The sequence below is a fragment of the Apteryx rowi genome, unplaced genomic scaffold (genome assembly GCF_003343035.1).
Source record: "Apteryx rowi isolate R43461 unplaced genomic scaffold, aptRow1 scaffold_407, whole genome shotgun sequence".
Taxonomy (NCBI): domain Eukaryota; kingdom Metazoa; phylum Chordata; class Aves; order Apterygiformes; family Apterygidae; genus Apteryx; species Apteryx rowi.
Genome location: NW_020450598.1, coordinates 517,808 through 580,052, shown reverse-complemented (window position 1 = coordinate 580,052; position 62,245 = coordinate 517,808). Strand labels below are relative to the sequence as shown.

General features: G+C 40.1%; 3 protein-coding genes across 9 annotated transcripts; 1 reads left to right on the top strand and 2 right to left on the bottom strand.

Annotated features, from left to right (window-relative positions):
• Positions 1-7,647: 7,647 nt before the first annotated feature.
• LOC112970802 (UDP-glucuronosyltransferase 1-8-like) lies at positions 7,648-8,550 on the bottom strand. Its single transcript, XM_026075593.1, has one exon. The coding sequence runs from the start codon at positions 8,545-8,547 to the stop codon at positions 7,648-7,650; it is 900 nt and encodes a 299-aa protein (XP_025931378.1). The 5' UTR covers positions 8,548-8,550.
• Positions 8,551-11,676: 3,126 nt separating this feature from the next.
• On the top strand, positions 11,677-49,880 carry USP40 (ubiquitin specific peptidase 40). Of its 7 annotated transcripts, XM_026075598.1 has the most exons (33): positions 11,680-12,012; positions 13,586-13,766; positions 14,933-15,149; positions 15,688-15,755; positions 16,785-16,898; positions 17,512-17,676; positions 18,277-18,423; positions 22,590-22,733; positions 23,666-23,794; positions 24,534-24,635; positions 25,001-25,108; positions 26,866-27,190; positions 27,699-27,780; positions 28,856-29,027; positions 29,881-29,965; positions 31,125-31,195; positions 32,050-32,369; positions 33,329-33,455; positions 34,497-34,554; positions 35,241-35,294; positions 36,730-36,818; positions 37,567-37,653; positions 38,569-38,605; positions 40,441-40,505; positions 41,098-41,172; positions 42,392-42,518; positions 43,619-43,704; positions 44,869-44,987; positions 45,356-45,421; positions 45,673-45,883; positions 46,688-46,783; positions 47,652-47,746; positions 48,179-49,880. In XM_026075598.1, the coding sequence occupies exons 3-33, from the start codon at positions 14,951-14,953 to the stop codon at positions 48,285-48,287; spliced, it is 3,732 nt and encodes a 1,243-aa protein (XP_025931383.1). In that variant the 5' UTR covers positions 11,680-12,012; positions 13,586-13,766; positions 14,933-14,950; the 3' UTR covers positions 48,288-49,880. The 7 variants fall into 7 exon arrangements, 6 of the variants coding, with proteins under 6 accessions (XP_025931387.1, XP_025931385.1, XP_025931383.1 ...); XM_026075597.1 differs by lacking the exon at positions 13,586-13,766; XM_026075600.1 differs by lacking the exons at positions 13,586-13,766; positions 47,652-47,746; positions 48,179-49,880 and adding an exon at positions 47,544-47,642 and having other exon boundaries at positions 11,678-12,012.
• A 4,222-nt stretch (positions 49,881-54,102) lies between these two features.
• On the bottom strand, positions 54,103-60,558 carry LOC112970810 (anterior gradient protein 3-like). The gene is made up of 7 exons (XM_026075603.1): positions 60,417-60,558; positions 59,314-59,377; positions 58,485-58,537; positions 57,461-57,537; positions 56,827-56,890; positions 56,163-56,246; positions 54,103-54,856 (listed from the first exon to the last, which is right to left on the bottom strand). The coding sequence occupies exons 1-7, from the start codon at positions 60,556-60,558 to the stop codon at positions 54,807-54,809; spliced, it is 534 nt and encodes a 177-aa protein (XP_025931388.1). The 3' UTR covers positions 54,103-54,806.
• Positions 60,559-62,245: the final 1,687 nt, after the last annotated feature.

Below are 62,245 nucleotides of genomic sequence, written 5' to 3'. Positions count from 1 at the left end.
ACTGACCAAATTCATGTGAAACTTGCTACTTGGTGGTATTTTTCCCTGCATTTGGATATGATTTTCAACAGCAAAATTAGTTGGCTGTAAACAGTCCATCTTCCAGTCTTCAGACAAGTACAGGTCTCTTGCTAGAGTAACTGTACTTTCTTATGGGCTTGGCAGACTCCCTACTTTTTGTACCAGACCATCAGAGCAAAAATGGTGGAAAAGGTCAGGCAGCAACAGGAAGGACAGCAAAAAGGAGAGAGAGAGAAATTAGGGATGAACCATTTTAATAGGACACAGAGAACAGCAGACAAGTGGACCAACAAGCTCCTAGATTAGCATAGAATAAGCTAAGGCCAGATCTAAGCTGGATAATTGTTATTCAGAAAATTAACAGACAGGTTCATTTCCCCTCCCAGGATGGTAGGTTTACATGTTGCCCTTTATCTAACAGCAAAGGGCACCTGGCCCCTTGCAGGTGTGAAGTGGGTGGTGCTCATTACTGACTAATGACTGCTCATTACTGGCAACAACTACTCTAACTACTCGTTGTTGTTGTATTTGGAGAAGAGCATCTCCAAGTAGCCTGAAGCGCCACATGAACAGAGCCCTCAGAGGAGGAGAGCAGTGTGCCAGTTCTTGGCAGCTGTGAGGAAAGGATGGCATGGGCCAGGCCTCCTTGGCATTTCCATTGTGTGACAGGGATAGGCAGCCCTGTTGAAATGTCATCTCATTCTGAATCAAGGTTTAAGCTACCTTCTCTGTTGGCTGTTGAAGGATAGAAAATATACATTAAGCAAGGCTTAAGGTTGGGTCACCCTAACTATGACTTCAGATTTGTGCCCCCCTCCCAGGAATATCTCTTGCAATATGGCTCGTGTGCACCACAGACAAAAAGCTGGGTTATTCCAGGGTCTCTCTCTGAACAGACACGGAGCACTACAGCAATGCAAACAGTGTTGCATTGGCTTGATAGGAGCTTTGAGGAGTTGAGCCTGCTTGGACTGATGCTGCCACCATCCATAATCTTGTTGAGTAATCTGGGTGCAGGTGCCCTCACCCTGTGATTGCTTCAGCTGTTCTCAAACTACTTGTCTCAGAGATGGGCTGGCTGCGAAATGTGGATTCCTTCTAACCAGAGCAGCAAACAGTGAGCGCCACTAAGGGAAGAGGACAGCAAATGGATACCTCAACAGCTGCTTGTTATGTGAGCAGCACTGAACTCGGGGCTATTTCTTGAGGCTAACCTGGAAGTGCTGGTTTCACCTATTGGTTTTGTTTTCCCATGGTTAGATGATATTGCTCACCTCCTTATGCTCTGGGACTGATGGCTTGCAAGCGGGAAAATGCTGTTCACATGCATGAGTGTGTAGACTATGTAATTTAATTTCTCAGATTTCTCTATGATGGATCAGACCCATACATTTTGTCAGCAGGAATCCTTGTGTAACTGAGCTCAGTCCATTTTGATGCTAATCAGTGCCAGACAAAAGGGTTACAGTAAAATGCACCGTGGTAGCTGCTAACAGGAACCTGCCTGATTCCACTCCTATGTTTTGCAGAGCTAAAATTCCCAGGGGGCTATACTGGCATTTGCCTGTGCAGAATGAGGTAGTATATAGTTTGGCTAGCATGACTTCAGAGGAAAAACAGCTTATAAAATGGATGATATGTTGATTGTGAGTTAGAAAGTAACCTTACTGTAAGTCTCTGCATTAGCAAGAAGCAGCAGCTAAGCAAATCACAAAGCACAGATCATTTCTAGGAGAGCCCTTTCCTAAGCAACAAACAGAAATCATGTGAAAATGGTAGTATGTGATCCTGAAATTAATGACTATATCCTAACACAAAGACATATGACATTTAAGACTGTCTGGGTAACTGTAATTGGAATATTTCCTGACTTTAGTAAGCCAGTGTGCTTGATATTTGCAAACTTAATACTCATAACCTCTCCAGGTTTTTGTGCATAGACCTTTGGCAAATCCTGTACTTTTAGCATCATGTGAGAACTAGTGTTTTAATTTAACCAGAAAACAAGCTTCCCTTGAAAAGAGAAACTAAGGCAGTAGTTCCACTACAGTGATGTGAAGGAAATTTTGGAGAAATAACTGTGTTTTATAGCCTCCTTTAATATCTGTTCTTCAAAGTATGACAGGCATGGTGATGTGGACAAGGATAAACTGAAGAGGACACTGAGATGAACTGTTTGGTTAGAATAGCCATTTCAGGTTGATGAACCCTGTGCATTGAGGGTGTTCAATACACAACTGCTAAGTTTGTTTTTTTGAAGAGTAGTGCATCTCTTAGGTGCCTGATGATGTGTATTTTTCCATTGCAATATAAGGCAGCCAAACAGTATTTTTGGTTTTAAAGGCGTTCAACATTCTTTAAAAAAGCATAATAAACAGACACGGACATGTTATCAGGTTGCTCTGAACTGTCAATAAGTTCATTAACAACTTGAATATTGCGCCAAAAACTGACTCTAGTATTTGGTTCATGAACAGGTCAATGACTATTACTTTAGTGCTGAAAATAAAAGAGTCCCCCTATAGACATACTCATATTAGCTACTCTGTTAACAAATTAATAGTACCTGTAGACATGACAAAATCCCTTCTGAGGCCACATAAAGTGACGTTTGGGTTGTGCAGGCTTTTGAAAGGTGTTTCTCAGTGTACCAGGTACGCGTGTGTGTTTTGGTATGCTTAATGTATTCTTTGACTTTTAGCCAAAGTTTTGAATGCCACTTTAATTACATATTTCAAAGGACCAGTTAGAAATGTCTCCTTATCAGAGCTTCCCAAATGCTGCTGTCTCTGGTAAGGGGCTTTCAGAACAGGGACTGTTTTCTTAATCCTTGTGCTAGAGGCACAAACCACAAGGCTTTTATTCAATTATACTTCTTCTTTACTTAAGAAAACACCTACTTAAATCACTGATGTTTCTGGTTTTATTTTAAAGCTCTCTGTTAAGTTACCCAATTGTTTAAATGAGTAATTGGTGTTTTGTGTTTAAAAAACAAAAAAACAAAAAATCAGGAACAACTTTGAAAGGTTGCTATAGCTCACATTTCTGAACTTTGCTGTGTTCAAATCATATGAACTTTCTTTATGAGCTATCTGAAAAAAAAACGCTTTGTATCAGCTTTGGTTAAAGATGGGGGCTCACAGTCCAAGTTCGTTTGCAATGTCTTCCTAATGAGGGAACACATATAGTGCCAGCCTTCGGGTATTTCTGGAGTCAGAGGATGAGGCTGACACGGGACCTCTGCAGCCTCGCATAGCTAATTCAGTCAAGATACTGTGTCTGATTTCTGTGAGCCTTGTATTAAACCTGCAGACACATTGGGCCTTGGCAACTGGATTTGTGGTTCTGTTAATGAATGTGCAACTGGTACTGAGGCAGATGGCTACTCAAAGTGCAGGACTATGGCAAATTCAGGCTGAGGCAGCGTGCAGTTATCTCAGTTAATGAATAAGCGCAGTTTGTGTTTCCCCCAGGCCCAGTCCCATGGTGGCATGCATCTGGGTAAAGGTTCTTCCATTCCCTCTTAGATGAGAGTGCTGGAGGCTGCTATGGATAATGCTCAAGGCTCAGGAGGCTCAAGGAACCTGAGATTTAATTTCCAGGAGAAGACATGTATCCTCAAGTCTACAAAAGAATGAGCCCCTCAGCACCATGATGCCTTCAGGGCTGGCATTTACTCCATGGGGAAATGTCAGACATGGCAGAAAGGAGCCCTATTCTGGAATTAGATGACAAAACTTGCTTTTTCTCCCTGTGGAAAATCAGGTAAAGTGTTATAATGGAATAGTCTGTGGCTTAAACTACTCTTCTGAGAGAAAATAAACCCCATTTTGAATCTCTGCTCTATTGATTTAGAAAAGGAACTTGAAGCTACACTCCAGGTGCTCCTTAATCATCAAGGTTTTCAGCACCAGACTGTTCTTTCTTGTTGTGAATTTTGCTTATTTATAGAAATACTTCTCAATCTGTTACAAAAATTGAAAATGTATTTTTGACCTAGAGAGAGAGAAATGATATTTCCCAGTAGTCAGAAAAATTGCCAGGGAAATAGGAGGTCCATGCCCCTATCCCAGGCAACAAGTAGTTATTTACAGAAAGTACAGAAGCACTGAGAAGAAGACCTGAGAGAGAGAGACAGTGCAAGGAAGTGAGGGAGCTTTGACTGTTACTGCCCTCACTCTGGATTCTTGGATTACCTTCCATAACACATGTCCAGTGACAAAGAGCCTGACTGCAGATGCAGTAAACTTGGGAGCGTTGTAATCCTGAACATACCTGCTTGCTCACCTCCAGGATCACTGCAAGATATAGAACCTCCTGCTTCAGGCAGTGCTTGCTGGGCCACTTACAGGCAGGCTTGTGACAGTGACTGTCACTATGCCACTCTCCTGTGACTACAAGACTGCTCACAAATGCCTGGATTTGCTAAAGGAATGGCTAGCCGAGCACCAACACCCTTCCCTTGGCTCCACCAACCTATGTATCTAATGATTCTCCTGCAGAAAAAAAGGGGAGCATTACAGTTGCAGGCCATCAGAACTGACAAAATGGTTGCTAGAGTTGTTTCCTGGTGTAAATCACTTGGAGATCTTCTCCCAGAGAGTCTGGATGAGGGTGTAGCATAATTAGCAACTGTTACTCCACACAGGAGCATCGAAGGAGAGCATCAAAGCCACTGTTAATGAGATGCTGCATCAATTCCTTGTTACTGCACAGACTCTTGCAATGAGAAAATATCATGCTGGCAGTGTTGTACTGAGCTGTTATATATTGCTAGAGCATTAAGTGGGAAAGGTTGTGACCATAGGGCCTTACAGGTGTACATTAACATTCACCTGTCCAGCTTTTCTCTTGTAAAAACACTGGATATGTTTCCACAGTGTGTCATCTACATACTTAGTGCTGGTATGTCAGCAGTCATGTCAGCTTGTATGTCAGCAGTCACTTTGTGACCGTTCTGCCTGAGCTTCTCTGTTCATCTTGCCACATGATAAGCCAGTGGCTTTCATCCTTAGACAGTACTAGAAGTTCCCCACCATCTTAAATGTCAAGCAACATCATAAAAAGCATCTGTGTAGTGAGCTAATGAAGAAGTAAGTTAACCATTGTCTTCTAGGATTGTAGGAAACCCCAAAGAAAATCCTGAAGAAAACTCTTCAAGGAAGGAAGCTTAGGAGCAGGTCTTCTCAGTGTAAACCAGTTAATCATTCACAACATTGGTTTCTTTATAACTAGTAGCTATCATAAGAGGTTTGGACACAGTGCCAAGCTTATTGCTGAATGAATACCAAAGCATATGTTGGATTTCAGTTTGGTACCCCAAATGGATTTCCCACTTCTGAGTTCAGTTCAGTAAGTGATGAATTAGGTAGGTAGCATTTGCTACAGTTACCTCTATGAGGGAACAAGGCACGGAGGGAGATATACGTTGTTCGCATCATCCTGATATGTTTGCCTTGGATTCCAATGCCACAGTCACTCCCCTTCCATGGAAGTCCTGGGCCAGCTGAGGGCTCTTGCCTCCTCACCAGTTTTAATAAGAATAGTCATACTGAATCAGATTGAACACCCGTCTTACCTAGTAACCCTGACACTAGCTGTTAGAGGAACGCTGAGGAAGAGTATAAGAAAGCAGTGATAGCTATATGCGTCCAGAATACCCTCCCAGGCTCCAGCAATAAGTGGCTCAGGGAGCTTGTGAACCAAACCCTGTGTCTTTGTATTTAATATCCTTTGATGCATTCTTCATGAATTTGTCCACTCATTTTTTGAACTCCTGTAATTTCTTTGCATCTATAATAGCCACTTGCAAGGCGTTCCTGAATTCACCTACACACTGGAGGAAGAATTGCCTTCCACTCTTTGCTTTGAAATAATTAAATCATTACCTGGTAGTTTTTCCCAGCATCCCTTAGTTCTTGCCCTAGAAGAGACATTGAACAATCATTCTTTTTTCATCTTCCCCATGTCATTCACAGTTTCAGGCTCTTTTGTTCTATACATCTATTTTGTTGTTCCCAATACAGATGTTTTCCATACCTTTCATCAATCTTGTCACCTTCCTCTATACTTTTTATTTCTACCATATCATTTCTGAGATAAGGGATCGGACAATAGTCAGTATGAAGCTATACGATGGACTCATTTAGTGGCTTAAAGACCTTTTCTGTTTTCTTCTCTTCCCCTTTCCTAGCCATCCCAACTTTTTGTTTTCTTTTTTCTCTTGAACAATGGACTACTGAGTTTCAAAGAACTATCTGCTCTTATCACAAGATCATATTCCTGAATGGTAATGATCAACTCCAAGCTTACAGCTGTGTATGGATAGGTAGATTTTTTCCCCCATGTGACTCAAATTGTATTTGTTTACACTGAAATACATGTACTAAATTAATGCCTTGTTGCTCGGCACTGTTCAGAGTGAAATAGGAGAAATTTTCTCTGTAGAAAATATAGTCGTGAGAAAGAACTAAACAGGAAAAGTCTGACTGAAGATGGGATACACTAGGTTTTTCAAGATTTAGAATGTGTGATTTCCACCAAATGACAGTGTGAAGATAGGAGAAATCAGATATAAAATGAGTGCAGGATGCTTCGGCCCCTTTGGTAAGTAGCAAGGTAGAAAATGTAGGCTGTTCTGACACCTTCAGGATATAAAAGCAAAGACTTCTGTCTTGCAACCAGCAAGAATGTGCTATGGTAATTCTTAAAACTCAAACTACAAAGTACCATTCTCTCTAATCTACCATGAGGGAATGTCTGCAGTCAAGTTACTCTTTATTTGCCTGAGAGAAGTTCAGTGGACTCTGCATAAGCACCTCAAAGAGTATAAAAGAAACTTGAAAGAAGGAAGGAAAATACTTCAGCTCCAAAGACATTGTAGTGCAAGTTGATAGGTGTGATCACAATTCAAGAGGGAGGGAGTAATTTCACAGAAGAGAAATGTGTGTCCTGCTTTCTGCCTGGAAATAATTGTTCTGTGCTATTAATTGTTTTACACACTTTATGATAACTATCAAAATAGAATTAAATTTCTAGATTATTTTTAAAAATCCATGAGAATAATTGTGTTAAGAGTACCTGTCAAGAAATAGAAATGAAATCATATCTGAGTTTTGCTTATATGCGCCTTTCTCAAAATACACTATTTCAGATTAATTCTTTCCATTTCACCTTGAAATTTAGGTTGCACCATAACCAACAAACAGAAGTAAATACACACAGATAGCCAATTAGGAAACCATACATCATGAAAATACAACCAAAGCAAATTAACTGACTTTGTTGAGCCTAGAGTTAAAAACAAAAAAAATTCTCAGAGCATGGTCTTTTGATTTTTAGTCAAGAAAAAAAAAGAAATGTATGCCAGAATCCATGAAAATGAAATCAAAACTGCATCTGGTCAGTGAATAATATACATTCATTGAGGACAGTAATTTGTAGTTAGCAGATAAAATAGCATTTTTGTTGGACTTGTCAGCAAATCCTCATTAATTCAAGTAACAGCCATCTGCCTCTATCAAGATAATTCAGTGTCAGCCTGTGGAAACCATCTGCCAAAAAATAGTTGCATTAAATCAGTAAAAAAAAAATTCCAACAGCACTAAATCTCCACAAAACATGTAATCACATTTCATTGGAAAAAGTATAATCTGGAGAAAAAGAACGTACCTTTGACAGTGGTTTCTTCTGAACACAGTTTATACCTCCAACAAAGATCATATTGGGCATCACTGGTCTAACATACTCAAGCACATAGTCAAATCTCAGCAGCCAAATGGAAGCAGAGCTCAGAAGGTCTAGCAAGGATACATCTCTTTGAAGAACTTCAGAGGAAAACTTCATTGCCTCTGCATAGAAACCATTACAGTACCCAAGCTCCAGGAGCGCAACCAGTGCATTTTCCACTCTCTGGAAAAAAGTCATGCGGTCTGAGTTGAATGTAAATAGTCTTGGGACATACGACAGAGGGTTTGGGCACTGAGTTGCCGTATAGTGTAAACCACAAGGAAATCCTCTCATGAAGAAGATGAAAGGGAGTGAAAAATAATTAGCAACTATCGCTCCACAGAGAGAAATAGGATCTGTTAGGAGAGCATCAAAGTCACTTTGATTCAAGTACTGCATCAATTCCCTGTTGCGGAACAGGTCCTTACAGTGAGAAAAAAATACATTGAAAACAGCTATAGAGCTGTTATATAACGCTAGAGCATTCTGTGGGAAAGGCAGACCCTTCAAGTGAGAATGAACATATTCATGAAAGGCACCATCCAGTTCTTCTAATGTGAAAGACACTGGGTATGTTTTCACAGTGTATGCCTGTGTCATTCCCATCTGCCAGCTTACTTCTGGTATAACCACCACCACTTCATGTCCTCTCTCTGTGAGCTTTTCCACTACTTGACGCATGCTAAGCCAGTGGCTTCCATCCATGGGCACCACCAGGAGTTTCCCTCCATCCGAAAGGCCAGGAAGGAGGAGGAGAAAAATCCAGGCAGCAAGCTGAGAGCAAAGCCAAAAAGTCATTTTCCTGTGGTCAGAATACTGAATGTGAAAAAGTCTTCTCCTTCAGACTGAAGCTAGAAGACGCTTTTGAAAGAAGTCCACCGATTTATCTCCTGAGTTGTCCTGCTTTGTCATTATCTTCTAGTTAATGATTTACTGTTTTGATCTGTGCTCGGCTATGGCTGAGAACCAGCAGGGCTTGTTTTTTCTTAATTATCTGGAAGGCCAAATGCAATGACCCTTTTCTTTGCTGAGTCATTGGAGTTCTTCACTGTTTGAATGAAAACTGTTTCCCCAACATGTTAATCAGATTTGTTAGGACTTTTCATTTGATCCTTGATGTGTCTTGTCTTTCCCCTTGGCCAGGGCCAAGGAAGGTAAGTCTAGGGAGAGCTACCCCAGAAACAGTAACAAATGAAAACAGCCTTGACAAATTTCATAGAGACACGGATGTTTAGATGAATTCTCTGAAGACAGAATAGGAGAACCTCAGATCAAGGGGAAAGAGCAGGTGGACCAGCAGTCTTCTGAGATAGCAGGAATCAGAGCAACCCTACAGAGTACAACAGCACCAAAAAGAGACTTTGAAAGAGACTGACCTGGCAACTGAGGCAGAGACCTGTGAAGCTGGAGCCTAAGTCCTTGCTTCAGAGCAGTAATTTGGTTTTTGCACGGTCTAGGGGAGGACTCCGACTCCCAGGCTTTTCTGAGTCAATTGGAAACCCCTCACTGATTACCAGTTCAGGTAGAGGCCAGACATAAGACATGTACCAAGTGTGTTTTCAGGACTAGTCCCACTCTGATTTAGGCCCAGGTATGGGACATGACTGTTAGCTAAAGAGCAGCTTCAGCATGACTGTAGATTTGCACACGACTGCACTGGGAACCTACCGAAACAGTGCTGTGGAGAACAATCAGCTTCACAACATTGCTTTTGAGGTTATCAGTGATGCCTAAGAGCACTGTGACATGGAAAAATAATGAAACATAAGATATTCAAAGCCATGCAGCCTCTGTCCCATAGGTGCACACCTGAGATACAGCCTTGCATTTCTGTTCCATACAACTATCAATGCAACAAAATGAATTATGACTTTTTTCTGCATGTTTTCCCATGCTTTTTTTAAATTTCTTTTTCCCACTTTGCTGATGTTTGTAACTTTTTCTGTATGTAGAGAAACTACTGAGTAAGTGGCAGAAGGATGAAGCATTTTTTTTCTTTTAGGCACTTGATAATTTCAGAAAACAAAATCTTTGAGCTTCAGAGTAGGGACAGGAAGCTCTGAGGTAAAAGTGAAAAAAATACTCTCAGAATTCTTTATGTTATTATCAACTGTAAGAAAAAAAGATGAGTGGCAACTAAAATATTTTATTATTTCCAGAATGAAAAAAGACAGTGAAAAATTATCATTGGAAAAAAAGATCAGTTTAACAAACAACACTTTCTCATGAAAAGTGATTTATTTTTTTTTGTAATGGCACCCTCCATTTGCTGAAAAGGGGTAAGCAGACAGCTTTTAACACACTGTGCCAATGAAATGTTCTACCCAATCCACAACAGTGTTCTCTTATGTCAGGATGAGCGTAGTCTGGGTCTTGCAATGTGCAAGGGAGACGGTACAATGGCAAGCTCAGGGCACATCAAGGGCATGTCAGTGCCTTGGAGGAGTTCTGAACCCTTGCCAGTGTCTCAGTTGGCTTGGTTATCTGCCAAAAGTTTATTTACAAGTTAAACTTTGCTGGGTTCAAGGGAGTGCAGACTAACAGTTGCTTACCTCTCAGACTTGGTCATTGACTCAGTACAGCAGTGGGCACTTTGAATGGGGGTAAGAAGTCACATAGCTGGGGAAGGCCAGGAACAGGCGAGGACAACCTGAGGTGAGAGGGGCTGTGCTTTAAGGCTGCAGCAGGAAGGAGGGAACTGATGACAGCGTGACTGCTGCCTTTGGCTCTGTGATTGCACAGGCACGATGTGCGTGATCACAGCATGATTGCTGCAAGAGTCAGTCCTGAGAGTTGGTCCTGACAGCCGGTGAGGTGCAAGTTGGTTTGCTCCAAGGTTGGTTGCATCTTTAGGAAGGAATTTGTGTAACAGTGAGAACATCTATGCACACCTAGCTTCTTTCAAAGAGAAAACTGATCTTCTCCAACTAGTCGTCAGTCTTATCTGGTATTTGAAATTGCAATGCTAGTACAAGCCCTGACCTATGTCTGATGGGGCCATACAACCCCAGAGAAGGAGCTAGAAGGCTCCTAAGGGGTCATGGAACAAACCTCAGTTATAGGACAGTACTGTGCCTGGAGGGGATGACCAGGAGGGGCCAGTGGATAAACAGCTCCAGCCTCAGTGAAGTCTCCTTGAAGTAGAGGCAAGCACTTGGGCTACAAGGGTTGTAGCTTGAGCTTCATTTATAGCTACTTTTTTTTGGCTTGCTTCAGTGGGGCTATCCCCAGTGCTGTCCCGACTGATTTGGGTAACCATGGAGCTGGGTTGCTCTCCTCTGGCAGTGCCTGCCATTCAGCAGGAGTTGAGAGCATGTGCTTTAATTTGGTCTCATTGGGAATGGCCTCGTGGCCTCTAAGTGGAGGACATATCCATAGCTGATGCCATCCTGCATCACCCCTTCCAAAATGCTCTCACGCATGCCTGAGTTTACTCAGGTAGCAGGGCCGAGGTGAGCCGCAGTGGGCTGGGCAGCCACAGCTGGTGTGTCAGGCTGAGGACATCCTCCAGGCTCTCCGTCTGGTCCGAGAGGTGACACTGAGGACGTCCTCCAAGCCCTCCGCCTGGTCGCGCGGGTGATGCTGAGGACGTCCTCCAGGCCCCCTGCCTGGCGACGGGGTGATGACTGGTGCAGGATAGCCAGTGCTGGGGTGCTGTGGGCTGCCCCACGGGCAGGGACACCCAGGCTACCMCGGGGCTGTAACCGGTGATGGGGGTGAGGTGCCAGCTGGGTCTCCATGGCAACACTTGGTCCGCCCCAGCGGCAGGGAGGCTACACTCCGGCTTTGGAAGGCTCACCGACACCACGCCCGGCGGCTGGCAGGAAACTACAGCCCCCAGAAGGCCTTGCGGGGAGGCTTCCGCTCCCAGCGGGCAATGCGCGCCCTCGTCTTCCCCCGGTGATGCTCCCCCCGCTCCGCACTACAGCTCCCAGCAGGTTGTGCGCGACCACGGGCCGTTTTGTCGGCCGCTGTTTCGGTTCATGTCGCATCGCGCATGGGGTGCTTATTTTCCAGCCCTGCTAAAAAAAGCCCTTCAAGTTATAGACCGAGGAAGGGGGGGAGCGGGTTGAGAGGACACGGCCTTCTTTTCTCCGGGGCTTGGCCCGGTGCACGGTGGGGGGTGTAGTTCCGGGGTAGCAAGCGGCCTCCACGTCGCAGCGTGCTTTGCGCGGCGCCAAAACAAACATGGCGGAGGGGGCGGCAGGGCCGCGGAGCTGTGTCGGCGGGCGGCGGCCTGTCTCCGTGTGCCAGCACTGAGCGGTGAGTCGGGGCGGGCGACAGCGGTGTGGGGGCCTTCCCCCGGGCCGAGGCCGGCGGGGGGCAGTGTCTCGTCTCCGCCAGGCCCTGCGCTGCGGCGGCGAGGGCCAGCCGCAGGTAGGGCTGCCCTTGCTGGGGAGCCGCCGGCAGGCCCAGGGCAGTGACTGTTGTCTTCTCTTCGGTACTGGTGAGACCGCATCTTGGCACTGGGCCCAGTCTGGGGCTCACCAGTGCAAGAGAGATCCGGGCATTCTGGAGAGAGCCCGGTAGAGGCCACCGAGATGGTCGGGGCTGGAGCACGTGGCGGGTGGGAAGAGACTGAGGGAACCGGGTTTGTTCGGCCTGAAGAAGGGAAGGTGAAGGGGAGACCCTACTGCTGTCTGCAGCTACCTAGTGGGAGGGTATAGATGGAGCCTGATTCTTCTTGCTGGTACACAGGGATAGGCTGAGAGGTGCCAGATGCAAGTTGCAACATTGAAGTTCCCATTAGAGATAAGGAATATGTTTTCACTGGGACAGAGGCTTAGAGGGGTTTGGGGATCTCCTTTCCTGGAGCTATTTCAGCTTTGGCTGGACAAGGCCCTAAGCAATGTGATCTAAGCTGACCCTGGTTTGGGAGGGTGTTGGACTGAAAACCTTTAGAGGTCCCGTCTAACTTATATTATTGCCTTTTTTTTTTTTTTTTTTTTTAATGGAAGGCAACTGCTAGCAGCAGTGCTTTGAGGATCCTGAAATGAGCAGTGAGGGAGGATTTGAGACTGCCCTGCTCAAGTGCTTCTCTGGAGCAGTGGATGGTACTGTGGGCTGTCAGTAAAGCTGTCATTGCCTTCTAGATGTACAGCTTTTCACGGTGAGGGAGCCTATTAGGAGCAAGAGGGAACATCCAGATGTTGTGCATTCAGATGAGGAACATAGAATGGGTCATAGTCTTTGCATAGTTAAATGCTGAAGTACAACAGGCTTAACTGAAAAATAAATGAAGTTTGAGGCACAGATTGGAAAGGGTGCTAAAACTAGCAATAATGTCTTGATGGTACCCTGGCAGCTTTATAGGTGATCAAGGTATAGCAGCTGCATTCAGAGAAGAAAAGCTTAATGAAAAAAGACCAAAATTATCTTTTTCCCCATCTATGTTTGTTAAGAAGGAACTCCAACCACATAATTGTATTTTGCGGGGGTGTATACAGGGATACGCCCTGTATGAGGTGATGAAGAAGAGTTATAGAACAAACCGATTGAACATTGCTACATTGCTCAGAGTAGCTAACTGTAAAGCAATTAGGACTAAAATGTGTTTTTGCTGTTTTATAAATAGCAAGTGTGGTAATGCTATTTTAAAAAAGAGTTTTAGGAGGTACCTGGAGAACTATCAATGGGTTGAATGGGAGCTATCAGCTATATTTGGATTTTAAAAGTTCTTCGGCAAGGTTTGTCACTGTAGACTCTTAAAGAAATTAAGCTGGCGCAGGAGGGAAAGATGTTCTTTGCTTGATTAAATAAATAGATAAGAGAGAGAAAACAGAAGGTCAACTCTCATAGTGGGAAGTGAGTGGGAGTTTCTCTGTATCTTTTCTAGGGCCTGTGTTTTCAGCGTACCATAAACTATCAGGAAGAAAGCAATGAATGCTAAAGTGATTAATTTTGCTTGTAAAATCAGCTGATTTATTGCAGTAAAGGCAAGCGCCAGCAATGGAGTTTTAAAGCCTTCGTGCTAATGAATGGTTGAATGGTATAATAGCAGACGATATTCGGTGTAGGTGAGTATAAAGAGACACAACGTAGGGCAGGGACAATCACAACTTTACATGCACACACATGCACACACATGTATATTTAAACTATATATATCTATATAGCTTATATTGGGATGGATTCAGGAAAGTAATAAGCTTTTCATTTAAAAAAGGCAATTTTGTGCTCAGCAGTTGTACAAAAAGAGAATAAAACAGAACATTGTTTAGTGGTAGTGGTCTGTGGTCTGTGCACATCTTTAACATTTTATGTGGATCTGGTCATCTCAGAAAAGGGTATAGGAAAAATTTAAGGGGTTCAGAGAAGGTAAAGTTGATTAAGGATAATCAAAGGGTGCAGTTTCAGTTGTAGGAATGGATACATCAATGTTGAGTCCTTTGTCTAGAAAAAAGATAAGTGGAATATGATTAAGATCTGTAAAATTACATTTGGAAAGAAGGTGATTACTTGCTGTTTCAGTATATCTTATTGATTATTCATTTCTAATACACAAACTATGGAATAGCAAATGAAATTATCAGATGGCAAGTGCTAAAAAAACAAAAGGGAATTAACTGCTAAAAGATCGCATGGCTTCCAAAAAAGACTGAAAAAAAATTGTGGAAAAAGAATCAGTTTGTGGCCATTGAGTTTCTGCCTCTCAAATGTCTGGAAGCAAAAAGAATACTGTGATAAAATAGCATTGTATTTTTACCTGTTTCTTAAGCTCTACCTGTCTGAATTGGCAATTACTAGAGAGAGGTTACTGGGGCACATGAATTTGTTCAGACACAGTGCAGGCATTCTGGTCAATTTTGAGGTCCTTTTTACATACCTTTCCCACAGGGAAGCAGGCAACCTGAGTGTTAAATAAGTCCTTCTAATAACTTGTAATTAACTATTTTGGTATGTGTGTTTTTGCTGATGCACACACAACTGAAATGTGATGTAAATTATTCTAGTTAAAGGTCTTTCTTCCAACCTGCATGAAGACAACATCGCCTTTAACTCACCTTTTTTGTTATGTTAGTGCATGCTTCTGTATATTTATTATTTGAATGAGCAGAATAGAATTAGACAAGGTATAAGAAAATTCTTCATTTGGGGCTGAATGACTATCTTTGAGGTTTTTCTTGAGGGCAGATCCAATTGCATTTTTTGTAGTAATAGATTATTTTGTATTTTTTTAAAGGACTGTTTTGTCTTCACAATGTTTGGGGACTTATTTGAAGAGGATTTTTCCTTTATTTCAAACAATCAATGTGGAAAAGGGAAGAAGTCAAAGCCCAGAGATACTGAGCCTCCAGCTCCCAGGGAGTTCACCAACCTAAGTGGTATCAAAAATCAGGGTGGTACCTGCTACCTCAATTCCCTTTTACAGACTCTGCTTTTCACACCTGAATTTAGAGGTACTGTATTCAAAAACTTCTTAAAATAATCTTGGAATTGATATTGCCTAGTGACTTGCATTGCTAGTTATTTATTACAAAGCACCACAAATATACATCCTTTTCCTGAGCGGTTTATTTCAATTCACTTAAAATAAGTGTAGAATACACAGAACTATTGGTCTGTAAAATTAGTTTTGTCACTTCTGCACAAAATGTAAGTATTGTAAACATTTAATTTTCTTACAGGTAGACAGGCTAACCCTTGCATAAATAAGAGAGGTTATTGCTGTCCATAATGTGTCATTAATTTTTAAATGTAATCATTAAAATTCCTGAAAAAGTAAATATTTTGCTGTCTAAAAACCTTGATGCTTGTTTATACTTCATTGTTTAGCTTGAACCAGTTGTATGGCATAAATGATGTTCAGAAATGTTGTTTAATATCTTAGTTTGTCAAAAAGCATGTGTGACTGCTACAGTAAAATAAATCCTTGAAGAGAAGACCTTTTTTAAAAAAAAAAAAATCTTTTTAAGGCTTTTTTCTTTTTAATTACAGAGGCACTGTTCTCTCTAGGACCTGAAGAACTTGGGACTCTGGATGATATCAGTAAACCAGATGCAAAGGTGTTTAAAATTTTGTTTAATTAGTCACTGCTGTATGTTGATTCAGAAGAATGTTGCTTTGCTTCACATGAAACTTCTCATGAGAATAAAAATCTAACACTTATACTGAAAGAAAGTTTGGTTGGCAGATGCTTCATTTTGCACACAGATGTAAATTTTCAGTGCCATAGCTTTTGCTGTAAAAGTAAGATGTTGAGCCTATTCCTGCTGAATTTGGTAGCCAAGGTCCTTTTGCCTTCACACAGAGTAGGAACAAACCCGAAGTCTTCACAGTGCTTTTCTATTTATTTATTTTTTTTCCCTCTGCTGTGATTAAAGCTATAGCACTAAGGCTTATTTATTATCCGTAAAAACACTAAATGTGTGTCAGCCTGGTTGCCTGCAGTGAGCGGCTCTTTGAAGGTTTAGTAGCCCACCCATGCACAAGATATCATGGGATTGGAATTTAATCTTTGTTTAAAAAGTGCTTATCCATGTTGACTACAGAATTTCATTCTTTAGCTCTTGGGTTAAAGTGACAAAATTGACTGCTTGGGAAATTGTTTTTCTCTGTAAATCAAAGATAAAAATAGGCAGCTGATCAAGCTTGTTGACATTAACCCTTCTCCTTCCCATCTCCTCCCATCCCACCATCCAATCCTTTCCTGAATAAGGAATAGATCCTGATAAGTCTGCATGTCTTAATGTCTTGTGGGTGAGTTCTTAGGGTTTAGCTTTATGAAAAATATAAAAAAGTTGTCCTTTTATACTATGATGATAGTTTAATTTTAATCCATACAGTTTTGCTTTATAACAAAGCTTATGCTCCTTGACTGTATGTAGCTAACTAGGTGAGACATCGTAGATTTTGGGAACCAGGCTTGATTGATGTTTTACAGAGCTGGGAGTTGAGTAAGCTATATTATGAAAGCCATAGACAGTGGTCGTTTATTATAATTTCTGTACTAAATTATGTTTCATTTTATTTAAATGATTGGTTTAATGTGTCTTTCTGATCTGATGGGTGTATTTTGTTTTTTTCACACTTAGGTTCGAATAATTCCATTACAGCTTCAACGGTTATTTGCTCAGCTCTTGCTCTTAGACCAGCAGGCAGCATCTACAACAGACCTTACTGAGAGTTTTGGGTGGAATAGCAATGAGGTACAAATCCCCATCTCTGACACCATCACTGATAAACTTTTTTACTGAACGGAGGAAGTATTTTTAAAGTCTATCACTTAAAGGCTCACCATATTTTGAGTTGTGGAGTTAGCTTTTAATTGGGTCAACTGTTACTGTTTAGTTTGCACCTCCACATGAAGTACATGCCAGTTGTTTCCAGTGAGCAACAGAAAAGTTGTTCCTTTAGATATGGTTTCAGTAGCTTTTCCTTTATTTTTTGCAGGAACATTTTTCCAGCAGTTATTAGGGTTAAATAATTAGATTATTACCTAAAGTGACCTGTGTAACTCATGTTAGGGTTTAATGGGAGTATACCCAGGTGAGTGTCTCATGTGGATTATATTTTATGTACTTGTAGCAGAAGAAGCATAACTAAATTAAGAATGACAAATAATAGTAAGTGGTATGTCAAAGCAGTAAATACTTGGGAACAGATAATAGTAGATGTCTCTAACAGCAGTAATTACCTGAGTAACCATTGAGGCAGCTCTCCTTGCCACACTTAATGTATGTTGTTTTTAAGAGGTTAGGCAGAACCATAAGCAAAGCAGATGGCACTTCTTTTTCTTCAAGTTTGCTTTTCATCATGCAGGAAATGAGGCAGCATGATGTGCAAGAATTAAATCGAATTCTGTTCAGTGCTTTGGAAACTTCCCTTGTTGGAACTTCAGGTCATGACATTATTAATCGATTGTACCATGGGATTGTTGTCAACCAGATTGTTTGTAAAGAATGCAAGAATGTCAGTGAGAGACAGGTAAAGTCACTTTTTTTTCCTTCCCAGAACCTTTTCAGCCTGTTGAAGACATTTTCTGTTGGTTTAAATGGGGTGGGGATTTTTGTTACTCAACTCCTATAAAAAGCTACATCTTTGTGCATGTCCCTGGTGGTCTGTTGAAGCTAGGTAGCATGTATGAGTAGGGCAGTGCAGACTTATAAATTATGGAAATTATGCATGGCTTTGGCAAACCTTGGCTGGCATTTTCTAAACCACCTACATCACGATGTGTAATGTGACTCATGGGCGGAGGGGGAGCATTATTGCATCTTCTGAGTTGCCAAGTGTTGCCTTTAGTAGATGCATTTAGCAGAGAGATGAGCAGTGAGGTAACAACAGTAAAACATATCTTTTCACCTTTTTTTTCTCCCTGCTCTTTGTAATTAAAAAAAAGAAACTTTTGCTTAAAAAAGAAAATTAAAATGATTTAATTCCTATTCTGTACATATATGTTTTGGCCTGTCAACAGCGAAAGCAAAATGAGTGCTCACGTCTGCTGCAGTTAATGGGATTAGTGTCTTTCTAATGTACCATAAACTTGCATCACTTATTACTTGTTGTTGTTGTACTTCTGCATAGGAAGATTTCTTAGACTTAACAGTGGCTGTAAAAGGTGTAGCTGGCTTGGAGGAGGCCCTGTGGAACATGTATGTGGAAGAAGAATACTTTGAAAATGATAACTTATATCGATGTGGAGCCTGTGATAAACTTGTTGAAGCCTCAAAGGTAATGCATTTGGTGATTCCCAGTATTCAGTTTGGTAACAGTTAGGAACTCAGCTTATGCTGGTGTGTCCACCCCCTACCCACAAAATGAGAAAATCTGTATCTTTAATCAGATAACATATAATAAGAGGGTGCCAAAAATCGCCCTGCTTTTTTAACTTTTTTTGACATGGTTACTGAGGTTTATGTGACTCGTTTCTTGACTTGAATATTGTTGTAGTCTTTAATCTAGCCAATGGTAAATAGGATGGGATGTAGTTACTATGAGAGTACTGCCTCTTTCTCATACCTTTGATGCACCTGGTTTGGAGCATTTCGGACCTAAAGCTAAAAGATAAATGAGGGTACAAAGAAACAAAGTAAGCTGATTCAAGTAACAGAGAAAACAACATGGAAATCCTCTCATGAAGAAGATGAATGAGAGTGAAAAGTAGTTACCAGCTGTCATTCCACACAGAAATGGGATCTGTTGATACGGGTACTGTATCATTTCCCTATTGCTGAACAGGCTCTTACAGTGAGAAAATAACATATAGAAAATGGCTATAGCACTGTTACATAGTGCTAGAGCATTCAGTGGGGAAGGTAGACTTTTCAGGTGAGTAAGAGTATATTTATGAAAGGAACCATCCAGCTCTTCTTATATCTAGAACACTGGGTATGTTTTTGTGGTGTATTGCTTTTGTCATTCCCATCTGCCAGCTTACTGCCGGTATAACTACCACCACCGCTTTATATCCGTTCTGGGTGAGCATCTCCACTACTTGCCACATGCTAAGCCAGTAGCTCCCATCCATGGGCGCCACCAGTAGTTTCCCTTCATCTGAAAGGCCAGGAAGGAGCAGGAGAAAAATCCAGGCAGAAGAGTCCTTTTCCTGTGGTCAGAATACTGAATGTGAAAGTCTTCTCCTTCAGGTTTAAGCCAGAAGATGCTTTTGAAGGAAGCCTACTGATTTATCTCCTGAGTTGTCCTGCTTTGTCATTATCTTCTAGTTAATGATTTACTGTTTTGATCTGTGCTCGGCTATGGCTGAGAACCAGCAGGGCTTGTTTTTTCTTAATTATCTGGAAGGCCAAATGTAATGACCCTTTTCTTTGCTGAGTCATTGGAGTTCTTCACTGTTTGAATGAGAACCGTGGATGTTAAGCCTGTGATGTTTATTGAGAGTGTTTCTCAGGAGTGCAGGAACATCCAGACTGGAGTACTCTTCCATCTGGCCCAGTCCCCTGCCTTGACCGCTGAGTACCTTGGGAAAGCTGTAAGAGTGAGAGAAGTGTACAGTCACACCTCCCTGACACTTCTGTTTCGTTCCCAGTGATGCGTGGCCCAGCATTACTGCTAAAGCCACCAGGCTTGATTCACACTTCAGACACTTGTTGACATGGGTATCCGCCAGGAGAGTTGTACACATGACCTTTAGCTGCTTTTTTAAATGGTGGCATAGCTGGTGATATTGGTTACAGCCTGTCTGCTAGTGCACCCTACATTATCGTTGTGCTGACTGCTTGTCCTTGTATGCGATTCACAATAGTTTGGAGCAGTTTCCCCAACACATTAGTCAGATTTGTTACAACTTTTCTTTTGATGTATCTTGTCCTCTGTCTCCTTGGCTAGGGCCAAGGAAGCACAGTCTGGTAAAAGCTGTACTAGAGTTGTAGGTGAAAATGTCTTTAAATTCCTTTTTTCCAGAATGATACAAAATGCTGTTTGGATTCTGTGCTAATTTTTGATATTAAAATTTTTTGATAAAAAGATTTTTTTTTTTCCTTGTTACTCCAACCATTTTCTGTGAAGGATAAGGTGATATAGGCAGCTGTTAACACACTGTGCCAATGAAATGTTCTACCCAATCCACAACAGTGTTCTCTTATGTCAGGATGAGCGTAGTCTGGGTCTTGCAATGTGCAAGGGAGACGGTACAATGGCAAGCTCAGGGCACATCAAGGGCATGTCAGTGCCTTGGAGGAGTTCTGAACCCTTGCCAGTGTCTCAGTTGGCTTGGTTATCTGCCAAAAGTTTATTTACAAGTTAAACTTTGCTGGGTTCAAGGGAGTGCAGACTAACAGTTGCTTACCTCTCAGACTTGGTCATTGACTCAGTACAGCAGTGGGCACTTTGAATGGGGGTAAGAAGTCACATAGCTGGGGAAGGCCAGGAACAGGCGAGGACAACCTGAGGTGAGAGGGGCTGTGCTTTAAGGCTGCAGCAGGAAGGAGGGAACTGATGACAGCGTGACTGCTGCCTTTGGCTCTGTGATTGCACAGGCACGATGTGCGTGATCACAGCATGATTGCTGCAAGAGTCAGTCCTGAGAGTTGGTCCTGACAGCCGGTGAGGTGCAAGTTGGTTTGCTCCAAGGTTGGTTGCATCTTTAGGAAGGAATTTGTGTAACAGTGAGAACATCTATGCACTCCTAGCTTCTTTCAAAGGGAAAGATGGTCTGTGATCAGCCTGGCCCATATCTATGCATGCCATTCCCTCCCTCTAGTATTTTGTGGAGCTTTGGATGTAATTTTTTTTCTACCTTCTTTTGTCTTGGTTGTTGAAGAGACTAGTAGTTGAAGAAATCAACAGCTTTATCAAATTAAAATCACACTGTCTGATTATCATTCTGAAGTTGGAAGAGCATGCAAAATCCTTCATGCCACTAAGCTCTGCAAAGTAGTCTTCACAACGGATACAAATGAAATACCTAATTCTAGGAGTTTTTTAAACTATAGGTGTGTTCATGGTAGGCTCTGTTCTGGCTCTGCAAATGGACAGTTGGATGGAGACATTGGAAAGGCCCAAGAGCACCGTCACTGAATCTACTCTTATATTCAGACGATAGCTGGTTTCACTTTGCAGTAATGTTCCTGGTGTGTGCACACACCACGTTATTACATCTCAACATGTGTTCTACCGTAATGAATTAGATTATGTYGGCTTTCCTCCCTTGAAGGTCATCTCTCCCGTAAATGAGGGAGAATTCAACCCTTGCTTGGGTGTTCTCTGGCTGTCTGCAGCTCTTCCGGGATACACCGACTCTTCTCAGTCGGGCATGACATCTTGCTCATTTATCATCACCCACAGACCTTAGTCAAGACCCTTCTCTTCAAGCGGCCATGAAGATGTTAAGCAAGATACCACTGTGATGTATTCTGTTGATATTCTTCAGAGCATTTCTGTTGTATTCTGAAGCTGCTCAACAGCAGGCTGCAAAATAAATGTGGGAGTGATCTCTTTTTCTGGACAATATACATCTGTCAAATGTAGTTATATCACATATAAGATCATTTCAGACCTCTGCATCTGAAACCACAATGCCTGTATGAATCCTGACCCACACTTGGTGGTGTCATACAACCCTGAGGAGCCGTAAGGCTCCTAAAGGGCATTGGAACAAACCTCAGGTGGAGTACAGTGCTGTGCCTGGAAGTGGGGGCCAGTAGAGGAAACAGCCTCAGTGAGGTCTCCTCCTTGCAGTAGGAGCAAGCACTTTGGCTCTAAGGTTGGTAGACTGAGCTTCATTCATAGCTATTCTTCTCTGGTTGCTTTAGGAGGGCCTATCCCAGGTGCTGATTTGAGTGCCCCACTGTTTATCTGAGAATGGCAAAGCCACCATGAAGCTGGGTTGTTGTCTCCCTGTAGCATGTGCCATTCAGCAGGAGTTGAGTGTATGTACTTTATACTGGGGTGCCAGGATCTGTGCAGGACTGATGACTGCAGATGCTGTGTGAGGGGCCAAGAGCAAAGGTGCTGTGAAAATGCTGTATAGCCTGACTTTGTGGGTAAATGTAACCCCAGAGGTATGAAGGCAGTTGCTTCATAATATAAAATTCAAGAAAATCCTCTTACAAGAATATGTGGGGCAAGGAAACATAATTGCTGACTGGAATTTCAGTAATGTCCTCCTTCCTTTCCATTAGAAGGATAAAGTGTGGGACTAATGATCACCATTCAGGGAAGGTGTAGGGCATAACTAGAGGGGAAGGAGCTTGATTGCTTTTAGGAAGACTAGTTGGAAGGGGAATTGAGAATTAAGAAAGGCGTTTTTAGTTATGCCTCCCTGGTTGTAACACAGCTTTCCTAGAAAATACCGTATTAGTTTTGACCATAGAGTGGCAGAAACACTATTCTTTATAACTGTGTGCTTATAACTTTTTTTTTTTTTAATCATTTTACAGTCGGCTAAGCTACGTAAATTGCCTCCCTTTCTCACCATTTCTCTCCTGAGATTTAACTTTGATTTTGAGAAGTGTGAACGATACAAGGAAACTAGTTGCTATACATTCCCTATCCAGATAAATCTGAGGCCTTTTTGTGAGCAGGTTTGTACTGTTACATTTGTTCAAGTTCCTATATACTTGGCAAAGAACGGATACCTCAAGCCAAGCTATCTTTCATTTTGCATTTTGTCCAAGCAAGGTATTGGACAAACATCTGGGGTTCTCCTCTGTCCCTAATTCCTATGTTTTTCCAAAATGTTTCCAAAAGATTGCTTTTTAACAGAGTTGGAAATACCTTGTAGTTAAACAAGGGGGGAGAGGACAATAAGGATCTAAAACTTAATCTAACATGTGCTTGAAAGAAATATTTATCCTCTAAAAATTGAAATTAAATTTATTTTTTATTGGTCTTGTCTGATAATACCATATATCAGTTTAGCTGTGTATATTGTATATGCCTGTGGCTGTTTCATTTTCTTTAGGAATCTGTCTTTGTGTTCCTATATGTATATTTTGATTATTAACTGAACTATACCATTGCCTGATGCCAATTTTGATCCTTAAAGTAAATAATGAATATACTTAATAGACACACTGTTACTGCAAAGGGAATTTTTCTTATTGAAATGTTCCAATGCAGGCTTGTAAATCTCTGTGTTCACATTTGAGGAAGCCTTTTTTCAGCTGGTTTGTGTAAATAAATATATTGCTTGTTTTCTCTCTTTTTTTAAACAAAATAAGATGCTTATGAACCCACAGGTTGGACTCTTCTATTAGTTGAGTAAATATTGTGTTATTTTGAAATACATGAATTTCCAATATTGATCAAAATCATGCTTAAAAAGCTGCTTAATAAGCCCATGCCTTTGTCCACGCTTTGCTTTTGGTCCATGCTAGTGTTTCCATTTAATCTTCACGCATGCAAACACACACAGAGAATTACCAGAAGCTATGCTGTTAGTGTAAAACTCTCCTTGTGTGAAAGACTTACTGATTTTTTACTAATCTCCTTTTTTTGTTGTTGTTTTTTAAAGACTGAATTGGATGATTCAGAGTATATGTATGAGCTCTTCTCTGTTATTATACACAAAGGTGGCTGCTATGGAGGACACTATCATGTTTATATCAGAGATGTGGATGAATTAGGGAACTGGCAATTACAAGTGAGTCATAAAAACTTATTTTTCTTGCTTGATATGTCTCATTTTTCAAAAAAGTATTAAGAACTGGTGGAGAGTATTAAGATTTTGTGGCCAGTTTTGGCTTGCCAATCTGCCGAATTAGCTCACATTGTTGGGCTCTCTTCTTCTTTCCCATATGATATAGTCTCTTTGCTCAAGACTAACATAGTCATTTTTATATATGACGCAGATTAGCTGTGTGTAAATACAACAAATGCTTTTTTCACTAGAGGAAGTTGATACTAGATATTTTTTATGACAATATCCAGTCTGTGGTATGCAGAAGAGGCAGCTCATCAGAAGAACTTGTCTGTTTGACAGCCAGCTTTCTGCCACACGCATCCTCACAGTGGTCAGGCAGCTGTTCTCTGCCATGTAACTGTGCTATAGGAGTCTTCTATATGTATATGACAAATGCACAAGGAGTATGAGACAAATGCACAAAGAGTCAGACAGGGGGAGTGTGGGCACTCCAATCATCTGACTGCAAGCTGCTTGAACCCTTTCATGAAAAAGGATGAGTGAATCTTGGCCACATAAGGAGGCTGCAGGAACCACCTGCATAAAATGTTATGCACAGCTTGCTGTACGACATTTGCTTTGAGGATTTCCTTCACATTTCTGAATTGCACGTGCTAATGTTAGTGCAGACTATAACAGAAAACTGCTAGTTGTGGTTGAAACAACAGTATTTGAGAATCCTACTGTTTTTCTTATACAGGAAGAAGAGAGTAATACAGTTGAAGATAAAGTTTTAAGAGATACAGAAAATGCCAAAGAAGTAGAAAATCCACTGGCAGTGTTGAAAGGGATTTTATCAGAGGTATGGTATGTAAAGAGTTTATTGCTTTGATTTTTGGTGTTAGTGAACCTAGAAGAAGGGATTGAAGTATGCAGGAGTGGGCAGGTTAAAAGTACAGAATTCTTTTGGACTTGTTTGAAGCATATAAAACTTGTAACTTAAGTTAACTTTAATACTTAAAATGTCTTGTTCATACCAAAAATGGCTATTTTTTGAGTATTTCTTAAGTTGCTTAGCTAAGCTGTTGCAAAAAGTGATGTTACATTGGCATATTAACAAACAGGAATGATTTATGCACTTCAGAGTTGGGTTCTTTGCAGTTGATTTCTTGACATTTTTAGCCCTGCTTTTCAATATCCTAGTTTTTAATTTCTCTGTCTCTTTAGGAAGAATCTAAACAAATGCCCGTGGATCAATTAGGGCAGAAATTATTGGAGAAAAAAGGGATGTCCTGGAACAAGAAATACCGAAAACAATACGGAGCGTTACGAAAGGTAATCCACCTGTATGTTAGTTTTTCTTAAATCCATTACAAGGATGTTAGTTTGTTTTTATTACTAAGATAACTTTATATTTGTATTCCTATAGAATAATTGGTAGGACGGTAATTGAAAGCACTGGCAATTTGACTAGCAAGATACTGCATATATGAGGGAGACAAGGTTTGTAACATAAATTAGCATTTGTCATTAGGCCAGAAGATACAGATTGGGGAACCAGGACAAGATCCTCAAGGGGTTGTCTGCCTGAAAGCTTGTATTTTTTTTTTTTTTTTTCCAGCCACAATGTTTGGCCTAAGAAAGAACTAATTTTATCGACTAAACCATTTTTTATTTGTGTCCGTGGATGAAGCTGCAAAGGCATTACTAGCACTTGAACATAGAAACACTGATGAGAATTAAAGAAATAATGCAGTACCTCTTCACAGTCATGACAGAAATGAGTGTTTGAATCCAAATGCCAGTTTTTGGTAGTTTAGGATGTGTCCAAAAATGAACACTTCAGGTAAAATCTTGTGTTTGTCCAGTTGGTTATTGTATTTCCTGATGCTTTCAGGAAGGTACTCTGGCATTTGTGTTACAGATATGTGGAAAATTGGTGTACGACTGTTTTTTGAATAGGGTTAGCAGTGTGGTTTTCACACTGTAATTACTTAAAAGTAGCTGTGAAATCTAAACATAGTTTTCTGCAGAGGTAGTTGCTTTTCTGACTTTGACAGGGATGTGGTTCAGAAATAAATTGTGAGCAATCCTGTATTAACAGGTTAAAAGTTTGAGTGCTAATGTGAACATAACCACAGCCCACTTTTTTTAAGAGCTAGATCTACAACAAAAGCACATTGATCAATGCAAGGTTTTGCTTATTGGAATAAGACTGTAGATTGTTTTGTTTTTTTAAGTATCAAATGAGTTTTTTATTATGATTAAAACTGAAATTCAGGGTTTTTTCTCTTTTGACAAGAACCACAATTTTGTGTTTTGTATAATGTGGGCACCAGTCCTATTTGAAGTGTCTATGTGGTGTTAAAATGAAGTGATCAGAGTGGATAAGGTGGGAGAAACTGAAAGAGTAGGTTTTAAGTTTTTTAAATGCCACAATGGGTAGTGTTAATTTAGCTGACTTCAGACCTGTTTGAGGTACAACTCGGCAGACCAGAAGTTAGCTGAAGATCCCTGTTTGGTAAATGTGCAGAGTGGGGAGCAGAGGGTTAGAGAGCTAAGCTAGTTGGGGTTGGTACTCTCCTGTGTGTCTAATAAATAGAAGCTTTTTGGTTGCCTGTAGAGCATCTCTTTCCTATGTTTCCTTTCAGAGAGCAGAAAGTGTGCACTTCTGAGAAGGGTTTTAAAAGGAATCCAGTGTCTCAAGTGAGCCAACATCCTTGAAATTCAGAACGTAGTCTGATTTAATTCTTAGTGATGCATGTAGGTCAAAAACAATACTTTCACTGTTTCCTGCATGTTAGTTTGCAGTTATACAGGAAGCAAAACCTGAAACTGCGTATGAAAAATATCAGGCAGAGAAGTCGGTGGCGGGGAGGGATGAAATTTTTCTGTGTAAAATTGAAGAAATACATGAAGAAGCATCATAAAAGCAAGTTTTCCAAAGACACAGAAGTTGGAAGGGCTGGGGCTTGTGTATAAATTTGAGGACAAATCAGGTGAGGTAGCTAATGCAGCCTGCTATGTTTAATGCTGGATATTTTCCAGTTTTAGAAAGCAGTTTCTTCATCTTGTCCCTGCTTTCCTTTTAGTATTTGCAGAATCATCCTCAGGTATTTCAGTTCAGTCCTGATGAAAATAAGGTTGGTCTTAAGGAGAAGTATCATAAGCTCCCATTTAAGTCAGATTCTCAAGGACAAGATCTGCAAAGCCCTCCTCAGAAGAACAATGTCCAATGGAATTTAGAAAAAACATCTACAACGCTAAGGGACAGCTCTGCTGGTTGCCATTGGTTTGATCTGAATGATTCAAAAGTCCAGCCAATCAAGGAGAAGGATATTGAGAAACAATTTCAGGGTAAAGAGAGTGCCTACATGCTGTTTTATCGAAAATCTCAATTGAAAAGACCACCAGAAGGTACAAAAAGCTCATCTTGATATTCTGTCTTTATTGACACTTGTTTTGGAGGATGAAGGCAGTTGGGCATTTCTGTCCTTTCCAAGTATTGATGATACAGTTGTCTGTCTTGTACTAAGTGAAAAAGGGGTTAACTAGAGATAAAGAGGTTACTTCTACAAAGACAGTGCACAGTTAACTGGCTATAGGTGACACAGACTTTTTTTCAATACTCTTCTCAAATACTAGCAAAACATCTCCTACTGGAACAAATAAAAACTGTTGCTGATAGCATTCATGTCTCCTTTTCCCTTAAGGAAGAGTTGATGGGAACATGAAAAGAAGTTAAAGAACTTGTTTGTTGAGTATCATCTTGCAATTTATCCTGTGTATTGCCAAAAGATGTAATGTTATTGCTCAGAATTTTCAAAATTACCATACTGTGATGTCTCATCTTGATCACTTCTCTTCTTTGCCAAAACATGTTTTATGCAGCTGAGACCAAACTAACCTATATTACTTGTTCCAGCTCGAGGAAATCCAAGGTACCAAATTCCTGAACACCTTTTGAATGAAATGAATGCTGCTAATACTGAGCTGCAAAAAAAGAGGTATATTAATTTAACTGTGCTAATTTCTTAAACAGCGTTCTTATCTACAGATCTCTAAAGAGATTTCAAATGGAAGGAAGTCATTTAGTAGATGTAGAGTTCAGATACTAAAATGACTCAGTGTCGTAGTTGTAGGGATACAACTTGTATGTCCAGATACTGTCTTCTGCTGTACCCCTGCCTCACAGCTAATAGCCTACTTAGGCATTTTCCAGAACTTCAGAGCAAACCTCCTTACAGCTTCAAATTGTACCAGATTTGTATGAAAATCAGTGCAGTTCTGGAAGGAGAATGTTATCTTAATAATCTTTATAGAGGGAGTTTCCACTGGGAGAAGGGGGAATAATTTGCCCTACTGTGAAACAACAGGTAAATGGTCTCCTTTGCCAGAAGCATGGAGGAAAGAGCTAGTGGTACTCAGGCTGGGTGAAAGTTTTCCTTGTGGTGAGAACCACGCAGACCTGATGATGTGTGAGAATCTCAGTTAAGGTGTCAAAATGTAGACACATGGAAGACACAGATGTCTTCTGTGCTACCAGTGTACTGTGCAAATTTCACTCCTTTTTTTTTTAAATGGCATCTTTGCTACTACATTTAGCATCTTGCTAATAAGACCAGATGCAGGTATAAAGGAGGAAGGCATGGCTGTTTCTTTCCTGACTCATTTTCTATGTAGTTTCGTGTGTGTGTGTGTGCATACACGTGTGTGCACGTTCTACATAATATTGTTCTGGAACAGAGCCTGAAAAATCCCACAAACTCTGAATCTCTAAAGATGGGGTTTATTGCCCTGTTTAGGAAGGTATTGTAGAAGCAAGCACTATAACAATGTTCTCTTTGTGTGTGGAGGATGTCTTAGCTAGTGCTGTATGATTCAGTCTATAAATCACTGGTATCTTTGAGTGCTTCTTTGCATACCCACTGAGGGAGGGAGGGATGTGACAGTGAATTTTTCCATGAAATTAGTAACACAGGATATCAGTTCCAGGACGGCTGCACAGAAGCTTCTCTGAAATAGGTTAGCTGTTTGTCACTGTTAAATACACCAACTTATTATTGTGTTGTTCTTTCAAAGGGCTGAATGTGACTCGGCAAGCCATGGCATTGATTTACATCTCCATTTGAGCTCATGTTATAAATTTCACAATGGGGCTCTGCACCCTTCATTTACGTGGAAAGAGAGTATTGTGGATCTGACTATTGATAGAAGAAGAACTCTAGGAGACCTTCGACAATCAGTATTCCAGGTATTTACTACATTAAATGAACCCACACACCTCATTTTTACTTGAGCCGCAAAAGCATTTGTAAATACACGTATGCCACAATTTTTATCTCTATGAAAAATTTTGAACAGTAAACGAAATTTTAGGAGGCTGACAACTTATATGGATTTACACAGAGGGAAGCTTTGGCTTGAGGTTGGCTCTTGAAAGACTGAAGAAGCCACAAAACTGATGAAGCTTTAATTTTGTAGACTTTAAAGCTGATGTAAGCAAATTATTTTATATCTGGGCAGCATGTACTTCGGCAAGGGTTGTCATTCTGCAAAGCTCTGGACTTATTATTAACATTTGAGTCTGTGACAGATTTGTCTTTGTACTTTCAAGGAGCTAGCTGACCTCAAAAGGAAATGCTTAGAGTAGTTTAAAAATTAAAAAAACTAAATAAAGAAATCCTGTAGTTTAACTATTGAATATGGTATTTTTGCATTTATTCTTTAGTAAGCTAAAGAAAAGTCACAAAAAGAGAGAGTGATAGCATTTGGTTTGAGTACAGATGCAGAATTCATGAAATGCTTTTTCATCCACATCTAAACCAAAGCTAACTTGTTTTTTGGAAGCATTGTTTGCTTTTCCTATACCTTACAACCTTTGGCTAATGTCCACTGGAAATGTTACTCTCTAGTCAGTAACCAATATGAAAGACTGAGTCCTAGACACTTTGCTCCCTATGTTGCTAGCCTTGTTGAAGTAAATAGTAATGACATGTTAACATTTTAGCTAGGCTGTAACAGCTTTCAGCAAAATTGTCATTTTGAGCGGTAGGAGTTATTGCTTGTTAGTGTTTTATATCTTTTTTCCTGTTCTTGCCAATTAGATGTTAGAATCTTGGGAAGGAGACATGATTCTCAGTATTGCTAAGCCTTTACCAGCAGGACTACATCTTTACCACTCTCTTGATGGTAAGACTACACTATTTATATGCTGTGTACGTTACAGGCATAGAGGATGTTTGTATGTAAACACCTTGGAGGGTGTTGCTGAACAGTCTTTGGTCCTCAATAAGCTTACTTGCAAATCCACTGCCATTAAGTTATTTATGACACTCTTATTAGTGAAATGAAAGTTTAAACTTTTTAATGTAATCTTTGGTCTCAAATGCAGTAAGAGTGCACATTTGCTGCCAAAAGATGTCTGTTTCTTTGTATTTTGAACTTGATATGCTTATAGAAGTTTGCTGTCATAGTATTCACTTAATTGGTAGAGGAGATGATAGAAGAGAGCAGCCAGGGTGATGTTAAAGAAAAGCATAGCTTAAGCCTGAACAGAAGTAGGAATTTGTAAAGGAAAACACTTGTATAAAGGCCACATTAATTTTAACATAAAAATTAATATCTTAAAAGTCAGAACTCATGATTTTAAGTTTTGTGTTGTTATGCAATTCTAGGTGCTGACAGTCTTGAAAATTCTATTCAGCCACTTTTGAGTTTTATAGTCCATGTAGTCCGTTTCAGCAAATTAGGATTCTACCAGAACATAACCCAGCTTTCCGTAATAGGACATCAGAAAACAGATGCAGTCATAGCTACTGTAAATATTCCTCCAGATCTTAGTATATTTCTCTAAACGACACTGACTTTAAAAAAAAAAAAAAAAAAAAAACTAACTGACTTACAGTAGGAAGGTGAAAGAAATTACAGCGTAGGCATTAATATTTCAAAAAATAGGCTTGGAAATTACGGTATGTAACTCATTTGTTAAATCCACCCTTTTTATTTTAAATTTATTGGTAGGCTGTTAAACCTTATCTAGATAATCCTGCCCAAACAGATTTTTCAAGTGGTATCTTTGGCCTCAGTTTGCTAGGGAAATTGAATAGGTGGACCTGCGTGCTGGACCTCTTTACCCAGTGTGACCCAGAGCTAAAGGGATGTTTGTCTTTTTTTGGTCTTGCTGTATGAGTGAACCCTAACTTTAACCCCTGTAAATGCTGATGACGTGGCAGTGTTTGTCATGATAGACTTGGAGCCAAAGTAGAATGTGCCAGTGTATTTTAGTTCACCAGCGGACCCTGCTTATCTATTTTGGAGGGGGAAAAACTTGATGATTTGCTCTTTTTAGGAGATGAACTGACACTGGATGGCATTGGGCTGGCTGATGGAGCAGATATCTTTGTGTGGAATGGGAAAGAGGTAACAGAACCAAATACCCTCTCTCCTTGTCAATTCTGAGGAGAAAAGATGTAATCATCAGACACATTTTCTGGAAAATTTAATCTGTTCTGGAGATGTGCTACTGACATACTAACATTGGCCACTTCAGCCTCCTCTAGGGTACTTTTTGCCTGTTGTCGCTGTATCTTGTGTGTGCTGTGCAATGTGCTGCTTGATAGAATTACGAATAGAATTATACCATGTGGAATGTGGTATGGGCAGAATGTCAGATTGGTAGACACCCCGTGCCACTTACATTGGAATATATTCTGAAAACATCTGGTGCCTCTTGGAAGGAGACCAGGTGATAGCAATGCAATAGCAAAAGCTTATGCTCTGTGGCAAATCGTTCCACACAAAACTAGACCTGTCAGTGACGACTTCTATATATGGTCTCCCTGAAATACCATGCTGCCTTTTTAGACTGTTGTATCTTCCTTCTAATATCAAGGCTTCTGCTTAACCTTCATATGCTTGTCTCAGTGGTTATGTAACAGCAGCAGAAGATTGCCCTCTATCTCTCTAATGGGGTAAAATATTACTTTAAAAAGATTCTTATTATAAAAGTATACATTTTTTTTCTGTAATATATCAAAAATAAAGATGCATCCAGTAACAGAGTTGTTTCTTGTTTTTGTTTTACTTCCTTCATGGTCAAATTGCCTTAGGCAAGGAACTATATTCTTGGCCCAGGTTAAATTTCAGAGAGACCAGGTTCAGTCTTTTTGTCCCAGTAATCTTAATCTTGTCATTTATTTCTGTGTAGTCGTTTCTTCTTACAAAGGTGTATATTGCTGATCAGCACTGCATAAATCTTACATTCTTTGCTACAGGTTGGTGGTACAAAGGTGTTGACTGGCCCGGATCATGAACCTGTTATTGTAAACGTTCTTCGTTTAGCAGAGTATAATGAAGGAGGGAAAGGTCAGGACTTCACAGAATCCCAGCACATCATTCCATGCAGCACAGAACTGGGCGCTCTGCGCAGAGCATTAGCACCGTCGGGAGGAATCATCTTAAAGAACGGTTCAGGACTTGGTAAGGATACCAAGAATTGGGAAGTTCTTCCTGAAGAAGATATGAGGGAGACAGTCAAAAGTGTTGGACTGACAGATGGATGCTCAATACTAATTTTAGACAGCCATGACCAGAGGTAACCATTTTGATTATGAATATAATTAAGCAAAAAAGCAACTATATAACTAGCATAATTTTAATTGAACAGGTTTTGCCATATTCTTCTAGCTAATTGTCATTTTATGAACATTTTATTCAAGGTAATGTAATCTTAAGTTTTTGAGATCAGGTACTTATCAGCTATTAAATGTTTGTTTGCCGTTAAAGTGCAGATGAAGTCACATCTTTTGACTTGCACTGTAATGGGAAAAATCTAGTGAGAACAACTTGTGCCCAGTGTCCTTGCACATTTTTGGAGTAACTTGAATTTCTGAGTTGTGAGGTTCTCCAAGAGACTGGGTCGAAAGAGGGAATTGAGTAGTATCATAACAGCACGCAGCTCTGCCGAATCTCCCAGTTGAACCTCAAGTTGCCAGGGACACTAACCAAGTATTTAGTCTCATTTCATTTCCCAGTATATAGCACTGAAGTTAGGTTCCCATTTGTAGAGACATGGAGATATGTGCTTGTTATATAAATGTTGACTTCCTAGTCGGAACAGTTCTGAAAAAATTAAATTAATTGAACCAGTGGGTTCTTCACCAAAGACTGTTTCTGTGTTTATATATAGTTGCAGACGAACAAAGTCTCAAATTTTAGTCATGACTCAGTATGCTTTTTAAATATTTTTTTTTTCCAAAAGCCTTAAATCCCACCTCAGAAAGTGACTTAAACTCTGAAGTGCCTTCAGAAGCTCAAGTTCCATTGAATACCAGTTACCAAAACATAGTTGTTACTGGCTTACTCAGTTACCAGCCTTGAGGTGCTTGGACTCTGAGCTTCTGGCTGTTACTCTGCATGCATGACTGTTAACCACCTAGACATTATTGTTTTATATGACAGTTTTGGTATTTAGCAATCTAGCCCTAGTAATATATATAGTTTTCTTGTCTTTATTAAATTTAATGCCCATTTTTGCACTGCTCTTCTTTATAGCTTGGTGAATGTATCAAATGGCAATTTGACTGCTTTTACATATGACATCAGCTGGCTCCAAGTTAAAAACTTCTGCAGAACGGATGCTGAAGAGAAACAAGTTAAAATTACCACCACTATCGAAACAGTAAGATATCTGATTGATTGTTCAGAGATAAAACACAGACTTTCTGTTTCTCTGAACAGTTTGACCAGTGCAGTAGGCCAATTAAGAAGAGTATAATTTTGTCTGTACACGAGCAAAATGGCAGTTTTGCTTTTGACTTTTACAAGGACTGGATTTAGGCTCAGGGTGTAAGTTTTCCTTTGAGAAAATAATATGCAACTCAGTTACAGTTTCTACAGGCAGTGATCAGAATAAACTATAGGGTTTTTATGACTGAAGTTAAAACAGGGGATACTTTGACTGCTCAGTGTGTTTTAGTCTGAAACACTTTTCTCTCTGGGCCATTCTGTAAATGTATTTTGGAAGAGACTGTGTCAGTAAACAAAACGTGAAATAGGCAGGTGGTGTTATTCCTTTCTTTTAATGTAGGGTAGGAAAAAATGCTGTACTGTAATTTAAAATACTCTGTAAAGTCATAGCATATAACAGAACCCATGTAGTTCATCTTTGTCCATATTAGTTTATTCTGTTTTGTTCTTTATTGTCATTTTAATTTTCCCAGCTAAATCTCTGTTAGAGTTGTTTTAACAGATTACCTACTTTGTATAGAAACTGAAAATTCCCTTTTGCTGAGAATTAATCTCCACCTTCCTTAATTTTCTGAATAAGTTTTTCCCAAGGGGTAGGTTTCTCTGGTACCTTTTCTGACTTTTTAAATAATTTCATTTTATATGAAGTATTACTTAATGCTTTGATTTCTATATTACATGATCAACTAAGTAGTTGTGAAATATTAGTCTTCTGCTAAATCCCCGAATTAAATATCACTTTCTTTTCCTTGGAATACTGTTTAAAAAAAAATCCACAAGTATGTTATAAATGATTGTACAGATATCATATTAAATATGATTATATTAAAGAAATGCTTAGATCTCTGTAGTATTAACAGGAATAAGAACATAAGTAGTAGGCGTTTCAAGTGAAATTTTGTTGATTGGTATTTGAACACCAGATGCATTCTTGGCATTTTGCATTAGAGACTTTAATATTGCTTGCTTTTAGGTGATGTCGGATATCAAAATTAAAGCAATACAGGAGCTTCAGCTAGAAGAGGAGCTAGGTAAGTATCAACTGCTTTATTTTTAGATGTGATAATGTTAGAAATTGCTGGCTAACTTCCTGGTTGATGTGAGAGAGTATACAGACCAGCAGAATTCAGTGCTGTGAAGTTGTTGGGTGAGGAAGAGAGGGTGCGACTGATTTAAAATTAATTTAATTCTGAATTAAACGTTTTTTCCTAGCTAAAAAAAAGTTTGGGATAGTCTTCATTAAAATATATATTTTTTGAAGCTTTTGTGTTCATCTACTAGTTTTTCATAATCTTTTAGTTGCAGGAATAATCTTCACCTTAATAAAATGTTACACTTGAAAACTGAAGCAAATTTTTTGCCTTATTCTCTTTCTTTAAGACACCCCAYTTTCTTTCTTTAAAGCTTGTACTGATTCCTTTACATATGGGGACATTTGGCCAGTTTTATAGTATTTTACTGATTGTGACTAACAACTGACTTCAAAGAGAAAGTGTCCTTTCATGGAAAGGATTAAAAAAACCTAAGACTGTTCATGAGGTCTCTAGAAAACTCTCTCCAACTGTACTTTTTATGCAATACCTCCAGAATGAAGCCTTTAAAATAAACCTGTTGTTGTCGTTAATCTTAAATATGTTACCTGTCTAAACTTCTAAGCCAAATTTCTTGTGATATGATATAGTTAATACATCTCTCTTCCCTATCCCTCTTGTTACAGCAAATGACAGCTGTCTCAGACCTGTTAGTGGAAATGGGAAACTTCTCTCTCCAGGTAAAATTTGTTTATTATTATTTTTTATATCACTCCATGAGAAATTAAATTGGGAGACTTTAACCTTCTCTTCATCATTTCGTGGGAGATGTACACACATGTACTCTAATAATTTCCTTACTTAACTGAAGTAGTTGTGTGTTTTTTCCGGTTTTACTACTGTTTACCAACAGTACCAATGCAAAGCCAGTAGTTAAACTTAACATTCAGCTCATTTTTTTCACTTGCATCTCCAATGACTAATAATGAACAGTAGACTTGAATAATGTGGTGATAGATGAAACACTAAAGCTCTGGCCTGTTACACTCCTGTTTACTGTGAGAAGGGAGCTTATCTCTGATACGTGAAGCACACAGAGTAATGTGCGGATTTCCGCTTCAAGAGTGCGGATTTCTGCTCTCATGAGAGTGAAGGAACATGCTAATGCCATAGCCTGGTCTTCGATTTAGATGAACATGTGATACCACCCATCACTATATAACGGTGCTCCTGATGGCCGGTGTTCAGCAGAAAAGAATCCCCCACTTTGCTTTTGGCACTGTTGTGCCTGTGGGGAGAAACTGAACATATCAGCTTTGTGCTTGCTGGAAAACATTTTCCGTGTTTTTACTAATTTGGCCTCCTGACTGCATTCTTACTAATGCAGCACGTTAGCAAAGACAGATATTAACTCCCTTCTATTCAGCACTTATCAGGCTACTTCAGGGGTACAGTGTCTACTTTGGGGCTCCCCATTATGAGGAGAAAAAAAAAAACAACTCTCAAACTAGGACCAGTCCGAAGGAGAGCACCTAGATGGTTTGGGATCTGGAGCACATGATGTAGGAGGGAAGCTGGGTTAGTTCAGTGAGAGAAGAGAAGGCTCGGGAATATCTAATTGCCATCTTCAACTCCCTGATGGGGAACGGTAGAGAAGACGCAGCCAGATTCTTCTCAGAGGTGCACTCTGAAAGGAGCAGAGGCAACAGACATGAGTTGCAGCAAGGAAAATTCCAACTGCATTTGGGTGGGAATTCACAGAAAGAGTGGTCAAACATTAGAATACGTGGGCCCCTCTGTGGGCCCATAGGAACTCCCTCCTTGGAGGTATTCAGAGCTTAACTGGGAAAAGCCTGGAACGATCTCAGCTAACCTCAGCTGGTCCTGCTTTGAGCAGGGGTTTGGACCAGGTGACCTACAGGCGTCTCTTCCAACCTAAATTATTCTGTGACTCCATAGGCAAGAGGTGGGGAGTGGGCCTTTATACAAATGTTGCTTTGCTCTATTTGTAGAAGACTTGCTTTAAGACTTGGTTTGGTGAAAATGGCTGTGGAAATGCAGTTCTCTGAATGTTACTGAATACTTTCATCATACTCTAAAGACCAGCCTAATAGAATGGATGTTTTCAGGAAGCAGCTTTTATATGATGTTTTTCTTATTTTTTTCTCCCTTAAGTGCCAGAAGATTATACTGTCAAGGAAGCAGAACTGAAAATGGGAAGTTTGTTAGGGCTGTGCCATGGGAAGTCTCCAACTTCCACTCAGGTAAAATAGTCCTGTGACTGAAAAGAGCCTAGAGCTGCTTTTATGCTCTGTTTACGTTTCCTAATATTTCATGTAGCCCTTTTTTTCCTTTTGTAATGATTGTAGTAGTAAACTGGAATGAGGAAAAAAAAATTGCTCACTGGCACTGAGAATTATACATATAAGCATTAAGACTCACGCCGTTTWTCTCAGTTGCAGAAGGCCAAGAGTATATACATGACCAGTTAATATAGCTCATTTTGCTAATGGTAAATAATTAAGTTGCAGTAATTCATCTGTTTGCAGTTGTCTGTCTTCTGTGCTCTGATGTGCATATACCTTAGGTAAGAACCTAAAGTAAGAAGAAGAAGGTTTTACATTTGATATCTACAAGGTGTAAATCTGGAGGGAAAAAAAAACAGTGCTGACTTGTGTATTTCTGAAGATCAGAGTGTTTTTTTTCTCCACAGTTAAGATGGTGTAGAGATATGACAAAATATGGCTTAAGCTAGCAGGTTTTAGTTCTCATTTGTGCAGGCTGAGGACATGTACACTTAGTTAATGAAGCTCAGCTGATGGCGATAATTCAAGTACATAAGCTCCTCTGTCTTTACTGCTTAGATCATTTGATTTAGCTAAAAGCAATTTCAGTGGTGTTTGACTGATGGCAGGCATGCAGTAGCTGGTATATGCATGCATCAGGGAATATTATTTCACAGTATATCCATCCTTAAATATATATTCTGATAACTTATAATTGCCTTTTTAGCTCTTCTTGTATTTTATTGTTGGGAGTGACCAACACACAGGCCCTGAGATGGAGATAGTTGTGGAAGAGACTGCCTCTGTCAGAGAGGTAAGTCTAGATGCTCTTAAAACGTTTTGTGGTGGCTGGGCCAATTTTGCTCCTGGAGAACTTTTGCCTCGTACCATGTGTTGCTCAGATCACCAGGTAACACTGAAACGAAGGAAGTATTTCAGCTCTAAAAGCCAGCGGGGAAGAATGCCTTGATCTTTCAACAGGTAGCAAGTAGACATCCTTACTTGTTTCCTTGGATTAACGTAGTCCGACTGTTCCGTGTATGGCTAGCCACTCCTTTTAAAAATAGCAATCCTCGAAACGATGTGCAGTCATGGCAGAGCCTGCCACGAGATTGAATTTTGTTGTATGGGAGTAAATATGTATGCTTTTCAGTTACTGTGCAATTAGTCTCTATAAATCAACAGGTCCCCAAGTTGGGGTTGGTCTGACAGCATTTCTTGAAGAGGACTATGCAGCTTTCAGCAATAGCCATGGCAAAGTTAAGATAGAAAGCAGTATTTTAAAATAATGAGGAGTCTTTAGGGTTATGTATTCAACAAGTTGCTCTAATGTGCTTGAGGTCATCAGCTTGTGTGTGGTTTTTTTTTTTGGTTGGTTTTTTGGGGGTAGGTCACTAGCATTTTCAAACTCTTTCAGTAGAATCTGCTTCAGTAAAGCAACACATTGACAGCACAGATTTTTTTTTTTTTTTTTTTAACAGTTTGTGTAAGCTGACTCACCTGTAGTAGTAAATTTCCTACCTGAAAACAATTTCATACTTCAAGAAAGTAGTATATAACTCAAGTATACCATGTCTACATAAATATATTGTTTCTAGGTATTCACCAGGAATCAGCCACTCAGTTTATATACGCTAGAAAATCTAGTACAGATTTGCTGAAAACTTTATTTCCCAACCTATACATTGAGTTAAGCTTCACCATATATTTCTTTTTTTTTTTTTTTCAGTGTCTAAATTTAATGCTGGAAAAATCTGGATTATCAGGTTAGTCGTATTATGTTATTATTTAAAGAGTTCTCTTTAAGGGATTTCCAGTTTTCTAAGAGCCCTCTTGCTAACCCAAAACTTAAAAGTCCTTGCTTTATTACAATAATTTATGTGTCATTGTAACTTGAGGAGGGCAGAAGAAAGGAATTTAAACTTGGAGTTTTGCTCTGATAAAGGCTGGCTGTGCAGTAGCTCTTGAAACATCAGTTTCAGGCTTTATATTTAATCTAAATATGGCAACATTCACTGTTCCTAGACTGTTTGCTTGAGAGCCTGTGGCAATGGAGGTGTTTGGCTGTTTGAACAACATTTGTGTATTGCAGTGGGAACCATTGCATGAGGTTAATTATAAAAATCAAAGTGTTCTTAGGTGGTTTTGCAAAAGCCAGTTAATCAGTGTGAGATCCCAGTTTGGCTATTGTTTGGGAGTCTGGGTGGTAGCAGCTCTAGTTATTAAACTTTAAAATGAGGGTTAAGGAAGAGATATAGATAGCACGGACATCATATGTGAATTTCTTGGCTCAACATCTCTTTCTGATGATGCTGATGGAGAGGAAGAGAGAAAAGCCTGGTGTGTCATTGGGTTTTCGAGCTTTAGGTCTTACCCAACCCTTATTGAACATTGAATTCTCTGTTACTGTGGGGTGAAGGCTGCAAACTTGGCCACGCTCTAGGAAACACAAAAGTTCACCTGAAAAATATTACTATGAAAATACACATTGAGTAGCCCAAGTGAAAATTAAATACTGTGCTCTTGTGTACATATGCATATGAGTGGAATAGTTAATAATGTCTTGAAAATAGAAGCTTAACCTTTTTCATTTCCTTGTGGTATAGGTTCACTGCCAAGAAACAAGGGTTCTGTTTTTATTGCTTGCTTTATATTACCATTTTTTGAAAAGTTGAATTTGGCCTTGCATAGAGATTCGTGATCTGATTGTTCTCATTCGAAGAAATGTCAGAGTTCAGTGGGTTTTGAAGTTGTAGTTTAAAAAGGCTGCCAGGTACTGTTTTCCCATCAGAATTCATTGATGAGATTCTGTTTGGGCTTTTAGTTACGAAAGTCAAGTTTTGGACCCTAGAGAAAATTTTTGAAGTGCATTTTCATCTCTCACTTTTGAACAAACAAAAGCACAATTAAATTCGTTTCTCCTGTACATAATGCTTCATATAGGTGCTAATTCTAAAGTGTTGTAGTTTCTGAACTATATCATCCTTTTTCCTCTAATATAAAGTCTACTGGAAATGTAGAACAGAGACAAGGGGAGAGAGAATTGAGTTTCTTCCTTACAGTATATTTCTGATTTGTTATATTATCCTTAATAATTACTATTATATTTTTATTATCCTTACAGTATCATTTTAAGGTGCTTTTCATCAGTTTAAATGGTATAGTGACAAGGGAAGTTCATTGACAATTCACACTCATCGTTTCCACAGCCAAAACTTTTTCCCTCTCAACTTTTTAATTTTCTTTCTTCTGCAGTTCTGCTTCTAGCTACATGTTGTCATTTCACTTCCTTTGGTTTCCTCCTGAACCAGGGAAATTAGATAGCTGCGAAGGAGAGTTCATAAAGACAGACAGACAGACATAAAAATAAGAGAAGGCTATTTCCAAGAGGCAAAAGTGTGTTTCTAGGGCCTGGGGAAGGAAGCTGAAGCTACTTGTTCATTCTTTTCAGTCTCTAATTTTGTCAGAGTTGTAAAAATGGGTAGGCTGTTAACACTTATGAAGAGTTTTTTAATCCATTTTTGGGGGTAACAACCTTGTTGGCTAATAGTTTTCCCTCTGTTTAGGTTTGCGCGTTTATTTACTTATTTATTTTTGGTAGGTGACAACTGGCATTTGAGAAGGCTTGACTGGTGCTACGAAGCAGGGGAAGCATTAAGTCAGGAAGTAAGAGGACCTTCTTTTTGACTTGAATCACACAATATGTAGTCTGTTCCATTTTTCTTGGAACTTTTCCTGAAGAAAACTTCATTAAAGCAAATCTGTGGTGTTTTTTGTGGGTGATACATTACTAGGCACTGTTCTATTTTCGCATGGCCTTGTGAAGACAGTGTTGGCTGTGGTTAAAAGGTAAATCTTAAGCACCTGCCTCTTATTTTCAGGGACTATTATTAAGCCATGTCCACATAGGTTTTCCTAAAGTCTAGGCTTAGCATGCATTAAAGATGTTCAGATCTACCAGTGATAAGCATGAGGTATTAATCGGTAAAATATGGAGGTGCAGAGAAAATAGATGGCTCAGTGGGATGTTCCAGAAGTACTCTTAAATTGCAGGCTTATGTGGATGGAATACTTATGCGTTGTTGCAAAGTTGTCTCCAAGCAGTAGAAGTTATGTGAATATTTATGTGCTCTTCTGTGGGAAAGCAAAGCACCTTGGACTTTTGATATGCATGGCATAAAAAAACCCTTCACACTTCAGGAAGCAAAGCACAAGGACTTGCAGGCTTACAAGTATACTGTGCTTTCTCTTTCTCTAGAATGCCACTCTGAAGGAGCTTAATGTTTGCAGAGGGGATACTTTGGTTCTAACTGAAGGAAAGCTTCCACCAAAGGTAAAATTAAGGGTGTTGTTTATGTTCTTTAATCAATTGACTTTTCTGGAGACTTGAATACGATAGGATTCTCTTTTTTTTCCTTTTGCTTATTTCAGAATTTTTCATCCGAAATATTTTTAGTCAGAAATAATGAATAAAGCTTTTTGTCGTTTTATAGTTTCATAGTTTAACATTTATATTATAAGAATATTATAAATAGTCTCTCTATATTTATTATTCTTTCAACTTCTGTAGCAGAAGTCTTGCCTGTTGCGGCTTCCTAGCCTAAATGCATCTTAGAATATGTTAAGGTTACAAATCTGGAGGAAATCAGTATTTCTGGCAAGCAAGATGAGCAATAACCAGTGCACAAAAGTAGGAGTCCTCCTGAAGGCACAGCCCTTATACTTTTATGTCCTCACAAAATAGTAAAAATAGAGGAACTTATCTGTTTGCCTTTTAGGTCAGCTTTTGTACTGAGGATCATATTTGCAAATGAAGGGCCCTTCTTGGCTGTCTTGACAGCAATGACTGTACATATGGAAGGGCTCTGTGCTAGCAAATCTCAAGTGATATAGGGCATTGTAAGTCAAAACAAAAGGCTAAAACACTTTGCAAGAACCAGCAAGCAGACAATGCGGCTCTCAGCAAGTTTATGGTGAATAAAGCTTCATACAGGACAAACTTGTATATTTTTGATAGCCTTTTTCTCAAAAAGTTGTGGGATAAGAGCTTGCTGCAACAGTGGAATGAGTGATAATAGACCTGCATGTGAAAGAAAAAAATACAGTCTATTCTGCTCAGAAGAGGAGAGAGACATCAACTTAAGTGTCCTTTCCTGGCTGTGCAGAGCAGGTGAGGAAAAGCTCTGGAGAGCTTCTGAAGCGACAAAATACCATTATAGCTGGTGAACTTAGATGAATGCAGCCTCTTCAGTCAAGTTCATATCTATGTCCAAATCTCCAGGAAATAAAGTCACTCAGTTGCATCTGTCATGTCAGATGCCATGACAGCAAACCAGGATGGTGATCCTATGCTACATAAGGCCAGATTTTTTTCCGCTCAGCGGTCCATATAAAAGTAGGAAGTCAGAGCAGGTGATGTGGAATCCTAGATGAACGCAGGTTTACAGAAGCTCAGGCTTGGACAAATCTCATTCATTCTTCCTGAGATGGAGGCTGAATCTTATCTGTATTGGAACACATAGGCTACCAGGTACTTCTTGTTTGCTTTTCAGGGTTTCCTGAAAATACCCATTTGGTGGTACAAGCCTTTAAATCATATGGAACATCAAGAGAATGCACGAGACCAAGTGAACGGTGTGACCTGTAAGATGGAGGCTTTGGAGGTGTCTCCAGCAGGAGGTGAGCTGAATCAGTTTGTGAAAGGAATCATATGGGCTGGTTGCCTGTGATAGCACTGAGGGCCTTGAGTCAAAACCAAAATTCTGAAACCTGTGAGTAGCTATACAAGTCTCAGCAAGCTTATTGTGAAAGGAGCCACCTAAGTATAGATTGCAAGTATATTACTAGGCTGGGAACGCTGGAAGGGACTGTCCTTATGCTCCTATTTGGTCAAAGGTAAAGATCTTCACTGAATTTTGAAGCAGAAGCAGTTACCTTTCTGCAAATAAAATAGCTACTCTGTACTTTGAGTGGCAGTCTTGTAGGACATCTTCTCAAAAAGCTTATGAATGATTGGCTTCAAGCCAGACTCATAATATTGCATTTAACTCACTTGAGGCTAAATTGCTTTTTGAGAAGCTATAAGATGAGTGAATGCGGTGTGACTCTCCAGGACACTGCATACAGGTATTTTAATGTGTTTGTTCTAAAAGTCAAATCCAAATCAAAAACAAGCGAGGGTAAAAAAATGAAGTGAGGATTGAGAAGGAAGAAGAGAATGTATTGGGGACAACTGCAAATTGGAAAAAGGGGGATAAACCAATGCTCTTTTATACAAGAAAATAAAATTCTTCCTTTGCTGCTGAGCTGTGTTGCACAGCAGAACCCTTGCCTTTTAGAAGGATTTTTTTTTTTGCATTTTTCTCCTTTTCTCTCAAGCTTTATCAAAGTTTTATTTTCTTCCCTGACGACTTCAGTAGCGTGGGTAAGAGTAGTTTAACTTTCCGTGCAACACATTCTACATTTCAGAGTCATAACCAATAATTAATACTCTTTATGAATTCCAATAACTTGTTGTATTTTTAAAAACAATAGAATATAGAATCAGTTTGAACTCTTCTTTGGCAGCTAAGAGAAGGTATTTTATCAACTGTGTATAATGTTTCCTTAACTATCCTCAAAAAAATTTATATCAGGTCCCTTCTAAATTGAATGAAATCTCTGCTCAAAGTGACTGTTTTCTCTTAGGACAATAAACAAAATCATATTTATTCTTCTCTCCGTCTCTCTGTCCCTTTCTGTGTGTGTGTCTCTCTCTCTGTGTCTCTGTCTCCCCCCAGAATATGTCCAAACAGACATGGGTCTATGTTACGCTGGCAGTATAGAAATAACAGGAGAAGCTTCTTTGGAAGATTTGAAGATTCAGGTTAGATGTTCTCCTGTGTTCTATATGTACAGCAACACTGTGATTAACTGAGCTATATTAATACATATTTTTTATTTCCTTTTCCCTTGTCTCCAGTATGTTCTGATATGGCATTTGCTTATATGCCATGTTCGGTGGTAAGTACCAAGAGGCAATTTGAGCATGTAGCTCAGATATTTCCTTAGTATGTTCCCTGCAGTTGCCATTCTGTCATGTGTCCCCAGCTGCAAAAGCCTTGTTGCGCTTCATCTGAAACTTTGGCTTACTGCCGTATTTTTATTTCACAATGTAAAAATGATTAATGAGAGGAACACACCTATACAAGCACTTCCTAAAGAGCCACTTGCCATTTCCACATAGTTCCTGTATTAGTTTTCTTGTGTGTTTTCATATGTTGAACCTAATGAATGAGAAATTGCTTTAAATGCAGAGAAGGTCGTATCTGTCATTTGTGAATGTGTGGCTTAGTTTCCTTGGCCAGAAACTAAGGTGCCTTTTTATGCTTTTTTAATTAGAAAAGTGTGATTTAACACACTTAAAAAAAAAAACACAAAAAAACACAAAAACAACCAGCTACCAAACAACTCTGTTGTAAAAACTTTTCCACTGTTTAGCTGGTTGGTTGTTGTAATTAAACTGCATTATCATCTCTTCCAATTCTGATCCATACCAAAACTTGCTGTTTTGGGTAAGACGTCTGTTTCTCAGTCTCAGCCAAACTGCTGCTGTGAAATACTGTGGCTGTTTGCATCTTATGAACATGGAAATTTATCTTAGCGTGGAAATAATATTGCTTTGTTGGTTAAAGGAGTGAAGGAGCTTGCTCAGCACTTGGCTAGAGATTGTGGTAATGATTTTGTTAGCCTCATTCTTCCAGTTATAAAAATTCTGGTTAAAAAAATAAATTCATGACTTTAGAGACCTTCGTTAAATTGAGAAATGCTGGGAGGGAGTGAAGGCCAACTTGCTTTGAGGTTGAAAAAAGAATCTGTCCGTCACAGCCACCACCTGTAAGTTGCAAGCAACCATTGTTGAGGGATAAGTCTAAATACCCTGCCCTATCTCTAATTGTTTCAATATTACACTGAGAAGCAGTCAAGTGATTTTTCATCTCTCCAAGCCGACTGGCTGCTGAAATTATTGAAGAGATATTTGGTTTTGCAGGCCATGACTTTGCCATGTTGCCAGGAGCAGATCATTCCACTACCTGCATTTCTCAGAGCCTGGACAGTGGAAAGTAAGCGCCCAGGCAAGCTTTTACGAAACAACAAGCAGCAACTCAAGTAGGTTTCTTATTGAACACTCAAGTAACATAACAACAGACTGATGGTTTACTGGGCTGTGAGGTGGATTGGGGAGAAACAAAATCAGTTCAGTCAAATGTCAACAGAAAGCTCTTTCCTGCTTGTTTCAATTTTTGTGTGTTGAGCACCTATTGTAACTCAAGCGTGGTGGAAGGGAGAGGTGGGAGCATAAATAGATCAAATCATGCTTATTCGGCTAAGCTTTATTTTAAGTGGTTTTGAATGCAGTTTATATACCTTCCTGAGTTTCAGTTTTGGTTCCAGTAACCTCTTGCTTTGGTTTTGCAGATAATGGAATTTAGAATATATGACTGAAAATGTGCGTCTAATCTTTGTTTTGTTATCAGTGAATATAAGCTGGCAGCCAGAGTGGAAATCTGCATAGAACCTCTGCAAAAAGAAGAGAATTTGGGGTAAATTCTCAAGATACTTAATGCTTATCAGTGTATGTTTGAGATGAGACTTAAGCTAGCAGCTTTTAACTTAAATACTTTCTGTTGGGATTACAGATATCAGTATTTTGTGCAAGAATACTTTGGAGCTTTCATTTTCTGCTGGTAGAGCCTTGTTTTAAAAATGAGGGGGAGGGAGGGGAGGAATAGCAATTTGGGATTCTGAAAGAATGATTCACAAAAACTGTCCATCTTCCTCTTCCTTGTGACAGCCCCCATGAACTGTTGCTTCGAGTACAGATGGGGATACCAGGGCAGAGGGACTACTACCACTCCACAGATTTGGTCTGGGATATCTCCAAAGAATGCACAACCGGGGCACTGAGGCAAAGAGTTGCTTCTCACTATTGTCTCCCTGTAGATAAAATTGAAATAGCCAAATACTTCCCGGAAAAATTTGAGTGGCTGCCGATATCTAGCTGGGTAAGATCTGGAATGACTGAGTCCGAGAGCTGTTTTGAGAAAAGTGTGTGTTGGTTTGTGCTGCAGTTTTCACGTATATGTATTTGAGTGCACAGCCTTATTTTCCCGCATAAACTGCGAGGTGAATTTGGAAAGTGGTGGAGGTAGTTTTATTTCCTCAGGAATCTGCTTAGGTCTTTTTGAAATCATAGTGAAGACAATAAGTTTTTGATCACTTCAGTTAGCAGATCTTGCCATTCTGCCAAGTTAACCAGGTAGAAATCTTTTGGGGAAGAGAGCAGTTCTGGTTAGCAGAGAATAAACCACTCCTCCATCCCATCTCTTCTTATACCTGCTTATACAGGTTGAAAAGTTAGTTGCAGGTCATGAGCACGGAATCATTTGCTATGCAAATGCATATATTTCATTGAATTTTTTAATCTATAGCTATAGAAGTTAGATAACAGACATAAGAGATCTGCAGAGGTAACACAGAATGAAAGTATTTCTCTTCACTCTACAGGATGTCCTGTGGTCAAGGGTCACTGTTAACTAGTCATGAAGTGTCATTTACCCTGGTAAATATAGGGAGCTGGAAGGGAGACAGATAACTGTTTTTGTTTTGTTTTGCTTACGTGAGCTGCAGAACAAAAAAAAGCTGCTGACAAAAGTGGATATTTAATTTTCTTTATAATAAGCCTGTCTGATTATGGAAGAATAGCTAATGGGAACCATACACATTTAGAAGGAATTGTCAGCAAATATCCATTTAAGCAGCTTTCTGAAATCTGCTATGTATGAGTCTTCTGCTTTGATTTTATTCAGACTCAACAAATTTCAAAGAGGAAACGGAAGAAAAAACAAGAGAGTTTACAGTCAGCACCTTATCACCTGAAAGATGGAGACATCATTGGAGTGAAGGTAAATGAACTTTGCTTTAATTATTGGGTTGGGATGAAGCACACCATCCCCCTCTGCAGTGTCTTCATTTCTTCCTTGTTTTTCTGCATCCTGTTACATCTGTATGAAAGTGTTGATATATGGATCTGGACAACACATTGTACGGACAGGGGAAATCTGTTGCTACTGATGCTTTTTGTCCTTTTTCTCCTGTTCTTAACCAGTCTGATGGAAATATCATGCTTTCACCCTTATATCCTGCTGTGGGCACTAGAGGGCAATACTTAGAGGCTCTTGTGCAACTTTCCCTTAGCCAGTGCAAAGTCAGTTTTTGGTCTATGCTCAAACACTATCCAGAGGAAACTGTGGATTTTTCTTGCCCTTGTTTTATGAACTGTTTCTTTCCTAGTGAGAATAAAATCCAAGAACAGTGTGCATTAAAAATAATACTCTAAATTTAAATTCACAACATTTTCCAAAGGATTATTGCAGATCTATTTAAATATTTAAAAAAGAAGAAGGAACTACCCAGCAGCGTATTGAGCTCTGAATTGTCAGTCAGGCTGATTTATGAGACTTCTGAAAGAACATACTCACTGGGTTTTAAAGCAATACAGGAAAAGTCTGGTGTCATATTCTGATGCATTAAGGTATTGAGCAATATCTCTGATGCTAGTTCATTGTTAAATACTGAAACTAAAAAGAAGAGTTGTAAGGGTTGTTTTGTTTTGTTTTTAATATTTTGCACTTAGTTACCTGAATTTAATTGCTTTAAAACTAGGTAGAAAAAGTGCTCCGACAATGAATTGTTTAAACTGAGCTACATGTGAGGCACATTTTTGGCAGATGAAAATAATAAGCTATTACACTCGATCCCTTTTGACAACAGAATCTTCTCCTTGATGACACAAAGGACTTCAGCACAGTGAGAGATGATGTTGGAAAAGAGAAGCAAAGGCAGCTTGCATTAGAAAAAAAGAAAAGGTATTGAGTATTTACATTTACTTTTCTTTTGAAATACTTAAGGTGGTTTTTGTTGCTTCTCACACTAACTTGTTACCTGGATAACTCTAAAGAGTTATAACAGGATGCTCTTAGAGCACACAGTCCTAGTAGTGCTAAAGGAAGCGCTCAAGTTGATAAAAGCAATTCAAAAACTTCTTCTTTAAGTAAGTGCCATGTTCCTACACTGAGCCTCAGTTTTTCCCTTGCAACACACGAAGTTTGGCACTGTCTCTGGAGATGAAAAATGAACTCTTTGTCTGTACAGTCCTTATATAGGATGTAAGTGGGAGCTTGCAAAGTCGTTCTTGCACCTAAGTGGAAATCGGGTTCAATCCAACTGGCATATGGCACTGTTGGTGCTTAGACTCAACCCCAATACTAGGCATCTTTCTTTCTTTCTTTTTTTAATAGCCGACAAGCTGAACGTTTACAGAACCACATTTTTTCTGAGGAAAAGGTGAATATTAAGCACCGTAAGCCAGAAGTGGCTCTTTCAATCAATGTTGGAGTTTTCAGATAGCACCAGGCAGATGATTTCTTGACCAGACCGTACTGCCGATATACTAAATTGGAATGGAGTACCTCAACTGGACCAGCGAGAGGGATGGTCTTCCCTGAAGTGTCTTTGAGAATCACCGAGACAGACTGGATATAGGATTCAGGATGACTCTGGTTTTCTTTTAATCTCTCTTGGTGAAGTGCTTTAGCATCCCTTTATCCATGTGGTACTTATTCTCAGGCTAGGTAAATGCACTTTATTCATGAGAAAACTGATTAATATATTGTGTAACCTTTCAGTGACTATTTTATAATCGCTCTGTTTTTTTTTTGTTTTTTTAATCAGAAAAACTGGCGTCTTGCACCATCACTACAGAGTTTGCTAAGGTTTTTCAATGCAGTCATAAACCCCTTTTTTTAGAAATTACTGTTCCATGTCTCATCACTGAAATCACTAGTGATACCAGAATTTGATTTGCTGTCTGATATATAAATCTAAGTCAGTAGTAGCTTGAATCAGACTTCAGACATGAAAGAAATGTGGAAATCTCTGGACAAGGTATGCTAAATTGACTCCAGAAAGGAATAAGTTCAAAATTTGTCAAGCTCTAAAACCTGGAAACCTATAACTTTCTGATATGAAACAACAGTGCAGTAGCCTTGGATTTCAAAGTTGCTAGTGCTTTTTTGTTGTCCACAAGCTTTATTAACAAACAAAAAGGACAGAAACATTTGGCAGATCTGACGGTTGGTCTGAGGTGGGTTTTATTTTACTCAGGAAAAAGGCTTGTATTTATTTTCAGTACTCTTATTCAGAGGATTTTCCTTCACTTCGCATTTGTTTGGCTGTTTTAATATCCTTTGAAACATTTGAGAAAGTGCAAGAAAATGCTTATCTTGGTGTTGATTTACAGCCTCCATAATAGAAGGGATGTATGTTGTTGAATACCAGCTGAACTGAGTATCAAAGATTCTTGTGTATTAAGTAAAATGTTTACCGAATGGTTGTAAGATTGGATCTCAAGATTGAGAACACATGTAAGTATCTGATGAGAGACCGTATTTTGTTACTGAGGCTGGGAATCAGGGTTTACTAAAATTTGATGTTTCTATCACCTTTATTTAAACATCTCAAATATTTACAACACTTAAATGGTATTCCTCCGCTGTACATGATTAGCCATAACTTAATTTCCCATCAGGCTCATAATTTTCTTTGAGCATAAATAGTACTGACAAATTAACTGAAACTCTTAATGGAGTTATTTGCTTATAATCAGACTTTAAACATATTTTCAGTGATAAGGTAAGAAAGGAAAGGTAGAAGATAACACATAAGCTGTTCAGTGCAGCAGTAAAGTGCTGATGGCATGTAAATGTGTTTGCCTTTTCCTGCTGGAAACCTGCAGAAATTGATTCCCGGGTCAAATGAAGTCTGTTATCAAATACACTACAAAGCCTTGTTGAACTGCATGAATGGCTGGCAAACCTATTTTGAAATGAGTAAGGCAATGTTCAGATACGACTTTTGAAACATAGGCTGAAGTACCTTTAATTAAAACTGTAATAACGAGTGAACAAAATACATGCAACTCTTGAGGACTATAGTAAATGATTTCGTGTATGTGTAGAAGTTTTTGTTGTAGAAAATGCCAGTACAGCAGACTACTAAAATTTTGGCTGATGTGGGAAGATCCTCTGATTTAACTTTCACAGTTTAACAATATTCTGCTATTTTGGACAGCTTCAAAACAAATCTCTCAGCTTTGAGCAAAAAGGAAAAAAAAAAGTCAAAGCACCTCCTCATCTTGAAGCCTGTGAACAGTAATTATTTCACGTATTTTTAATTTTTAAAATTCAATAAGTTGCTTCTGTGCTTTCCTAGGCTGATTCAGCCAAGAAGGGGATATTATCATTTCCTACATTTCCCAACTCTCTTGGTCTTAGGTTTTACTTGAATTATATAATCCTAGTTTTACAGATGGATTTTTTTTTTTTTTTTTTTTTTTTTTTTTTTTTTTTTTTTTTTTTTTTTTTTTTTTTTTTTTTTTTTTTTTTTTTTTTTTTTTTTTTGCTTGAGGTGAGGGCAGCCTTTTTCTTTCCCTCGCGGACTTATTTTGCATAGCCTTCTTCCATTTCAACAGGAGTTCTTGTAAGCCACAGGCTTACAGAAATTATCACACATGCTGATTACCAAGGTAAACAAGGAATCTTTGTGTTTGCAAATTATTCCATTGCATTGCACTTACTTTGCTGTCACTTTAACTCCTCCAATCCCATTCTGGACAGCTGTACTGAGCTTGACTCTCTTTTTTCCCCACCTACATTTTAACTCTGGTCTGTTCCTGAAAACATGAAGTTTGGAGAAATTTAAATACAGACTACAAGTACTAAAGTGGGGATTTTAGTATGTGCCTTTGTTGAAGTGTGATGTAGCAGTGCCTGCACTGAACCAATATTGAATTATTTCTAATGTTGGCTCAAAATGCATATTTTTTTCTTAGAATTATTGTGGACCATTCCACAATGAAAGTTTGTTAAAAATGGGGGGAGAGGGAACACCTTTTTAAAACGGAGTCTTTGTGATTCCACAGTTTATCATGGTTATATTCCAAGGCCTAGAAAAGCTTTCATCTTTATTTTTCAAGTGTACTTCACAAAATAAAGAGTCATTTATATATGTCTATTTGATTGGTCTATGTGTCTGACTGACATATGTTGATTGGGAACGGGGTAGATTATTTTGTAACACTGGACAGGGCACAGCCTTGATTGCACTTTGATTTTTTTCATACCTGTTCCTAGCACTGCATCCTGATCTATGCGAGAAGTTCCCCAGCCCTAGCTGGGCTTGCGCTGTCATCCCAGAGACTGAAGTTCAGTAGGAGGTTTGGGATTTTGGTGCGAGTTGAAGTGCTTTTTATCTTACGTTTTCCCCTTTTTCAGGAAGCATGATCTCGAATTTACCGCCCATAATTCCGACTCCCAGTTATTGTATGTGTGCATCCAAACGTATTAATCTGGTCTGTTTTTTCAAGAGAAACAACATAAATCTTCTAGATGACTGGATTTCTGTAGAGTAAGAAACAAGATTCCTAAAGAATAAGCTGTTAGCTTGTTATCTGTGCCTGATCCTGGTGCAGCTCTTGTAAAAAAGCATTTGGTGCATTGTGTTCCACTCTGGGAACCTCATTCGGAGAAAGACATATATATATGTATATATATATATTTTTTTTCTCAAAACTCATTCCAGTTTGCTTAAGGATTAGGGAGCTGGAGGAAGCGGCTGGTTTGGAGAACTAAGCCATCCTCTGTTGAATCCTCCTCAGAGGACACTATGGGTGGCTTGCATTTTGAAGCATTTTGCAAGTATAAACCCCAAGCAGAAAGATGGCCCAAGGTAGTGTGGGGTGACGTACCTAGGACTGGTGAACGATGGCAGAAGGAGAAGATAGGCTGTATTCCAGAGAAGCATCTTGATTCTGGGACTTTCTAGCTGCTTGTGTGGCTTCCCCAAAGCTGTGGCTAACCACGGCACTACGGAGGCTGTGAGAGCAAAGCCGTTGATAAGACGGCTGCAAGAGCAGGGCTTGCCAGCCGTGCTCTCCAGTGTGGTTAGCTGCGGTTTTTGGAGGCTGCCAATGTTTCTGCTTAGCTCTTCAGTTACAGGCAAGTTCATCTTAAGCCTTTGGCCTAGCCAGGGACACTACAACTCCAGGATAGACAAGGCCAAGCTGAGTCTGCAAGCAAGCTTAGAGACATCAAGGTGTGCGCTCCCAGCCCTTGCATCAGTGGCTAGAAAGCTAACAACTAGAGCATAATTTATTGTTATCTGACTGCCCCTCTTTGCCAGCCTTGGTGAATTAGACAGCATGGCTCCATGTGCAGGTACATGCAAAAGATATGATGGTGGTGATGAAGATCCATGCAAAGAGCCGTGCTAGGCCGGGCAGCAGGGCCTGATCAGCTGTCTGTACTGAATGGAGTTGCAAGTACCTCTGCTTCTGCGCCTGTTGTGATCCATATAGTAGAGTGCTCAATAAGGGCACCATATTTTCTTAGAGTATCTCGGAAAAAAGGTTGCTAGATTGTGGGTGTCTTGCTAAAAGACACAGCATCAACTTCTTGATTAGCAAGTCTTTTGCATTTTAAAAACTTTGCATTTTTAAAGCTTTCCTATAAACTTTAAGTGAACCCCAGAAGTTGATTGAAGTGGTTGTGTTCAGACTGATCAGTAAGGGTCAAACACCTGCTTTTGCTAAAAATTGCCTCTCTAATCGTCTGGGAGAATTATATTTAAAAAAAAAAAAAGAGGGGAAGGGGGGAAACTGGCCTTAGGCCACCATAAGTGCTTCCTTGCTGACAGATTTTACCGGAGCAAGTAACTGTTAACTTGTTGTACTGGTTAACGGTTTTTCATTTCCTGCGCTCCTTTATTCTGCTGTAGCGTGCAAACCTTGTTCCTCGCTGGGCTCAGAGGTTCCTCCCGCCCGTCCCCGCTGGGCAGCATCGTTCCCACGCTGGGATCCTCAACCTCAGGCCACCCTGAATACCCTGTCAGCACTTGATGCGTCGTCGGCCTTTCTCAACTGCTCCCACCTCTGCTCTGAACTAATTTAACTGCTCCCAGTTACTAGCTCTGCTGTGTAAACCTATGGTTGCTTTTCCCCCCACTACTGATCCCTCTCTTTATTTGCCCTTTTGTTTGCCTTGTCTGCAATTCCCCTCACTTTCCTTCTTCCAGGGGCTACCATGTTTCTGCCTCTATCAGCTGCAGGTCTTTTCTTCAAATTCCTCTTTAAGTCCCTTTTTGCTAGTGGTTGCAGGGTATCGCTGCTTGGTTTTGGATGCACCTAATCCTTCGTGCGGCTGCGATGCGGGAGCCGATGAGATTACTTGTATGCTTCTGCTGCTGTATTTGGCTCTCCTTGCTTCTGGTCAGTTCTGCACTTTGATTGCAAGCTTTCTATGGCTTATGCACTATTGCTGCCCTTAAGAAAAAACATAAAAATAAAAAAGGAGGAGAGAGAATGCAGGAAGCAGACACATTTATATATAGCAGCCTGTGGTTATAAAACAGCTCCTGGGTGACTTCTGTGAATTATGCCTAGTGGGGTTTAACCCTCCTTCCACCCCCAGTCTCTTTGCTTTTAAGGAGAAGGGTTACCGTGTTTTGTTTTGTCTCTATTGGATGCTTAGCCCAGGGACAGGTTCTGATTTTTTTGCATGACAGGCTCAGTATGGCCAAAATAGTGTTTCTCTTCAATTCATACCTGTTTGGGTTCCCTAACAGGTGACTAACACTAGTAAACTTAATAGTATTATCTCAGAAACAATACAGCTGTAGCCAGAGACTACAGCCAGAGAATCTATCTTTTCTTTGGTGAGCAGAGCCGTTAAAAGATTCCCTAGTTGGAGTTTATTGGTACTGATTTATGAATCCTTGATTTTTCAGATCATAGACTTAGTTTGCATGGCTGGCAGTGGAATGAAATTTGTTAAAAGGCTGATTGCAGTAAGTGGCATTTGTTCAGTCCTGCAGGTTATCAGCTTGCTGATTATGGCTAAGCACACAAAATAATGTGAAAACAAGGTTGGCTGATTTGGAAAGGAAATAGGCTGGTGCTTTATTTTTGTTTGGATTACACAGCAAAAGCTTTTAACAAAAATGAAAGAAGTTTCTGAAATACATATTAGTGAGCATGGTAATTCACAAAGCAATAGAAGTACAAAACCTGGAACACAAAACCTGTGTGCCTTAATTTATATTATCATTGCATGATTTTGTTTCTTAGTCTACAAATTATATTTAAAAACAGTGAAGGTATATTTAGTACAGATTTCTATGTTTAAAAAAAAAAGGCAAAACAAAAATATAAACTAGATGACAGAAAATGTAAAATAAGGATATGATAACCATGCCCAATTAGAGAAATACTAGGCTGTAGTTCATAATGAAAGATCACAAAGTGAACCAAATGATCCATTCTTAATCCTCCTGGTTTCTTCACAGACATAATTTGAAAGCAGTCAAGAGCTACACTCAGTTGCTGGGTTGTTAGCTGCTTCTGCTTGCTTGTGGGAAGGAGAAAATAATCCAGAATGAAAAGATCTGTGGCTTGGAGGAAAAAAAAATTGTGATGCAGAAAATTGATTGCAGCAAGTACAATCTAGCTTAGGCACAAACAGGAGAAACTTAAAATGTATTTATAATGTAAATATTGAGCCCTACAATGAAGCTGCTGTATTCAGAATTACGCTTATTGGGATAAAGAAGAGTTTGTCAACACAAGCAAGAAAAGTTCTTGTACATTGATGATAATCATAAAGTCATTGAGATAAACTGCTACTTAAAAAATGGGCAAGTAGTGCATCACTCCATGTATCTATTGCACAGGGACTGCACTGAGTTCTCCTAAAGGTGTTTTTTCTGAAAGGGTGTCTGAGGGAACGTACGAAGACAGCACGCATCCTGGCTTGGGTTTTGCCGTGTTTTTCAGCACTTCAGTCTCGGTGTGTGCAGATCGGAGGCGCCCACCGTTCAGAGTTCTGTGTGGAGAAGTGACTTTGCTTGTCTCATGTTTTCAATCACTGCAGAGAAAGCGCTGGCGTTACAAAAAAAAACAACAGCAAAGTTTTGTGGTGTGTATTGGCTAACATTTAGGATAGATGCTATAGCCACACTGCTTGAGGTCAGAAAGTCAGGCTGCTCCGGGTAGCTTGACTTTTAGAAAGTGTTTAAAATCATCTTTCAATTTTAATAGGTAGTTTTGACCAGTTTTTTTTTTTTTTTTTTTGTCTCAGCAATAAGGTTTGATTGAAATTAGCATCTAGAAAATATCAAGCCACTGGTTTAGAAAAAAGGGGTGTGTATTTGTGTGTGTATATACACACACATGTATACTTATATGTATTTATATATATATATWTTTTTTTCTATTAGACTATTTTGTTAACTCCTGTTAGTAGCAAAAGGACATATAATGCTATGTTTTAATCAGTACTCCAGTGACAGGGTTTCTGCCATTAGAATATACTGGTTCATCTGATGGAGTTTACGGAGGGCAGTGTGTTACCAGATGTGCAACAGATGCTGTTTTCCATCTTCTTTGCAGGTGTCTGTGAGGTTCAAAGCTTTGTTTGCGTGTCAGACAAAAGTCTGAAAACGCCTTCTGTGTACTGCTGGAATGCAAGAACTAGAGGAGAAAGACTGTGAACCTAAATAGCAGTATTGTTCTTGGCTTGTCTATGGAAATGGGTTTGCTCTCTTCTCTCTTTGTTGCCCTGCAGCTTTTGAATCTGGCTCGTTCCAATTTACTGTGATCTGGAGTTCAAGGCCTCAGAAAATTACAATTCTTGAAAAGTGGGCAGCCAAGAGAGGGGAGAGCAGGGGCACCAACCCTTAGGAATTAATTACAGTATTCATGGACTATTTATTTTAAAACTTTATATTTACCCCTAGGCCCAGAAGTATTACAACTGGAAACCACTTCAGTGGTTCAGTTGTTTCAGATTATGAAGTAGAACAGCAATACGCTAAAGTCTGCAAATGCCTTGAACAGAAGCAGTTTGAGGTTTTTTGGTCAAACTTGCACCGCATTTGGAAACACCACCAGCTTCCTGACAGTCCTCGGGGGTTCAGACACTGAGGACAACTCTTCCCATAGTTCACAGCCCCATTTTTTCAAAAATATTTGGCAGGTTTTTTTCCAGAGAGGACTTGCACTAAATTAACTTCATTCATATTTGTGAAATAAGTGCTGCAAGCAGACTTTACGACAGATACAGATATAGCATTTCTAAAGATTCTCCTGTGCCCTATTCCTTTACCCATATTTGTTTTGTATAAACTTGAGATGGCTTTAAAAAGGATCAGTTCGGTACCCATTTCACTCACAGGTTGAAATGTCTTGTGGCTCATAGGTGTACATCCTGTTCCCGTATTTGCCAGTTATATCAGCTCGAACTGTCATAGAAGGATCTTGAGGGGGGAAAAAAAAGGCCAAGATATTAGTGATACAGGGTTTGTGGGGTGGGGAAGATGTGGCCAATTTTGTGAGAAGAAAAAAAATAGGTTTGAAAATGGTGTTCACTGGTCTTTTTATGGCTGGAAAGATGTGATTTGAAGCACAAGACTCTCAGCAGCTGTATTATAATGAAAGAAGTCTACTTCTGAAACCCACCATGAGAAGATTATTTATCTACTAGCTTGATGTGGTGGTTCAGAAGAATTGGCCTTTGTCCTGTTCGTACCCAATAGTTTGATGGTAGATTTGCCTTTTGTATAGCTATAGGTTGTGGTCTGTGAGGGGCCTTTTCTCTGTCCTTGGGTGGAGCGTTTGTCAGTCATTTGAGCACGTGCTTGGAGTACGAGGCCCAGTTTGGCTATCTCCAAATAAGGTTTCCCTTTTGAAAGTCTTGGTTATTCCTACAGTGTTAGTATTCAAAAGAATACAAGCTATTACATGGAGCACCAGGGATTCAATAGGGACCGTATAGAAAAAAAAATGCCACCAGCTGGCTGTTTTGTTCTGATTATTGCCCCAAGCCCAGAGTCTTACCAACGAAGAGGATCCGAGGGACGTAATGGCCGTCGGGCGCCATGTTATCATCACTGCTGGAATGCTGTTGGAGAGTTAGGCTCTTAGTGGGTATCTGTCAAAGCGCTCCTCAGAGTGCTATAAATGGACTGAATCAGCTGAGCTTGTCTTAGTAAGTCAACCAAGCTTACCTTGCCTCACATAACTGTCTACCAACAACTAACAATTCTGGTCTGATCAAATATCCCAGCTCCCCCTTCTGTCCAAGCTGCCCCATGCAAGAAGCTTAGGAGAGGGAACAGATACCCCAGATGTGTAACTCTGACAGCCTGATGACTATTTTTTTTTCCTTGTATTAGAATATTGCCTATGGTCGGAGAGCGCAAAATTGTTTTCCCATACCAATATGTATGTATATATGTGTGTGTGTATAGAAGTGTCTCCCTGCCCTCCCTCCAAGGAGTAACTGTGCTGATGTTTTGCAAATGCTGTTGTATATCCTCAGGAAGGTTAAAAAGTGTGTGTATATATACATATATATATACATTTTGAATACAACTTTAAAGCTGTCCAAAGTGAATCCATTTCTGATTTTAAGATGGTTTATTCCACTCCCCAGTAAACATTTAGATTAATAGTTTAAATTCAAACTTACCACCAGATTGAGCATGATAAAGTCCTCCTGAGCCATCCGCTGAATCTCTGTGCTAGAAGCAAAAGCCTTCTTTAAAGCTAAAAGAAAGAGAAATATGTTTTTTTGGTGTGTGTGTGTGGGAGGGAAAGTCTGCATCACTGCTTCACAGTTTTGCAGCATCTTTTATCCTAAACCAACAAAACTTTTTGACAGGCGCATGTCACACAAAGGTTGGAGGACTTGGCTATAGTAAAGGAAAATGCAAAAGACATTTGATCTTAGAGAAACTGAAATGCTGGTGTACCGAGATATTTCTTTCCCAATGGAGGATGCACATGGCGTGGCTTGGCTTTATTTAGCAGCTTATGGCCCTGCACTACGAGCACAGGAGTCATCTGCACAGTTTATGCAGTTGGGAAAAAAGCTTACAGAAGTTGAATAAGAAATGCTGGAGCCAGACTTCCCTGACAAACTTATCTTTTTTTTTGTGATAACCCCCTAGGTTATCAAGTGATTGCGAGTGGCCTGACATGCTCTTCAGCAGGAAGCCTCATAATAGTAAGCACAAACGTTGTCCACTATACAAAACAGATGGTCACAGATGCTCTTGCAGGCCAGATGATGATTTGCACTTTCCAGTGCAGTAAACTATAGCACTTCTAAGATTTTTGTCTGAAGATGAAAATACACAGCTAAAGCAATGTTGCAGCCCCCAAGGACATAAGACTAAAATGGTAATTGTCAGTGTCTGACTCTCCCTCCTTTCAGGATACCTGTATCTTGAAAGCCATGGTATAAAAGAATGGTATGGTTCTTAGCCATGTGTCTTAGCCAGGGAAGCTTTGACCCTGAGCATGTTACTGCCCAGAAAAGCTTTACAACTTTTATTCCCCAACTTTTCTCAAGAGTCCCCTGTGGAGCTACTGTCTCTCCATCTTTCCCTGCATGTTCTGGGAAAGTTTCACACCAAGCACTCCATAGGGAATGAGTGCTGACAGGGAGAGTTTGATCACCCAGATCATTTGGAAAGATTTGCTTTGCTCACCTTGGCTGTAAGGACACTCTTCCAGATGGTGAATGACCATCAGTGGCTTCTTGCTGAAACAACATTGCAGGAAAGGAGAGGAAAAGCAAGTCAGACCTTTTACAGACAGCACCTACAAAGAGTTAAGCCACTGTGATGCTCCAGGGATATACTTATAGTGCAAGGAGCAATAGCAACCTGGCTATTAGGGAGGTGCAGACACAGTCGTATACAGAGGAGTGGATCACTGAGAAGGTAACACCTACTGGAAGCACTACAAGGGCATTTGAAATGACAGTGTGCCCTGAGCTCCAACCTCAGCCCCTCTCAGGAGTGGAGCTATAGCCAGTTGACTTGGCTCACGTGCATCTGAGGGGCTGAAGGTGAGCCATGGTACTGTTTGCACTAGATCTTTGGAGGCCTTGCCTGCACACCTTTCCCTCTGTATTTGCTATGGCTGTGGAAACCAGTGTGGAAGGAAATAAGTTCCTATAACTACCAGGTATTCTTCATGGCTTGTGAGTACTAAAGGTTCTTAAAAACACTGCTAAAAATATCAACCAGGACAGCAAGTAAGAAAGGATTTGGAGATGTATGTGAGACTCAATCCTAGAAGATGCTGGTGAGCATCTTTGGTGAGCTCCCTCCAAAATCTTGTTCAGCCTAGTTTGTTCAGCTTCTGTACAGTACAGATAAGCACTGCTTACAAAATATAGTCCACAGTCCAAGCATCGTGTTAGAGCCTTCTATACTTTACGTGATCATCTCATAGTTTTGTTAGTTCTGTCCATGCACACAGCTATGCACGCACTTAAACGTATGAGCTAGCATAACAAGAACTGAGGATTACCTTTGTCTTGATCTTGCTAAACCTTCTTCATATGTCTGCACCCATTCAATGTCATCTCCCCAGCCTGTTGAGAGCAGCCTTAGTTAATTTTCTCCTCAGTATGGATGAGGATACTCTGCTGAATAGCACTTGGGTAGCACAAACTAGTTGCCTTCCTTCAGGATGTCCAGACCTTCCGGGTGGTTTTTGGGTACCAGGAAACTCATGAGCAGAAATGTATCAGGAGACAGATGATAGGGAAGGAAGATGAAATCCCACCCTTCCTGCAGCTCAGGTGGTTGATAAAGATTATGGACAAGTATTTTCAACCACTCAAAAGTTGGAGCCTGGAGTTCTTCCCTGAACTCATCCATCCTTCCAAAGAGCTGAAACAGGCTTGCTGTTTGCACTGATATGGCTTCCTGCAGTAATAGAGTACTCAACAGGCTGACGGCTAGGTAGGGTAGAGATGCAGGCATATTTTTGGTGTCAGGTGCCTGGATCTTATTTGATGCTAGGAAAACAGAACGATCCCTCTCTGGAACGAAGCTTGGGCATGGGTCTTGAGCCCCATCCAATGGCTAGAGCACCATGCCCATGCCTGGTAGCACCCACAGAAATCCCCAGGGAGGAAGAGGACATACCTGGTGTCTGTGCCTGGCCCACCATGCTGGTAGGAAAGAGGACAGCAGAAAAGTTGAGCTGGCTCTGTAACTACAGGTGCCTGCCTACTCAGCATGCCTTGGTAGGGATAGGGGCTGCTGGTGTGGCTGCCTACTGACTAACACCTGAAGAGCTAATCAGCAGCCAGTGGGATAGTCTGGCTCTTGGCTGCGTCCCCAGCCCAGGTTTGGAGCAAAGCATCTATATCTGTTCCCAAGTACAGGGTGTGAGGACTTCTCCCCTGCTGAATGCACCAGCGCTCTTGGCCACAGTGCAAATGGCACTTACTTAAGGCATGTTTGGGCTTCTGCGTGGGAATGAAGGGAGATCTTCCAGCCACTGCACTCAGACATTTGCCTGCCTGGATATGCGGGTGGAGGTACACGCTAAACACTGTGATGGATGATATCATCAGGAAATATTGGTGCTTCGGGCCTGCCTCATGCACCCCAGTCACTCACCTCGAGAGAGAGTCTGCGGGGTCCGAATCTGTGCAGGGCTCTCCTCCTCCTCTTCATCAGGGAGCTCCTGGACCTTTCTCTGTGCAGCCACCATAAGGCCATTGCAGAGAAGGAAGGAGCACAGTAATGGAAAGGAGTGCATGTTTCTGGCTGGCAGCAACTGAGAGAGGAAAGGATCAACTCAGGCAGAGCTTGACAAATCCCCCAAAGCATATTAATCTCCCTGTTAAAACTGGCTGACTTCAAGGTGTCATAGCAAAAACTTAGGGAGGCTCTGAAGCAATTCTGAGCGTTATTCCAGCTGCTTGAATCTCATCAAGAAAACCAGATGCATTTGTCTACAGTAAAAAACACTTACCTCTGCAGCTTTCCTTGTGGCTGAATTCCAGCATTTGTTTGCATGTTTCCTACTGCTCAGCTGAGCACGTATAGATAAACTGCTCAGTCCGCTAGAAAGTGGCCTATATTTTCAGTCAAGCACTGATCACCCAGAGCTCTGGTTAATTTTGATGGGGGATACGGTTGCAGAGAAACAATGCAAATCAGGCCATTTCTATCGAGAGGCCTGAATGTACTTGGAGTCTGGCAAGTGACTTGGAAAATGTAGGCTATGGGGCAGCAGGTACCAACTGTCCCATCAGTAGCCTCTTTTCATCATGGTAATCTCTATGTTTGTGAGTTGTTTCAGCCAAGCACTCCTCTTTGCTTGGCTGCTATTCAGGGATATAATGACCAGCAGTGACACCTGGCAAAAACCCAGTCACAAAAACCAGACACTCTAGAAAAGAAATGCCCTGTCCTCCTCAGAGAGGAGACAGTTGCTTAAAGAGCCATTTACTTGGAACTGACTTCTCACCTGGCAGCTCCTGCTGATGTCTCAACGTGAATGTCCTTGTTGCGGTGTCTCCACTGTGGTCCTAGTAAGGTAAGGTCTCTTTATACCTCTGTATTTGCACAATAGCTGAGGATGGACGTCAGCTAAAAGTCCAGGATATCCTGCTCCGGCCAAGGTGCAGAACAACCTTTTTACAAAAGCTTTGTTTAAAAAAAAAAAGGGAAAGAAAAGAAAAGAAAACAACCCGTCCAGCAATATGCATGCTTTTAATCGCAGTATATTGATTTGTGAAAGCATTCATACAGTGTTTAGATGGCATTTAGACACACCTAACTCCTTGGAGGTGGACTGTGGGTCTCCCAGTACCTCAGTTCAGTTTAAATGGGTTTGAAATGTTTATGCAGTTTCTCACATTCTCAGACAGACAAGGTTAGTAGCATTTCTGCCACTTCAAACAGGTAGCATATGTTATTCAAAACTTCTCCTACAAAAATGTCTCCTGGCAGGTAGCCAGGAAATGAAACAGCACAGTGAGTAGGCAGTGAAACAAATCCTAGAGGCCAAGCAAAGTCCCAAAAGAGATATGGAAGAGGCCAGGTCCTCAGCTGGCAGACAAATATTAGGTGAGATTTGTCCTTTATTCAAAAACTTTTTAAAAGTGTAGAAACCGCCTATGACTGTGTATTACTTACTTGTGACTAAGTAAGCTGGTACAAACAAGCTCTTTCAGACATAGACTTTATCCTGTAGCCCATGGTTCAGATTTGCAGTGTGCTAGGCATGAGGTTGCTTCCACAGTTTCGCGAGAGCTGCTGAGCACGTTAAGAAGTCTGCCCACTTCATCGAGGTTCTGCATGGGAGCCAAGCAGTCACTAGCATCTGTGAGCTCATTGCATTGGTGAGCTGGAGTTCAGCTGCCTTTGAAAAAAGGGAATGTACACTGGGATTTCCATCCAGCACACGCAGGAAAGGAGAGGCGTAGGTCCAGCTGATC

Excerpts from the sequence above, each read along its gene's own strand:
- LOC112970810 (XM_026075603.1), bottom strand. The coding sequence starts at position 60,558 with ATGCACTCCTTTCCATTACTGTGCTCCTTCCTTCTCTGCAATGGCCTT. Across the intron at positions 56,247-56,826 it reads CCCTCGGATCCTCTTCGTTG|ATCCTTCTATGACAGTTCGA; the intron begins GTAAGACTCTGG and ends TCCCCCCTCAAG. Across the intron at positions 54,857-56,162 it reads GCCACAAGACATTTCAACCT|TGATTGAAAACATGAGACAA; the intron begins GTGAGTGAAATG and ends CTTTCTCTGCAG.
- USP40 (XM_026075597.1), top strand. The coding sequence starts at position 14,951 with ATGTTTGGGGACTTATTTGAAGAGGATTTTTCCTTTATTTCAAACAAT. Across the intron at positions 43,705-44,868 it reads TGGAAGATTTGAAGATTCAG|GCCATGACTTTGCCATGTTG; the intron begins GTTAGATGTTCT and ends TTGGTTTTGCAG. Across the intron at positions 45,422-45,672 it reads CAAAAAGAAGAGAATTTGGG|CCCCCATGAACTGTTGCTTC; the intron begins GTAAATTCTCAA and ends TCCTTGTGACAG.
- LOC112970802 (XM_026075593.1), bottom strand. The coding sequence starts at position 8,547 with ATGACTTTTTGGCTTTGCTCTCAGCTTGCTGCCTGGATTTTTCTCCTC.